The 52,389-nt window shown below is 47.0% G+C and overlaps 2 long non-coding RNA genes across 3 annotated transcripts; one reads left to right on the top strand and one right to left on the bottom strand.

The window, feature by feature from the left end:
• Positions 1-21,273: 21,273 nt before the first annotated feature.
• Positions 21,274-48,766, bottom strand: LOC308573946. The gene is made up of 2 exons (XR_014002268.1): positions 48,724-48,766; positions 21,274-21,954 (listed from the first exon to the last, which is right to left on the bottom strand). It is a non-coding gene; the product is annotated as an uncharacterized lncRNA (long non-coding RNA).
• On the top strand, positions 33,213-46,807 carry LOC308573915. Of its 2 annotated transcripts, XR_014002226.1 has the most exons (4): positions 33,213-36,203; positions 43,984-44,064; positions 45,429-45,875; positions 45,942-46,807. It is a non-coding gene; the product is annotated as an uncharacterized lncRNA (long non-coding RNA). The 2 variants fall into 2 exon arrangements; XR_014002227.1 differs by lacking the exons at positions 33,213-36,203; positions 43,984-44,064 and adding an exon at positions 37,997-38,057 and having other exon boundaries at positions 45,169-45,875.
• Positions 48,767-52,389: the final 3,623 nt, after the last annotated feature.

Here is a 52,389-nt window from a genome sequence, read left to right as displayed (position 1 = left end):
ATAGCCTTAGTAAGGAACGAAGATGGATTTGTGGGCTGGGAGTGGCGTCCTCCTCCTGGCACAGTCTGTGCAGAGGGTGTTGCATCTGCCAGTTCCCTCCAGTCTTCTGCCCTTTATGAGTGGATTCATCTCTGCTATAACCTTTGCCTAGTCAGCACTTTTGGAAAGGTTAAATTTATGGATAACCTAAATACATTTTCCATTTGCCACTATTTCAAAGGCCCTTCCTGCCTATGTCTCTTCTGGGTCCTATTGCAGCTTTTGAGAACTCGGAGCACTAATTCCTCTTTATCGTTTTGTTTTTTTAAGGATGCTTTTAGCTCTTCAAGATGCTCTGTGTTGGGTGATACAACTGTAAAATAACATGGGATGGAGCAAAACATATTTATGCTTGCTTGCTTAAAATGGCCTTGGTTTTATGAGGCTTAGCGTATGATCAGTAAGTCTTGTGAGTTTCAGCACTTGACTTGGAAGGCGAGTTGCAGGATAATCTCTTTATTTTTAATGAACTGAATCTGGAAGGATAGAGTCCTGGTTTTTAATTTTGTTAATATAAGCTGCCTTGGACATTTGTTACGAGTGGAAAGGTGTAATCAGAATTCACAATGAGAGTTCAAATAACAACTGTATTCCAAAACGTCCAAAACTGAGCTACAATTCCCAGAGTGCTTTAACAGTCAATGCCTCTTCCCAGGGAATTTTGGGAATTGCAGTGCTGTGAAGGGCATGGAGGTCTCCCAACGACACTTGGCACCGTTGCCCAAACTACAGTTCCCATAATTCTTTGGGGGAGTTCTAGTGCTAAAAATGTATGGTGGAAATGTGGCCAGAGGGACAGAAGGAGGAGGAGAGCTGAAATCAGCGCCTGGTCCAAATTTCAGGATCCCTACCATTCCTGGAAGTCATTGACACTCTCTGAGCATCATGGTCAGCCTCTTCCCCAATAGACACTAGGCTGTAAAATAACAGGTCATTAATATCCCAGTCAATTCTGTGTCGTGTTAAGGCTTCATTTCCGGAAAAGGTCTGACAGTGGCTCTATTTGATACAAGTTGTTATGTCAGGCAACAGTGGGGGAATAGATCTGTGACGCTCAGGCGATTCCAGGAAACGGTTGTGAGGGCAGGTCAACAGATGGCGTTTATGTGTAGGCTGAAGCCTTCACCAAACCAGGCATGGACCCCCGAAAGAAGGTGGGTGGCTAAGCACCGGACAAGCCACATTCCATGGCTAATGAGCCATGTTGGTGAGGATGGATTTAAAGAGCTCCAGGCCGCGTGGCAGGCAAAAGGAATATGGACATTCATCCCCCTCTTGTTCAGAATGTGCTTGTAGAGATGGACCTGGAGAGACTTCAGTAGAGCCAGTGTGCGGTAGCGGACCTGGGAGCAAACAAGGTTCAAATCCCCTTACTCACTGGGTGACCTTAGGCCAGTCACTGCCTCTGCGTAATCTACTTCACAGGGCTGCTGTTGTGGAGATCAAATGAGGAGGGGGAGAACGCCGTACACTACCTTGAGCTCCTTGAAGAAAAAGGTGCCATAAATAAATAGCAATAAAGTGCAGGCCCGGCACTAGATGATTTGCCTCATGAGGTAAAGTGAGCCACTTCCTGTCGCCTCCTGCCTGCCTTTGGAAGCACATTGCCCTTGCCTTGCTCTGTGGAATGGGTTCTTCCTCTGGCTTTTGGAGCAAGCTGGCCTTGCAGGCACATTTGAAGTGGCAAATTAATAAAGTTCCCTAGTACTGCAGTGTGAACCAAGCGCTCGCCAAAGCCACCTCGTCCACAATGAAGTCTTCCTCAGACGAAGGCCTAGGCCTCGAGGAGCATTTTATTGTGGCTGCTTCGCTGCAACAAGAAGTGGAGAAAGGGATGGGGAAGAGTCTTGTTAATGCCAGAACTGAGAGCACCCAGTGGAGCAGAATGCTGGAGGGTTTACACAGTGCATACAGTAGTTAAGCAATGGTTGCTCCCACCAGCAGGAGCAGGATGGGGCGAATTAAAAGAGGATTGGGCAAATTTGTGGAGAGGAAGGCTATCAATGGCTCCTAGCCACAGTGGCTGGGTTCTGCCTCCACTATCGGGATGTTCCTGAATACAACTTGCTGGGAATCACAGGTGAGCAAGGTGCTCCTCTCAGGTCCTGCTTGCGGGTTTCCCACGGGGGCATCTGGGTGGCTGCTGTGAGAACAGGATGTTGGACTGCAGGCCTTTTCTTTGGTTCTTGGGGTCCCAGGGAGGAGCTTCTGCGTTTGGCTAGTGCTGCTGGCAGTCAGCAAAATGGGTGGAAGGCAGGTGGTCTGAGACGAGAGCACACAAGGATTTGACACCCGCCCTTGTGGTACTGCTTGCCTAACAGATGGGCCGGCCCACATTTCGTTTTGGATGAAATGTCTGCTCCATCCACAGCCTGCATGGATATTTGCGGCCTCTCCCGATGGCATCTCTATGCAGAGTAGTCCTCTGTGCCTTTTAATGTCACCTGTCCCCGTCCCTCTCAAGTTAACCCCGTGGAGTGCACAATGGCAGCATCACCGCCCTGCCGCTCTTGCATCCTGGAGCAGATGGCAGGAGGCAGCTTGGTGCATGCCGTCAGCTGCTGCTCTCTTGAGTTGACGACATGGCAGCGTGCAAAATTTTGTTGGTCTCCCCCCCGCCCCATCACTTCATCTGTTCCACTGCTGCATCCCACCCGTTTTAATTACTGTAATTGAGTTATAATGAACGATTGCGCAGTGCCATTGTCTGCAGTGGCAGGGGGAATTTCTATGCATTCCACACTCCATCTAACAAACGCATCCAGTTCTATTTGCTGGCTTGAAGGTTGCTGACATGCCGTAATGGCAGAACTAAAGGAATCGCTGGCTGAGATTTCGGCATTGCCAGGGCTGGACTAAATGACTGTTAAATGAAGTGGTTCAGGTTAGAGGTAAAGGGTTAGGGGTTCAGGTTGCAAGCAATTTTTAGTTTCGTGAAACTTTGTTCTGGCCCATCCATCATGGGCTATTGCAAAGCAGGCATCTTTCTTCCCCATTGTTAGATTATCTGTTAGGCTGTGCTTGGATTATTTATATGGGGACAAGGCACCAACTGACTTTCAAATCGGTCCCTGGTAGGATGAGGAATTTAGGAAGTCAATATGTTTCTAAAAACACCAGATATCAAAGGGAAAGAAAGATCAAAGCAGAGAAGGTCGAAGCCAAAAATAGAGCACCTTGAGCAAGATGAAAGCGGGGGACAGGGCAGATCTCCTCCTCCAATGGTCTTCAGAAGATAAAGGGAACAGGCAAATGGCCAGGCCCTGACATTGCGGGAGGATGTGGTGGGGGTCAGGGTGGCAAAGGATGGAGAACCTAGCTAGCAGGACCAGTGGTCTGGGATTATGGAGACTGTAGTCCAGAAATACCTGGGGACCCAAGTTTGGGAAACCCTGTAACGGATTCAAACACATCAATTTTCATGGGGAAATGGGAGCAAACTGGGCATTGCTAGAAATGAAATTGTCTGTGCAGGATTTTATATACAGGCTTCTCGAAAACAGAACATTGTTCCATACAAATTCCTGCATGTAGAAAACTAGAGCCCTCCAGTCTCCCGGCTGTGTTCTGTGTGCAGGCCAGCATGTATGGATCATTAAATTGTGGAAGGGATTCCAAGGGTCATCTAGTCCAACCTTCCTGCAATGCAAGAATCGCAGCTAAAGATTCCCCAGCAGATGGCCACCCACCCAACCTGCTTAAAAACCTCCCATGACGGAAAGTCCATTACTTTCCTAGGTGGTTCGTTCCACTGTCCAACAGCTGTGTGCAAAGAGTCCAGTTGGTCACCTCCTCCTCTGCTGTTTGCGACAACCTGGCCCGGGTCCTGCAGAAAGTGGTTCTTATCGCCACTACAGCCCCATTTCTGCTCAGTCCCAGCGCACACGAGCTCATCAATTCAGCCACTTGGGACACATTGCTTGGGGACACTCCTTCCCAGGTTTCCATGCCGTGGTGACACCATAAATCATCTCACCCATCCAGGGGAAAACAATAAGCAACTGACACTTAACGTCACCAGCTTCCCCCCCAGGGAGCTTGGCTGTTTTCCAGAGCAGGAATGTGAGCATGTCACAAAGGCAGGCACACCTTGTATATGATGCAGCAGCCCACGAACCCTTCTGCTGAGGTGTGGAAAGGCCTTGCGGGAAGGGAGCAGGCACTGTTTGGAAATCTACAGACACACACCCCACTGACTCCCTTTTCTCTGAATCTGCTATGGTGATACTTTATGGAAAAACCCTAAATAGAGGTTGCGTTGTCTTCGGAGGAGAAAGAGTGGAGATTTTCCTGGTGTGTTGTAATGTGTGTGTGTGTGTTTACAAATGCTACATTTTCAGCCAGAGCAGAGCAGGTTGGACTATTTATTTAATTCATACAATTTGTACACTTGATTGTAAAGACGACAATACAGTGGTACCTCTGGTTACGTACTCAATTCGTTCCAGAGGTCCATTCTTAACCTGAAACTGTTCTTAACCTGAAGCACCACTTTAGCTAATGGGGCCTCCTGCTGCTGCCGCCGCACAATTTCTGTTCTCATCCTGAAGGAAAGTTCTTAACCTGAGGTACTATTTTTGGGTTAGCGGAGTCTGTAATCTGAAGCGTATGTAACCTGAGGTACCACTGTAATTCAGAGTGGTTTGCAAAAAGGATAAAGCGGTAATGTTATCAAGAAGAAGAATTCGCAGAGAAAATTCAAAAAGTTTGAAAAGTTAAAATGAGCATACTAATAATGGATTAAAACTCGCAACAATTTTCTAAATATCTGAGTAAAGGTAAAGGTACCCCTGCCTGTACGGGCCAGTCTTGACAGACTCTAGGGTTGTGCGCTCATCTCACTCTAGAGGCCGGGAGCCAGCGCTGTCCGCAGACACTTCCAGGTCACGTGGCCAGCGTGACGAAGCTGCTCTGGCGAACCGGCACCAGAGCAGCACACGGAACGCCGTTTACCTTCCCGCTATAAAGTGGTACCTATTTATCTACTTGCACTTAAGGGTGCTTTCGAACTGCTAGGTGGGCAGGAGCTGGGACCAAACGATGGGAGCTCACCCCGCCGCGGGGATTCGAACCGCCGACCATGCGATCGGCAAGTCCTAGGCACTGAGGTTTTACCCACAGCGCCACCTGCGTCCCTAAATATCTGAGTAGGCATGTCTAAACAAGAATGTTTTTTCAGCATGTGCCGAAAAAAATGAAAGCGCCTGCCTGGTGTCAATTGGCTGGGAGTTCCAAAGTGTAGATCCTACCACTCTAAAAAAGGCTGAGTTTTTACAAACGTGGAACAGATATTATGTGGCACCTGTAACAGGGCCAGTTCCTCCAAATCTGTCGAGTGAACATTATATATGTGTTAAGGCATCTCATAGGTAAACTGGTTCCAAGTTGTAACAACCCTCCAAATGTGGTGTCTCCCCACATTTGACAGCTTTCCCACATAGCTCCCAAACTCATGCTGCAGAGAAGAATTTATTTTTATTTTTAAAAATCTTGCTACATGGAAGACAGACAGAGCTATAAACTGTAAACTGGATCCTTTACTTAACAACCTCAACCATACTTCCCCCACAGTGGCGTAGCATGGGTTGTCAGCACCCGGGGCAAGGCAAGTAATTTGCGCCCCCTAACCCGTGGATTTGCGCCCCCTAACCCGTGGATTTGTGCCCCCTAACCCCCAGATGTTGCGCCCGGTGCGGCCGGCACCCCCTGCACCCCCCACACTACGCCACTGTTCCCCCACCACCAAAAAACCCCCCAACCTTACCGAAGCAAGAAGCAGCAGAAGCAAGGAGGAAAGAGGTGAAACAGAAACCATAAACTTACAACTCAGGAGGGCTGCTTAGCTCTCTGGGCCAAGATGCACAAACACTTTCTTGGCTTTTTTCCTTTCAGTGCAGCGGGTATGAATTAAAGGCAGTTGCTTCTTCCAAAAACTCAGACCCTTCTTTTCTGTCTCCAGCTGCAACCGAGCTGCAAAATCTCTGCCTTACAGTTATTTATTTCAGGTAGGTAGCCGTGTTGGTCTGACACAGTCAAAATATAAAAAATAAAATAAAAATTGTCCAGTAGCACCTTAGAGACCAACTAAGTTTCTTCCTGGTATAAGCTTTCGTGCACATGCACACGAAAACTTACACAGTGGTACCTCGGGTTACATACGCTTCAGGTTACGGACTCCGCTAACCCAGAAATAGTGCTTCAGGTTAAGAACTTTGCTTCAGGATGAGAACAGAAATCGTGCGGCGGCAGCAGGAGGCCCCGTTAGCTAAAGTGGTGCTTCAGGTTAAGAACAGTTTCAGGTTAAGAACGGACCTCCGGAACGAATTAAGTTCTTAACCTGAGGTACCACAGTACCAAGAAGAAACTTAATTGGTCTCTAAGGTGCTACTGGACAATATATATATATATATTATTTAGTTATTTATTTGTTTATATGCTACTCAGTGCCAAAACAGGCTTCTGGCAGATTACTAGTTTAGCAACTCCCCCTGTAAGGATGGGGCCTATGAAACATTGCTAGTGATTATTTATCTGCGATTCCTGCATTGCAGGGGGGTGGACTAGATGACCCTTAGGCTCCCTTCCAGCTCTATGATTCTTTGATTCCAATAGTCTGGAGTCGCCAACCGTCCCTTTAACAAGCCATTTTGAGCAGTGTAAAGCTAATTCCCCTGTTGGGGACAGGGATGGGCAAATCGGTCAGTTTCTATTTCCTTCCGATTCTTGTTCCATTCTCTATATTTCCACACCCATTTGCAATTTATTTATTGATTTAAGAAAGTCCTCACTGGACATTTGTCAGCATTTTAGTGATATTTTTTCTTAACAGACACATTTTTCTGCATGATCCAATGCAGCAATGTACCGCATTTTTCCGTGTATAAGATGATATTTTTTCCTTGGAAATAATAGGCAAAAATTGTGGGTCGTCTTATACACGGAAAGCGGGAGGGATTGGTGGCAGCAGCCAGCAGGAGATTGGCAGTGGCGGTTTGGTGTGTGATTGGTTTTCGTTGCGGTTCCCCAAAAATAGGGGTTGTCTTATACATGGGGGCGTGTTATACACAGAAAAATACGGTATGTGATTTTCACAAATGGATGCATCTTTATACGCATTTTACCTAACATATGCATTTGGGGACACCTTCCCTGGTTGGAGAACTCCATTGCAAAATTTGAACAAGTGCAAATTTTGAAAGGAGAATTGTTTCAGGAAATGTCCCTTCCTAAATGCAAACTTGGCAGTCATTTTTAATGGTTTCTATACAATTTATGGACCATGCAAAACAACATTGAATCAATTTAACCCAGAATAGCTTTCAAAATTCCCAAGTCATGTTACAACTTTTCAACACCCTTCATTTTTGGAATGTGAAAGTTGAGAAATTCAACGCGCCCAACTCCCAGAAGCATTTTTTGGTGAGGACTCCTGGCTCCTCTGTGCAGCTGCCCAGAAAGTTGGCCAAGTGTATGGCGTTTGTGTCTGCTATTGCCTCCTGGACTGAAGCTCTTAGCCGGGCCCCTCATTGCCAGGCCCGAAATGTTTAGGAATCAGCCAGTTTAATGAGAACAAAAGAAATTAATTGGCGGTTTAGGCCTAATGAGACGGCTGTGCAAATTGACGGTCCTCATCAGCAGAAACAAACAGGCTCCCTTCCATGGGCTGCTCCGCCGCATTGAGCGGAGGAAAGCTTTTGCCAGGATGATAAATAGCAGGTCAGGAGAGACCATCTGTGCTTCTCTTCTCCCCTCCACTCCCAAGGGAGGAGGGAGAAGGCTTAGCGCAGAGAGGGGAGGGAAATAGACGGCCATGAAAGCCGCCATTCTCTGGTTCATTCATGGCGGCTCTGCTTGACACCGCCACCTTGCCACGGAGATAAAGGAGGCAGCCAGCCACGCTCTGCACACTTGAGAAGCCCCAAAGAGTTCCGATTTCAGGGCCTGTTTAGTACCTATTGAGGTGCTCACAAAAGACCCAGGCCCCAGCGAGGCAGCGCTTGGGCGGACAGCTCATGGAGCAGACAGGAGCTGCCCAGGGCCTCTGGCGGCCTCCATTTGTTCTCTCTGTTTACTTAAGACGTTCTCCAATTCCCACTGCAGAGCACTTTTTTAAAAAGCTGGCTTGGCTGATGCTCCCGGCCTGTGCGGTGGGTGGGTGCGGGGAGCGGGAGGAGAAGCAGGATTGCAGAAAGGGACCCGTCTGATCTTTTAATAATCAAAGTAATTAGAATAATCCTTTCAGGGCTGAATAGGGGATTATTCCTCCATGTCATTGGAGTTTCATCCTCCGTTTGGTCTCCTAAAACGTGGAAAGGGGAGAACAGAGGACTTCAAAAGCAGCCGCAGCGCTCCTCCCTGCCTTTTAATACCCTCAAGAAATTTTCCACCGCATGACTTGAGTGAGGTGTGAGTGCGGATGCATGTTTTGGATTCCCAGGGGACATTTTTTGGGGTCTCCCCGCCTTTCCTTGGAGGTTGGCCGCTGGGGGTGCTGGCTGTACCAGCTGATAAAAAACTTTTAGAGAAGTCAAGGGCATCTCTGGGGTTAATTGGAAGCAGCCAGTGCCACCAGGGGGGTGATTATAAAATGATGGTGAATTAAAGAGGGCCTAAATCCTGCCTGTATGTTGCTGTTTCTTGTCAGCTCTCCAGGGACAAAGGCTTCTTCAAGAGGAGGAGGAGGACTAACCCGTCCTTCACAGGCAGAGGCCAATTCTCATGTAACTCATCAATGCTCACTGAGGCCTGAGGTCTCCTAGCGCTGACCTTCCTGTGCTAGCTGGGGCTGAGGGTTGTCGCAGCTCACATTTCCAAAAACCTCTGGAGGGCACCAGGTTGGCAAAGGCTGATTTAGGGTTATGATGCCTGTGGGAAGTGGAGCCAGAGCATGGACATCATGGCTAGCAGCCATCAACAGCCATCACAGTTGGCAGCCATCACTGCCTCCTGCAGAAGTGAGTTCCATACTGCTGAATGAAGAAGGACTTTGTTTCTCTCTCCCAACTTTCAGTTTCATTGGATGCCCACAACTTCTAGTGTTAGGAGAGATGCAGAAAAACATTCCTCTATCCGGGAGAAAATTTCTCAGTGCCATACATAATTTCATCATGTGACTCTTTTCTCTAAACAAATGCAGCAGCCTTTCCTAACAGGGGAGTCACTCCACCATCCCCATTCGGCCATTTTGGTTTTGAGCCAGATGGACCAATAGCCTGACTCTAAGGCCACTTCCTCATCTTTCAGCCTACCTCGCAAGGTTGCTGTAAGATGCTGTTCTAAGCTCCATGAAGAACACACAGGAAGACATTCAATCAATACACCCAAGTGTATCAGTTATCCCAGATGTCAACAGGGGGTAGACATGCTATCTTGTGAACAGAGAGAGAAAGAGGGAATAAAAGCAGTACAGTGGTACCTCGGGTTAAGAACTTAATTCGTTCTGGAGGTCTGTTCTTAACCTGAAACTGTTCTTAACCTGAAGCACCACTTTAGCTAATGGGGCCTCCTGCTGCTGCCGCGCCACTGGAGCACAATTTCTGTTCTCATCCTGAAGCAAAGTCCTTAACCCGAGGTACTATTTCTGGGTTAGCGGAGTCTGTAACCTGAAGCGTATATAACCTGAGGTACCACTGTACAGTATTTTAGTTCCTTGGTCTTAGCTGAGGTGAGTAGTTTTTGTGGTCTGTTGTGGGAGGAGAAAGCAGCCTTTGTATCTCTGCTGAGCAGCTCTCAATGCAAAAAATGATAAGTCAGGAGACGAACAAAGAGCGTAATATGTTATGCCAAACGACTAACAGGAACTCCATCCCTGCTAAATGCCGTCTGGTGGTTTGTTGACGGGGCCTCTGTTCCTCATTAACCAAAGCCTTGACCTTGACCCTGGTCGGCCTTTTCGCTGGGAGACGGAATCCCAGAACAACTCATTTGGCCAACACATTGGCCCAGCAATCCATAAATATTGATTTGTTGTTCTGCGGAGTAATTTAAATGTCAATTATAAGCTCCGGGCAGATCTGGATCAACAATGAAACTGCAGAGAAGTAGGAGCTTCCAAGAGCTGCTGGTGGTGGTGGGATTTGTTAGAGGGAAGGATGGGGCGTGGGGCAGAGTCCTTACATTTAAGGCCATTGCTTTCTGCTTTGGTAAAGGGAAGGGAGAGAGGTTGGATGAGCATGGCTGGCAACATGGAGCAACTCAGTCTGGGGAATCTGATGTGCATGCCTGGCGTTTGTTTATGTTTTGATGTGGCCCAAGGCAGCTTCGTAACAGGCTAAGCTGACAGAACGGAAATGATGGGTTTGGATTTTCCAAAGGTTTGGGGCACTTTGTCAAAGGATGGAGGCAATGAAAGGGAGGAGGAGGAGGAGGCCTGAGTTTTTTGGGTGTGTGTGTGTGGAGGCAACGAAGTACCTGTGTGAAGGAAGCATTGAGTAACCTCCAGGGGCAGCTAACTTTTGCCCCTCCACATGCTGTAGTACTCCAGCCCCCATCAGCCCCAAGCAGCATGTCCAATGGCCAGAGGTGATGGGAACTGCACCTGGGGTGGCCATCTTTGTTTCTGCAAAAATACAGGACAGGGCAGGATGGTTGGGGTGGGTGAGTGAAGTGGTTTCAAAGCAATCCATTACAATATACTGCAGCCTAATAGGATGGCCCCTCTGGAATTTGTCATGTGCATGAATGCACATGCATGTACACACACATACACATGGATTTGTAAATCTGTCTGTGCTTGGCTAAAGGTAAAGGGACCCCAGACCATTAGGTCCAGTCGTGGCCGACTCTGGGGTTGTGGCGCTCATCTCGCTTTATTGGCCGAGGGAGCCGGCTTACAGCTTCTGGGCCAGCATGACTAAGCTGCCTCTGGCGAACCAGAGCAGCGCATGGAAATGCCGTTTACCTTCCCGCCGGAGTGGTACCTATTTATCTACTTCACTCTGGTGTGCTTTCGAACTGCTAGGTTGGCAGGAGCAGGGACTGAGCAACGGGAGCTCACCCCTTCGCGGGGATTCGAACCATCGACCTTCTGATCAGCAAGTCCTAGGCTCTGTGGTTTAACCCACAGCGCCACCCACATCCCAGGTAAAGGGACTTGGCTGTGCTTGGCTACCCAGAGCTTAAATACAGGACCTTTCACACACCCTTTCAAATTCATGCATTTGAAGAGGATTCCTAACTTGACAATGAGAGAGAGAGAGAGAGAGAGAGAGAGAGAGAGAGAAGACCTGAAATACAGGACAAAACTGCATCAATACAGGGCCTAGCATTTTACATTGAAATATGGACCAATCCTATATTATACAGGACAGGTGGCAACCAACACCTGGAGGGCTGCTGCGGGTTCTCCGCTCCCGGTTTGCTCTAAAACAGCCTCCCCCAAGCTGGGGATTTTTGACTCCAACTCCCATCAGCCCCAGCCAGCATGGTTGGGCTGCCATCAGCATAACACAGCTGTTGTGGGCCAAAACATCTGGAAGGCACCACCCTGGGAAAGGCCGCTGGAAAAGATGCGCTGCCTGCACATCTTCCAATCTTCTCCATGCTCATCACGGAGGCTGGATATTAACATCCCAAGGGGGACGTATCTGTACAGCAACAGACAAAACAAGATTTCTCGCTGTATATTCCTGCTGTATAATGATCTTTTCACCAAGAGTGTGTGCTAGGAACAATATGAAATTTCTCTCTCTCTCTCTCTCTCTCTCTCTCTCTCTCTCTCTCTCTCTCACACACACACACACACACACACAAACAAACAAACAAACAAACACAAAAACTGGGTTTATCATTCCACCCAAGTTTTTGTTTTTGTTTTTTTAAAGAATGAGCTTTCCAGCCAAGGACTTGGCAAACCCCTCTGTTGTATTTATGGGGTAGCTCTAGTGACACAATTGTGCTCATTAATTGATTGCAGTCTGAGGACCTGTTATATGTGACTGAAATACCATATACTGCCTTCTGCAGATTTTTGATATATACACATATAGATTTATAGGAGGGTGAAGCAGCCTCACCCCCCCCCCCAAATCCCTTGAAATTAAACCTCATAAAATCTTTGGCTGCTTTGCAGGGGTATCCACCTGAGTTGTGGGGGGTGGGGGTGGGGGGGGAGGTTTGAAGCAAAACCAAATGACATTGAGGATTGGCTACACACACACACACTTTCACACACACACACACGTGTGACTGTTCTTATTAAAAGCCTCTTTGTAAATTTCACTGCAGAGCGTTTGGGAGGCAGCTTAAATTTAAGCAGGGGGCTTAAATTGTAGCAATCCTGATTTACAGCACAAAAGGAGCCGAGTTTTTTTCAAGCAGGATGGAGCCAGGAGGATGTTTGGCAAAAGGGCCTAAAATATAAGGCGAGCTAATGACAAAATGTAGAGATTAGGGTTTTTCCCCACATTACCGAAGTGTGGCGACACTGGGCGCACGGTTTGAGGGCTCTATGCTGGGAGTTAGTGGCAGAGAAAATGTTCTGGATCAGGACCAAAGGCCCCACAGAGACAGAATTGTGAAGGCCTCCCCTTGGTCCCAAGCTGCTGAAAATATGAATGGAATTGTTATTCAGGTTGGTTTTGCTGGGTTGGTGAATTGTACCCCGCCCTCCAGCAAAAAGTTCTGAAGCAATTTACAACCAGAATAAAACTGAGCAGTAAAAACACATAAACATATTAAAAACATATTCATGACTGTGCTGTCCAAATGCCTGTGAAAACAGAAAATGTCTGTGTTTTAAGCACTTTGCATCAGGGAAAGGCATCACCGGTCCTGAGAGATCTGCATTGGCTGCCAGTACATTTCCAAGCACAATTCAAAGTGCTGACCTTTAAAACCCTAAACACCCTCGGTCCTGAAGGAGCGGCTCCACCTCCATCGTTCAGCCCAGACACTGAGATCCAGCGCCGAGGGCCTTCTGGCGGTTCCTTCATTGCGAGAAGTGAGGTTACAGGGAACCAGACAGAGGGCCTTCTCGGTAGTGGAGCCTGCCCTGTGGAACGCCCTCCCGTCACATGTCAAGGCAATAAGCATCTATCCTATTTTTAAAAGACTTCTGAAGGCAGTCCTGTTTAGCGAAGTTTTTAATATTTAATGCTGTATTGTTTTTAACACTCAATTGGGAGCTGCCCAGAGTGGCTGGGGAAACCCAGCCAGATGGGTGGGGTATAAATTTATTATTATTATTATTATTATTATTATTATTATTATTATTATTATTATCACAGCACTCTATGCACACCTTTCCAGTGAGACAGTGTAGCCTAGCGGTTAGACTCTTGACTTTGAATCCCCCACTTGGCGAAGAAGCTCACTGGGCCAGTCTCCTGCCTCTTCTTTTGGCTTAACCTACCTCACAGGGTTAAATGAAGACGAGGAGAACCAATGTCTGCCACCTTGAGCTCCATGGAGCAAAAAGGGTGGGTGATATAAATGCAATAAATAAATAAGTAACACTTCTCATCAGGCAGCAAATCGTCTTGAGGCGGCTGCAAGCATGAATGTCCTGCCTACGAAGAAATGCAGTGTTAGGTTGGGCTTTTAAAAAATATTTTTATGATGGTGATGACCAAGTTATTTCAGAGTTCAGAGGGAGAACTAGATCCCTAGTTAATTGTCGCAGGAAGAGTGCAGCACACCTGAAAATGAGATCAGTTTGTGGGGGATTAGAAAAGTGGGAGAGCTGGGAGCTGCTAATGTCTTTTTGTTTTCTAATCCATCATTCAGTGGTCGAAAATGGAGGACACACAAGGGATTATTATTATTATTATTATTATTATTATTATTATTATTATTATTATTATTTTAAAAAGAAAGACACAAAGGAAGTGGAGGCTGAGCACCCCCCCCAGATTGTTAGAGGCAAGGTTCATGACACATAGCAGCTTTCTCCCCCCCCCCCACCAATTCTCTCTGTTCTCAGACACCCTGTGTGAGAAGCAGACAGTTGTCAAAGGCCCTAATCTGTTAAAAGCATGAAGGATGCTTGTGTTGATCTGGAGCCCAGATGTAATTAAAGGGCTCCCCCCGCCTGTGTTGAGCTTGCATAATGCTGAGTGTGAACAGGCAGCGCTCCACTTCTCCCTGCTGGTGAAAATTTTCCTGCTCCCCCAAGCTTGGTAGGAAAACGGAAAAGCGCACAAATAAAATGTGGGGGAAGGTTTTTAGGGTTGTGGGTTTTTTTACAACATATAATCCTGTAGCTGAAGCTTTTTCTCTTTGGCTGCTTATGCCCCATAAATTTAAAGCACATGATTTCCTCCCAAGAATCTTGGGAGCTGTAGTTTGTTATGGGTACCGGGAATTGTAGTTCTCTGGGGGAAACTGCCATTCCCAGGATGCTTTGGGAGAAGTCATGTGTTTCAAATGTATGGTGTGTACACAGCCTCAGTCTCTCTTTTTTCCTCCACCCCGCCTGGGCCCCACACCTCTAATCTCTGCTAGAAAATCTGATTTGGGATGTAATTTGTATGGCATGTCTCATGATTTCATTTAATCTGCACAATCCTCTTATACAGCAGAACAGCATAAGTTAACACAGGGAATGTGGCTCTTTAAGGGATATGAATCTTCCCCCCCCCATGCCCCCCAGCCAGTCCTTCTAGACCAAAAATTCATTAAATCTTTGGACAGCTCCTCATGGGCACTTGTCAAGAGAGCTTTCCACCTTCATCTCACGGTCAGGGACAGCAAAGAAATCTGATCCAGTTTGCATTAAAAGGCCAATTTGCCTAATTCGTGGTTTCTGAAATAATACACGAAATGCAGCCGCCCTTTCAAATATCCACTTCTCCAAATTTTGCGACGCAGTTCTCCAGACAAGGAATGTGCACCAACATTTATATGCTAGGGTGAAGTGCTCATCTAAATTAGTGGGAAATGTGCAAAATAATAATAATGCACCTTACTAGGGGGAATGTGTATATTGGGCAACATTGCCTTGAAAAATCCCCACTAAAATTCTGGTGAAACTTTCTTTAAAGACTATTTACAGAAATATTGTAAAATTAATGAAAGTTAGAATGATGTTGGATTGAAGTTAAGGGGTTTCTAGCTGTAATGGTATAAAAGAATATGAAAAAAAATGGATTCTTAACAGGTAAATTTAGGTTACAATATATCAAGATTAAAGATCAGGATAAAATAAGGAGGGAAAGGAATTGCTGAACTAATAAATTGAACTGGAATACAAAAAGGGGAGGTATGAGGAGGTCCGGGAAACAAGTAAATGAAAGATAAGTGATGAAAAGATTCAATTGTTTTTAACTATTTTTATTTTGTATTTTTTCTTTTCTCTTTTTCATTTTGTAACATTGTAAAAACCTTAATAAATATTTATTTTTTAAAAAACTAAACCTCTGGTGAAACTTTCTGAGGACTACTAAGAAATGTGGTGTGGAAACATCAGAGCGTAAAATGAGGAAAACGAGCCACTGAAATGAAATGAAATTGATAGATTTGCTCGTTCCTGCCTCGCCTCCCAGCATTTGAAGCGTTATTCAGTCAGGGTCCCACCTGAACAGATGAAACAGGATTTAATTTTGTAAAGAAAAACACCTGTTTTGAAAACATAAAGTTGATTCAAAAACAAAAGAAAGCTCTTCCCACAGCTCATAGTTGGAACTCCCTCCCGCAGGAGGAGAAGATGGATTAAATAAATTCCTGGAAGAGAGGACTATGATGGCTCCTAGCTATGATGGCTCTGCTCTGTCTCCACATCTGGAGGCAGCCATGCTTCTGAATACCAGTTGCTGGAAACCACAGGAGGGGAGAGGGCTCTTGTGGTCAAATCCTGCTTGTGGGTTTCTCATTGGGCCATCTGGTTGGCCAGTATGAGAACAGGATGCTGGACTAGATGGGCCATTGGCCTGACCCTGCAGGCTCTTCCTATGCCCTGGTGCTGACAGGGTGAGGAGACAGCTAGTCTCTTTGAGGAGCCACTCTCCGGACTGTTACACTGCCCAGTGCCACATGGACAGTGGATTCTCTCCTCCCTGCCCCCGCTGCTGCCGCCGCCTCCTCTTCCACCCCCGTTAATTCTTAATGGTCAATTTGGCTTCCCTGCTTTTATTTAAAAGGAAGTAAGGGGAAAGGAAGCAAAATACTTTCTAAATGATTGTTGTGATCAAATAACTCCCCCAAATGCTACAAAATATTAAAATCCCTACTTCAATATCCTTTATCCTTTAAGGTTCTTTATAATTCAATAAACAGGATTTCCAAATCCTCGTCGCCAGAGCGGAGAGTGGGCTGTTCTGCTGTTCTGGGCCTTCTCCTCTAATGCAGACTCTTATTAAGCTGTGCAAGCTTACAGCTCTTTAATCTTTTTGAACACATGTTGAGGAGAATAAAAGCAATTTTGTTTAGGAAGCTGAAGGCCGTGCTCAGCTGGAAATAAGCTTTTTCTGTAATCTCCCCTCCTCCCAAGCTTTATAGCCCAGTTGTTTTTTGGAACCAGCACTGCACAGGCCACACAGTAAACTGTGGAAGATCAAGGCATCCCTGAAGCCGTTTTCCCCTCTCTCCCTCCAACCAGTCTCCTCTTGACTAAGGGACAAATGAGAAGAGCAACCTAATTTTTTCCCCAGCACACCCCCCACCCCTTGCCCAAATCAGCACACTACTCGTACTTTCCATCTTCTTTCTTGGAAAATAATCTCAGATCTCGGCTTCTTTGGGATCAAAGCTAATCTGCATGTAATTCCCCTACCTCACCTTCTGCCCTTGGCAACCTATAAATGCAGATTAAAGGGTTATATAAATGTAATTTTCTAATTAATCATTTTTAGATCCTTCCAGCTACTGCATATTTTTTGAGAGAGGGGGGTGGGGGGGTTGTAACATGGCAAATGTACTTAAAGATAAGGCATTAACTCATAGTGGACAGAGATCCAACAGAAGAGCCTGGCTTGCATTTCAATATTCGTTTGACCTCGGCTAAACTCCAGAATGTGCTTGGTTCCCCCAGTCGTCTTGTCCTCGTCGCAGGCAGGCAGCTCAGGGAGGGCAAGTGTGGGTGCAAAGAGGAGAAGGGAATGGTTGCAGGCAGATGGAGAGCAAATCCTCACAGAGAACCATCCATCCTACAGTGTGGACTGAGATATACCAGCTGCAAGGTTGGTGGCAACGATTGGCTTGACTAAGGTCCACACTCCAGCAAGGACCTCTTCCTCCTCAGTGCCAGATTTATGTATAAGCTAAACAAGCTATAGTTTAGGGCCCCACTCTTTTGGAGCCCCCCCAAAAAAATTTAAAAAACAACAACACCTGGATATACATTTCCAAAATATAAGATAAAAAACAAATAAAATAAAACCTACATACAGCAACAGTGTTTTGTTTTGTTTTGTTCTGTGTTGTGTTGTGTTGTGTTGTGTTGTGTTGTGTTGTGTTGTGTTGTGTTGTGTAGGCTCCTATCATGTATTTAATGGGTCCCACCTGCTAGCCTGCTCCCTAAAATATCACTGGTTTGCTCATTTCTATATATAGGATGCCTACATTCTGCATGTGCAAATGGCTTCAGATACCTATTAGGTCCATAAATTACCACATAGCATATATTCAACACAAAAAACAGCAACAATTTGTTGTTGACAAAGGACAGCTGGACATATAAAAGGCCCCATTACCTTCAGTAGCTTAGGGCCTCATCAAACCTAAATCTGGCCCTGCTCCTCACCAGGGCATGGGCGTTTTGCACACAAAAATGGAGGTATGAGGCGAAATTTGCACCGAGGTATTGATGAATTTTCAGCAATATCCTGAAGACAGGAAAAATGTGAAGCAGAGAGAAACTGAAATTGATGGATTTGGTCACCCCAGTTGCCCATATGTGTTTTATGTTGTTACTTGTGAAATATTTTTTTTTTAAAATACCATCCAACATTTCTCTGATGGAAATAGGGACGTCCTATTCCATCATAGGCGGGACACGGGTGGCGCTGTGGGTAAAACCACAGTGCCTAGGACTTGCTGATTGTATGGTCGGCGGTTCGAATCCCCACGGCGGGGTGAGCTCCCGTCTTTCGGTCCCAGCTCCTGCCCACCTAGCAGTTTGAAAGCACCCTTAAAGTGCAAGTAGATAAATAGGTACTGCTTTATAGCGGGAAGGTAAACGGCGTTCCGTGTGCTGCGCTGGTGCAGGCTCGCCAGCGCAGCGATGTCACGCTGGCCACATGACCCGGAAGTGTCTGCGGACGGCGCCGGCTCCTGGCCTCTAGAGTGAGATGAGCGCACAACCCTAGAGTCTGTCAAGACTGGCCCGTGCGGGCGGGGATACCTTTACCTTTACCTTTATTCCATCATAATAATAATTAGGAAGAAGAAGAAGAAGAAGAAGAAGAAGAAGAAGAAGAAGAGGAGGAGCTTGGATTTGATATCCTGCTTTATCACTACCCGAAGGAGTCTCAAAGCGGCTAACATTCTCCTTTCTCTTCCTCCCCCACAACAAACACTCTGTGAGGTGAGTGAGGCTGAGAGACTTCAGAGAAGTGTGACTGGCCCAAGGTCACCCAGCAGCTGCATGTGGAGGAGCAGGGAAGCGAACCTGGTTCCCCAGATTACGAGTCTACCGCTCTTAACCACTACACCACACTGGCTCTCTGGCAATTAGGGCAGAAGTGATGTCCGGGTTGAATTTCCGGAAGGTGGTGGTTTGCTCTGGATCCTCGGCAAGTAAAACAACATTCAGGGTGTCCTGGTTCTTAGTTTTTGAAATACAGCAACCTAATAATAATAATGTTATTATTTATAACCTGCCTGGCTGGGTTGCCCAAGATACTCTGGGCAGCTTCCAACATATATGAAAACCTAACAAAACATTAAACATTTTAAAAAGTTCCCTATTCAGGGCTGCCTTCAGATGTCTTCTAAAGTTTGAATAGTACTTATCTTCTTGGCTTGAGGGGCACATAACTCCATACCCTCCAACATTGGAGGGACTTTCTACTATACCCTCCAATATTTCTCCAATGAAAATAGGCACGTCCTAAGGAAAAGTGGGGCATTCCAGGATCAAATCAGAAAGTGGGACGGCGTCTGTAAATCCAGGACTGTCCGTGGAAATTAGGAACACTTGGAGGGTGTGGGTGGTTATTAGAAATGTGATTAATAAATATAAGAGTTTCTCCCAGCCAAGAGATCCAGTGTTCTGCAGTCTCTTTCATTCCATTACAGGTACGTGTTTTTAGGGCCCACCTTGTTTTTATGGTCGTAAGTTGTTTTAATTTCTGTTAAATATTGTTTTGAATACCACCCTGGGACATTAGGGTGAAAGGTGGGAAATAAATAACTGGCATAAGATCTCCGCACCCTGCCTTTGAGAAGCCAGAACTTTCTTTCCCTTCCAGATTGTGTAGAAAATTTTGTGCCATCTCTTTAAAAGCAAATTAAATAAATAAATAACTGAAGACCTTACCAGCCACCTATTTTTCTTTCAGGTATCTTCAAATCGTGCTAATTAACTTCAAGGTAGATGTTCCTCACTCCAGCCTCCCTTTTCTGCCTTCAAATGCCAAAACAAATCTTGCCATAATTACCAGCAATCCTTTTCATTACTGGCTGCCTAATTATCCTATTAATAGCTCATCCTAAGAGACTGTATTGCTTGGCAGGCAAATATTTGTTTTTAAATTAGCAAACACAAAAGACAAACCGGCTCTGTTTGCCGAAGGATTTTTGAAATGCAAAATGGTTCATATTGATAGGAGGGTGAAGGATATAATCCTAGAAAAACCAAATACTTTAAGCTGCTGGAAGCAGGTTTTTCTCAACAAGGCGGTGGGGGAGGGGAAGGAAACAGACAACCTGGGTTTTATTCCGGGGGGGGGGGGGAGGAGGGTAGAAGACTAGGATGACAAAAAGTGTGTGTGTCAAATTTTTCAGGCAATAAACAGTTTCTGAACCGCCACATGATGAAGATAATTAATAGAAGCTTTCAAATGTTCTTCCTAACTTGTTAAATGTGCTACTGAAACCTGAAACTCTGTTGAATGATCGTGCAGGGCCTGATATGAAGATTGGGGGGTCTCAGGAACCATCTCTTAGGTCGGTCCACCTGTCTTGTTTTGTAATGCACTAGCTGTCTCCAGAGTCCAGCCACTCCCAGAGCTTCAGCCGGCAGGCAGCTCTTATGGAACTCCCTCTCACAGGAGGCAGAGATGAGACAAATTCACGGAGGACAACACTTGTGATGGCTACTAGCCATGACGGCCATGCTCTGCCTCTACAATGGGGGAAGCAATGCCTCTGAATGCCCATTGCTGGAAACCACAGGACGGGAGAGGGCTCTTGTTCTCAGGTCTTGTTTGCTGGCTTACCATTGAGGGGTCTGGTCAGGGCTGGATTTAGGTTTGATGAGGCCCTAAGCTACTGAAGGTAATGGGGCCCTTTATATATCCAGCTGTCCTTTGTCAACAAAAAATTGTCGCTGTTTTTTGTGTTGAATATATGCTATATGGTAGCATATTTATGGAACTAGGTAAAGGGACCCCTGACTGTTAGGTCCAATCGCAAACGACTCTGGGGTTGCAGCGCTCATCTTGCTTTACTGGCCAAGGGAGCCGGTATACAGCTTCCAGGTCATGTGGCCAGCATGACTAAGCCGCTTCTGGCAAACCAGAGCAGCACATCAAAACGCCGTTTACCTTCCCGCTGGAGTGGTACCTATTTATCTACTTGCACTTTGACGTGCTTTTGAACTGCTAGGTTGGCAGGAGCAGGGACCGAGCAACGGGAGCTCACCCCGTCACGGGGATTTGAACCACCAACCTTCTGATCGGCAAGCCCTGGGCTCTGTGGTTTAACTCACAGCGCCACCCGCGTCCCTTTTATTGGGGATACCATTTTACAAATGGGGAAAAAGCTCCTTCTCTGGTGGGCATCCTCTTCACTTCCAGTGGAGGAAGCACAGGGAAATGTGGGCAGGATACATACCGCTGGATCATCTTGCCCTCTGCAACCAGATTGTTACTAAATTCAGGCAAAATAAGTTTCTAGAGGTTAAGACAGTCAGACAAATTCATTTTCATTGTCATTTATTTGTATGCTCCCTTTGCAAGGTTAGACTACGCTCCCATTGGCAGTCTTCCAGATGCAAACCATAAAGGGTATAGAATCATAGAACTGTACCATTGAGCCATTTAGTCCAACCTGCTGCACTGCAGAAATCATTGGGAAATCATAGGTATGCGCATGGACAGGCTACCCAAGAAGACTACACCAGCAGTTCAGACCGAGTCAGTTCATATTTTATTTTTATTGCTAGTGTGGGTGGGTAGGTGGGTTCGAATATAATTTAAGGAGGACAGGGAGGAAGTCTGATTCTTTGAGAGGGCGCACAAAGGTGACAGTGAACTTGTCAGCTCAGGGAACAATGAAACAGACCTCAGATGAGTGCCCATCACTGTGTGGTCCACCCTGGAACATGCTGGGACCCAGAGTTTAGTACATTGTATTTCGGACCCTGATCTCTAGAGCCTGAGACAGGCATTCACTTCATCAAGGATGCTTTTGGTCCTATCCACATTTTCTTTCGCATCCTGCTCGTCAGTCTGGAGGTGTAGGATGGAGCCGTGAGTTTCCTAGGCTTTCAATATTTAAGTGAGAGGTGCTCCATTACAGGGTAGGCGATGTGCAAAGCCCAGGAGCAATTCACCAGGAGAGTCAATTATTTATTGTGCAAGTTTAAACTGGGTCTCTTGCAGCACCTGTATCAGCTGCATCTCAGCCCCAGGCCTGTGGCCAACAGCAGGAAAAGAGCTGAAGATTGGCATCAGAGCACCGGCCGAAGGTCCCAGGTTCAAAGAATGGAGGGAGGACTGAAAAGCCTGGAGAGCTATTGCTGTCAGTCGGTGTACGCAATACTGTTGTGGGTTTGGGCGTCAGTCAATGTCCCTTCCAGTTCTTGGGATCCTGTATCTGTGGGGTGAAATGTATGAGAGCAAGCTTGTCGAACCAGTCTCTGGTAATGTAGGCAATGGTTTTGGCTGCCAAATTAAGCACCACAATTAGCATAACCAAAGAAGCTGCTCTGCACCATAGAACAAATGAGTGGATGTTTCCTCCACCCTGCTCACCTAGCTGCTAGGTAGGAGAACAAGAGCCAGTGTGGTGTGTGAGACACTGCAGTTTCTGCTAACCTTTGTTCCAAGGAAACAGGAAATGGGTAAGTGCCAGGAACTCCTCTCACCACTCACAGATTGGGGTGGTGTGTAGGAATGCTGACATACCTACCAAGTGCTCCAGAAAAAACGGGACATGCCAGAGAAATGGAGCAGTTGGCTTGAGGCCATTGAGCCAGGCTACAGTGGTAGAAGAAGAAGAAGAAGAAGAGTTTGGATTTGATACCCCGCCTTTCACTCCCCTTCAGGAGTCTCAAAGTGGCTAACATTCTCCTTTCCCTTCCTCCCCCACAACAAACACTCTGTGAGGTGAGTGGGGCTGAGAGACTTCCAAGAAGTGTGACTGGCCCAAGGTCACCCAGCAGCTGCATGTGGAGGAGCAGAGACGCAAACCCGGTTCCCCAGATTACGAGACTACCGCTCTTAACCACTACACCACACTGGTACCTCAGGTTAAGTACTTAATTCATTCCAGAGGTCCGTTCTTAACCTGAAACTGTTCCTAACCTGAAGACCACTTTAGCTGATGGGGCCTCCTGCTGCTGCTGTGCCACCAGAGCACGATTTCTGTTCTTATCCTGAAGCAAAGTTCTTAACCTGAAGCACTATTTCTGGATTAGCGGAGTCTGTAAGCTGAAGCATATGTTACCCGAGGTACCACTGTACTTTACAGTGGAGCCAAGAATTCGAACCCAAGACTGTGTTTCAAGAGGAGTGCTTCAACCTCAACAGACTTCTGGCTCTCAGCTGAGTTTGTCCTCACAACAAACCAGCTTCCCTCCCCATTATGACGCTGCCAACACTTCCCAGTAGCCCCATCTCCAGTTCCACAGTGGCAATTCCACGAAGAGAGAGAGAGTGTGTATTACAAGGAGCAACAACATCTAGGATAACAGGTAACCTTTCAGCTGAGTTTCAAAAGGGCAGTAACTGAAACTCATCATGAAATTTTGATAGATAGAGCGTTCAGCATGCAGTTTGGAGAAAGGCTGGGCTTCCACACTGGCCCTCCTGACAGACACCAGCTGTCCCCAACCTGGTGCCCACCAGAGTCAGTGTGGCATAGCGGTTAGAGTGTCAGACTAGGACCTAGGAGAGATCAGGGTTCAAATCCCCACTTGGCCATTAAGCTCACTGGGTGTGACCTTGGGCCAGTAACTGCCTCTCTCAGCCTCACCTACTTTGCAGGGTTGTTGTTGCGATAATAAAATGGGTGGAACTATGTACACCTTGTGTTTCTTGGAGGAAAGTTTGGATATAAATGGAATAAATCAGGGTTTCCCAAATGTGGGTCTCCAGTTATTTTTGGACTACAATTCCCATCATCCTTGACCAATGGTCCTGCTAGCTAGGGATGATGGGAGTTGTAGTCCAAAACCAGCTGGAGACCCACGTTTGGGAAACCCTGGAAGAGATAAATAACTTTGGACTACAACTCCGACCGACCCCAGCCATGCCCAGGAAAATATACACTGTTGATGGCAGAAAATAGGGGCGTCTTAACAATATTAACAATCATTTTATTATTTATACTCTGGCCAGCTTCCAACATATATAAAAACAATGAAACATTACAATAATCTTCTTTATACAGGGCTGCCTTCAGATGCCTTCTAAAGGTTGTATAGTTACTTATCTCTTTGGCTCAGGGGTCACATAACTCCATACCCTCCAACATTTCCCCAATGAAAATAGTGACGTCTCCATACGCTCCAGCATTTCTCTGATGAAAATAGGGACGTTCTAAGGAAAAGCAGGACATTCTGGAATCAAATCAGAACTGGCTCTGGAATCAAATCAGAAACCAGTCCCAAATCTGCGACAGTCTCTGGAAAATAGGGACACTTGGTGGGTCTGACATTAAAAAACCCCCATGAAACATTTTTTAAAAACTTCCCTATATAGGACTGCCTTCAAATGACTTGGGAGGTCAGCTAACTCCATACCTTCCAACATTTCTCAGATGACAATAGGGACATCCTAAGGAAAAACAGGACATTCTGGGATCAAATCAGACACCGGGATGGCTTCTGTAAATCTGGGACTGTCCCTGGAAAATAGGGACACTTGAAAAATCTGCACCCCTCTCAGAAGCATGGGAAATGCGGACCAGGAGATTGTATTCTCTGTGGGGAGGGAGTTCTACAGAGATGTCTGGCACCTTCAAAACATACAGAAGACATGCCTCTTTTTCTCTGGGCCTTTGGCATTTTAAACCTTGGTTCAGGACTGTGATGGGACGATGAGCTGCTTGTGCGTAAAATCCAAGTCCCTCAGAGTTTGATCAAGCTTGCAAACCTCTGTCTGTAACGGAGCCTCTTAAACATGGCTCCGTCAGTCGCTAGCAGATTCCGACAGTGGTTGCTTTCGGAATCGTTTCCAACATAAAAGCTCCTTAACGGAAACACGTCTTCTGGACTCTCTGCGTGACAGTTTCCGGCGAGGAGTGGGTGTCCCTACAGGAGGTCCTGAAACCTCCCCACTGTTTTCGCTGGAGGTGTCTCTGAGCCATCCCTCCAGCTCCCTTTCCCTCAGCTCACCTCCTCTCCCCCTACTGGTTCCCTCTTCAGCTGCTGAGTCTCTCCCAACCTGTGTGAGCCCTTTCACCTCCCTTCCTTCCGATGGCAGTTCCCTGACATCCACCTCCCCTCCAGGGCCCCCTTCACCCCCTCCCGCCCCCTCCTCTATGGGCGGTGAGGAGGCAAAACCCCGGAAGGAACTTCCTTCATCTTCCGATGTCTCGAACACTTCTCTCCACCTGTTGCGGTTCCTGGTCTCGAAGTACTCCTCCTCCTCAGAGTCCATCTCCCCTTCCCCTTCCGAGTCCGGGAATCCTTCCACCTCCTCCTCCTCATCGGTGGTCCCAAAGTATTCCCTCCGGAACCTCTCCACAGGCTGAGGTTTCCTTGGGAACCTTTGATGGAACGTTTCTATCAATACCTCGTCATTGATATCTTCTGCCATTACCCAAGTGTTTTCTGACTCCGGTTCTCCTTCCCACGTTACCAAATACTCCACCTGATCCCCCTTCCACCTGGCGTTGAGGATTTCTGCCACATGGCTGCTGCATTCCCTTTCTTCTATGACCGGTCCCCGAGTGGACATCCCTTCTCGTCCCCCCTCATACGGTGACAGTAACGACCTGTGAAATACTGGGTGCAGTTTCATGTGGTTGGGTAACTGGAGCCTGAAAGCCACTGGGTTGACTTGTTGAATGACCTCAAAGGGACCCAATCTCCTGGGTCTTAATTTCTTACAACCTCCTTTGAACGGCAACCCTTGGGTTGACAGCCACACTCGATCTCCCACCCTTATGGTTTCGCCTTCCCTTCGGTTCTTGTCTGCCTGCCTCTTATATTCTTCCTTCGCCCTTTCTAAGTTGAGTTGGAGCTGACGATGGATTGCTTCCATTTCTTCTACAAAATGCTCGGCTGCCGGGACGCTCCATCTCCTGAATGCTTCATGAATGGCTAGTAGTTCGCGGTCATACACCGTGTAGTTCCTCTCAGATTTGTTCAGATTTCGTGAAAAAAAGGCACACGGTCTCCACTCCGACTTCTCCTTCCCAGGCTGCAGAAGCACCGCCCCCACAGTCTGATGCGTCCGTCTCCACTCGCATCGGTTTTTGTAAATCCACATGCAGGAGCTGTTCTTCCGAAGCGAACGCCCTTTTCAGTTCCTCAAAAGCTCGCTCCGCCTCCGCCGTCCAAACGAATTTCCTCTTACTGCTGAGACAGTCCGTGATGGGAGCCGTCAAGTGGGTAAAATTTCTGATGAACTTCCAATAGAAGTTTCCAAATCCAAGGAATCTTTGCACATCCTTCCTTGTTTTCGGTGTTTTCCATTCCAGTACCGCTTGGACCTTGCCAGGATCCATGGCCAATCCCTTGTCCGACAAGCGGTACCCCAGGAATTCCACCTCCTTGGCATGAAACTGACACTTCTCTAGCTTCACCCACAGCTGATTGGCTTGCAGTCTGCCCAACACTTCCCTGACATCTTTTACATGCTGCTCCTCATTCTCTGAATATACTAACACGTCATCTAAGAAGGCCACACAATTCATGTAAAGCAAAGGCCCCAGGACGTGGTTCATAAACGATTGAAAGCACGCGGAGCCTGCTTGTAGGCCGAAGGGCATAACTAAATATTCAAATGCCCCCAAAGGAGTGAACATGGTGGTTTTCCATTCATCCCCCTTCCTTATTCGTATCAGGTTGTACGCCCCCCTCAGGTCCAGTTTAGTAAAAATCTTTCCCTTCCTGACCCTTGTCAAGATGTCATCAATTCTGGGCATCGGGAAAGTCACTGGTTCTGACACTGCATTTAAGGCCCTGAAATCCACTACAAGTCTAGGTTTGTCCGTGTTTTTTTGCCCACAAAAAACACTGGGCTGCCCCCCACCGCCCTGGACTCTCAGATGAACCCTCTCTTCAGGTTCTTGTCAATGAACTCCCTTAGCTCCTGCATCTCTCTGTCTGACATGGCGTACAGCTTGCCTACAGGGAGCTGTGCCCCAGGGAGTAAATTGATTTGACAGTCAAAGGGTCTATGTGGGGGTAGTTTGTCTGCCTCCCTCTCGCTGAAGACGTTGCTCAGGTCAGCGTATTGTTGGGGAACCTTCCCCTTCTCCGTTACTTCCGTCCCTGCTAGAGTGGCTCTGGCCCCTCCTTGAGCCTCCCGCTCTTTGCAGTGTTCTAGACAATGTGCTGACCCAAAGGAGACCACTCTCTGATGCCAGCCCACTAGCGGATCATGTAACGCTAGCCAGCTCATCCCCAGAATAATGGGAGCTCCTCCCAAGGTAGCCACATTGAACGCTATTAGCTCAGTGTGTCTTGCTACCCTCATTAGCATTGGGACTGTCTGCTGGCTGACTTCTCCTCCCAGCAGCTCCCTTCCATCGATCGTGGTCACCTGCAAAGGGTTACTTAAAGGGATAGTCTGTATCTGGTGCTCAGCAGCAAACTCCTTACTCATGAAATTGCAGGAGCTGCCTGAGTCCAATAGCGCCTTTATCTTTAGTGGGTGTCCGTTAGGCAGCTCTAGTAACACCTCTATCACTAGGGCGGGTTTAGGAGGTTCCGGCGTGGGCACTTTCACTGCTCTTTGGCCTGGCTGCTGTGCCCCGACGGTGGCAGCCAGGCGTTGGCTTTTACTTGCTCCGGTACCTTTTCCTCCCTCTCCCCAACAGCTCCCGCCATTCCTTGCCATTCCTTTCTTTGGGGGCAGACTCTGGCAAAATGACCTGGCTGTTGGCAGAGATAACATTTCTTGGCGCCCTTTCCCTCCTTCTTCCGCTCTTCACTGGGCTTTGAAACTGTGTGTGCGCGCGCTGTTCCAATTTCCATCGGCTCTCCCGGCGGGAATGGTGGCTCTGGAATCTCTGGAATGCGAAGCTCCCTCCAACGTTCCCCCTTCCCTTCCCGCCTCTCCAAGGCTCTCGCCTCTTGGCGCGCTCCTATGGTCAGCGCTGATTTGGTCAGCTGGTCCATAGACTCCGCCCTGGGCGCCCGGGAAAGTTCATCCTTTACCGCCGAAGAAAGCCCTTCTTCAAAGAGCATTTGAATGGGTGCCGCCGATAGATCCCACCCCAATTTATGGATCAACATGGTAAACTCAGTCCAGTACTCACGAACAGATCGGCTCCCCTGTTTGCACGCCATCAACTGTCTGCGTACCACTCCCTGCTCAATATCGCTGGCAAACATAAGATCCATGGCACGAAAAAACTTCCTCGTGTCCTTCAGGATGTCATTATTCGTTGCCATCAGGGGCCTCACCCAGTCTTTCGCCCCCTTTTCGAGATGCCCAATCACAAAAGCCACCCGCGATTCCTCGTTGGGAAAGTCATCAAACTGCAGATTAAGGGCATATTGCATCTCTGTCCTAAAGGCATGATAGTCCTTGGGCTCCCCCCCAAACTTCTGCACCAATCCTGGCAACTTTCTGGCGAGCGGGGTGGTATTCCCCTTCTCTGCATCTTGAGCCCTCCTCTCCTCGAGCCTCGCCGTCTGCAGCGCTAGCTGGACCTCCAACGCCCGGTACCTTTCTTCCAAGCTTGGACCCGCTCCAGCTCCTGCTTCTCCGGTTCCGGCTGGGTTGCTCATGATGCCTTCTCCTGCACAAGCTGCTCACGGAGACTGTCGGAATGCTGTGATGGGACGATGAGCTGCTTGTGCGTAAAATCCAAGTCCCTCAGAGTTTGATCAAGCTTGCAAACCTCTGTCTGTAACGGAGCCTCTTAAACATGGCTCCGTCAGTTGCTAGCAGATTCCGACAGTGGTTGCTTTCGGAATCGTTTCCAACATAAAAGCTCCTTAACGGAAACACGTCTTCTGGACTCTCTGCGTGACAGTTTCCGGCGAGGAGTGGGTGTCCCTACAGGAGGTCCTGAAACCTCCCCACTGTTTTCGCTGGAGGTGTCTCTGAGCCATCCCTCCAGCTCCCTTTCCCTCAGCTCACCTCCTCTCCCCCTACTGGTTCCCTCTTCAGCTGCTGAGTCTCTCCCAACCTGTGTGAGCCCTTTCACCTCCCTTCCTTCCGATGGCAGTTCCCTGACAAGGACTTACCCGACTCCCTTGATTGCCTTTAACTGTTTTTCATATAATATTTTTACAGTGGCCGTAACTCAACCATGGCGAATGGCAGGTAAGAATTCAGCTTACACCAATGGTGGTCTTTATGGCGAAAGAACAAGGTTTTTCCAGGCTTGTGTGCCGTGAATATCAGCACATTTCCTGCAATGCTGAGAGGTTTGTGTTCACCTGCCAGATGGCCCACCTCTGGAAGGTCTGGGCTCTGGGTGCCAGTTGTTTTTGCATTTTGATGAGCTGAGCACATGCCGACCCCAAACATCTGGAGTTGCCATGTGGCGTCTCCAGCAGGCCGGTCCATCGCTACCACCGCCCTGCCCATCCTCACTCCAGGCCTGCAAATAACAGAGGATTAATTATTCATCGCCGAGATATTGGTGGCGCAAAGGGGTCGGCTGCGACTTTGATTAAAAACCCAGCGAGTAATGAATATTCAAGGACCGGCGTCTCCCCAGAGCGACAGAAGTGTCTGGTTTCCAACACTTCCTCCAAATTAAGAAAAGGCAAATGAGACAGGGCCTTAATAAATAATATTCCCAAACTGAGAAGAAGCAACAGCCTTCGTTTTGCGATATTAGCTTCATTAACACCTACCCTTTCTCCAGGTAGAGCGTCTGTCCCCACAAACACACCCAAGCACATTCACACTTGCCGTTCCCAATCAGGACGCGGGGAAATGTTTGCACTGGAATCTGAATCGAGGACAGGGTGCGTGGAAAAGGCGGAGGCAATTTCCATTCTGCATTGTGACTCGGCAGCCATTTAATTATTTTAATTAGCCTTAATTAGTGGCAAATTTACAATGATATGCTTGATACCTGGCATTAAATCTTTCATGCATAAATGTTTTGTTAAAATGAGGGTTGGGTGGGGGGAGAAGAGAGAGAGAGAGACAAGTGGCTCCTTGCCAGCAATTAGTGCTGAATGCTCTAACGAAGGATTACGGCTTGGCTATGATTCATTATGACAGGCTTTGCAAAAAAAAAAGGGGGGGGGAAACAAGTTGATAGATTTTTTTAAAAACAAGAAAGCATATCTGCATTTCTTTTTTTCTTTTTGCCTGCATTCTTGTGGATTTAGGACAGCTTAATTTCAAACAAGGAGGCGCTAACTGCTGTACTGTGTTTGGGATTAAGTTCTTGGTGGCACAAAATATTAGCATGGAAAGGTGATCAAGGAGGACACACCAGCCCTGGACTGTTCCTAACTCTCACCCAGTTTCTCTGCCTATAACTTTCAATGGGCTTACTCTCTGTAGGACGAATGTTGGCAAAAAACCCGACAACCCTCCTTTGGTCGGGCTTCAAACGCAGGTTAGCGGCATTCAATATCCATTCAAGTAAGTCTGTAGATCACCTGTTGTGAAAGGTCCAGAATTGGAATGTGGGCAGGAGGCAAATATTGTCCACTGTTATCTGGTGGGGGTGGGTGGGAGGAAATCCAACAAGATTTTTAATTTTTAATTTATTTTCCACCATTTCTTTACTACTTGACTGCAGACCCACCAAGTATCCCTATTTTCCAGGGACAGTCCCATCCTGGAATTACAGAAGCCAGTTTCTGATTTGATCCTGGAATTTGGTTTGATTCTTTAGGACATCCCTATTTTCATCGGAGAAATGTTGGAGGGTATGAAGTTATGCAACCCCGAGCTAAGGAGATAAGTATCTATACAACCTTAAGAAGACATCTGAAGGCAGTCCTGTTTAATGTTTCATTATGTTCTTATATATGTTGGAAGCCACCCAGAGTGGCTGGGGCAGGGTATAAAATAATAAAGTTGTTGTTGTTATGGAATATGATGTCCCTATTTTCATTGGAGAAATGTTGCAGGGTATGTGCCTAGACTTACATTCAGATGGAAGGCCAGATCCTGCAACCTTGTGCAACCTCTTGCTCATGTCTTGCAGTAGAAATGATGGGGCAACTTATTTAAAGGGACACTTAGCTCTCGGCATGGGGACAGAATGGGGATTCTTATTTTCTGCTGGTGCCTTCCAGAAACCAGCAATCAGTCTGTGGAGAAAGCTTACAGGAGCTCATTTCTCCCTGCCTGTGGTTGCCTAGCAGTTCAGTCGAAATATATTAAGAAGGAAGATCCTGTTTTGCACCACCCGGGCGCCCTCTGCTTCCTCATTAGCGGGTAAGAAATAGGAGATTGTGAACTGAAATACACCTGGCCAGCTGCTTGGGGGGGGGGTGCAGAAACACAAGCCTCATTTGCATTTTTAACCCCAGATGAAGAAGGCGGTTGGAAAATCCAAAACGTAAGCAACATCGAAGCACGGCAGGGAGAAAATACGTTGAGCAAAACCCGGTGCATTGGCCAGTGTGAGGAAACCACAGCTCTAAATGAGAAGCGAAATCAACCCCAGCAGTGTCAGAGGTGCAGCGGTCTAATGTTTCAATTAGAAACTCTCCAAAGTTCACCCAGAGATCCATGTTTACGTCTCTCTGGCCGCAGTCGATGAGGCAATGAGGTGCTCCGCTCTGCACGGTCCATCGATCTTCCGTCTCCCACGATGGTGGGGAAACAACCGGAGGTCAATAAGCAACACGAGGCAAAAGGCATAGCTGTTAGATCAGGCTTCCTGAAGCATTTCCTTTTCACATCCGTGGCCCAGTCGATGCCCCAAATCGAACAATTTTGTGGGAAGGAAGTGTGTACTTAGAAAAGGCAACTGCTGGAGCATGTGGAGGTGAAAGCTATGAACACAGGGCAGACCTCCTCTGCAGGGTTTGTGACATGATTTTGAAGTTCTTTCTTTCCTTAGTTATCTGTCCCTGTGCTGCAGGATCAGGCTCTTAGCTAGCTTCTGACTGGAGCCTTGCTTAAATCTGAATTCCCAGCTCTGGACTGCAAAGCCCTTCAAAACAGGAGACTGCTTCAGAGAAAGGGCTGCAAAGTAAGACACCTGTCTCCTTGCCCCTAGTTTATCATCTACGAGAAACAGAATGTTCATGTTATATTAGGGATCTGATCCAAAATAAGTTGAGGATTAAAAATAGCAGAAAGTTTGGATTTCCTTTTCCAGCTCAGACATCCCTGGGGTGTATCCAGCAGGAGTCATGATCAGAGCAGGCCCTGATGAACCGAAACGGATGGATTTCCATAGGCCTGCTGTGATGAAGTTGGATGCAAGTAAATAATCAAACAGATTATCTGGCACTGACAACCTTTCTGCACTCCAGCTTGCTCACCACCAGATCTCAAGGCTGCCTGTTTTCTGTCTTCTGATCGCCAAGGCTGGCTCAAGAGATTTTGTTGCCTGAGGCAAAGGATAAGACGGTGCCCTCTGCCAAGGCACATACGGGAGCCAAGTGAAGGAGCAGTTGAATCTTACTCCAATACTGGGTGAAATGAAAGTATCTTCCATGGCAGTTGAGAGTAGCAGGCTAGCATAAAGGGTACAGGGTAGGCCACATGGCACTCACAGCTTTGTCCCCTTCCCCATCTGCCACCTGAGGCAGCTGCCTCATGCTGCCTCATTATAGGACCGGCCCTGCTGAGAACTAAACATGTATTTGAACCACTGTATTTGAACACAAGGAGAGCCTGCTGGATCAGGCCAATGGCCCATCTAGTCCAGCACCCTGTTCTCACAGTGGCCAACAAGATTCCTATGGGAGACCAGGAAGCAGGAGCTGAGCACAAGAGCCTTCTCCCTTCCTGTGATTTCCAGCAACTGATATTCAGAAGCATTGCTGCCTCCAAGCAGAGCCATCATGGCTAGCAGCCATTGATAGCTTTCTCCTCCAGGAATTTGTCTGAATCTCTTTTAAAGCCATCTCTGCCTCAATTAACTCTGTGCTGCGTGAGGTAGTACTTTCTTTTAACTGTCCGCAATCTTCCAGCATGCTTAGGACTTCTGGAGTTATGAGAGAGGTAGAAAAACTGTTCTCTATTTTTCTATCTGCAGGCAGAACATCAAAATATAATATTCCTTGAGAACAGTGCTTCCCCCCCCCCGGGGGTACGCAGGGGTATGCATACCCCTAAACATTTTGTGAATCTAAGTTTGGCCTCATTGAGGGGCAGTATTTCAATCTAAGTAGGAAAATGAGAGTACAGTGGTACCTTGGGTTACAGATGCTTCAGGTTACAGACGCTTCAGGTTACAGACTCCGCTAACCCAGAAATAATACCTCGGGTTAAGAACTTTGCTTCAGGATGAGAACAGAAATCGTGCTCCGGCGGCGTGGTAGCAGCAGGAGGCCCCATTCGCTAAAGTGGTGTTTCAGGTTAAGAACAGTTTCAGGTTAAGAATGGACCTCCAGAATGAATTAAGTTCTTAACCCGAGGTACCACTGTACCCTTAAACTTATTTTTTTAAAAAGAAGAAAAGCACTGCTTGAGAATGAGTACACAGCTGTAGAGAGGGAATGGAGGATGGTCAGGCCAAAAGGTAGGGGGTCCCGTTATGGTGTCCCCCACCCCACTCTGTCTTCCCACCCGCCATCACTGCCCCACCATCACTCCAGTACTGCACACTTATGGGCATTTCTTCCTTGTATAACTCAAGCTACTGCTCCCAAAGCAGATTCTCAACCAAAATCTTTAGTTGTGATCGCTAGAAGCATTAGTGCATGCTGACTGAGTTACACACCAACTGCTATTATATTGTGAAAGGGCTTCTGGTAGGCAGAATAAATGGAAGCCAAGAACATGAAAGCTTTTACCTGAAGGCTCTTTTTGATGTTGTTGCTAAGCAGAGCAAGATGAAAGTGAAGCCTGCCCCCCCCTCTCTCTCTCTCTCTCTCACACACACACACACACACACGCACACACACTCACACAAACTCTTGCTGTTCTTATCAGATGGCTTTGCAGTACTCTGGTAGCATTTCAAACAACATCCTTTTGGGATTGGATTTTAAAACCATGTTGTGCATTAGGTAAATTTTGACGGAAGTCCAGCTGGATTCTCTCATTTAAGTTCTGTCTTTCCTATGGGCTCCGTTCAGTGACTGCCTCTGATAATAATCCCCTTATCTGTGAAATGGGAGCACAATGGGCCTATCTAACAGGGCCCACTTTTCACTAAAAAGGAGCTATGTGTTTTCCAGGTTGTCATATGCAAGCAGGATTTGCAAGAAAAGGTTGCAGTGGCACGTTTTGCATTGTTGGTTTTAGAGATGTATTTTATGGATGTATTGAATTACTGTACAGACCGGTGCCCTGAGAGGCAATTGCTTCACCTTGACTCATTGGTGGGCCAGCTCCAAGACAGAGGACTTTCCTGATGATGGAAGTCCTGTGGACCACAGCAACTCACCTCCCTCCCCATCCCGGCTGCCTCTGCTGATGCTGCACAGAATACCCAGGTGGGCACAGCTGGGTCAGTTCAACTCCTTCCAACTCACCCACCCAGGTCTTAGTAATAAATAATAACAGGAGCTGGCAACCTGCTAAACTGGCCAGCATAATCCATGTGGAGTTTGGAAAGGCAGTGATGCGAATTGGGTGGCTTTAATTAGGATTCCATTTAGATATAAGGAGATAAGCATTTGCCTGTATACTAAATGCTGATTAGTTCCTTAAAACGTATTTGTTGAGGTCGATGGAACAACAAATAGATACGGATCAGGCCATGGTTAACTCCCAACAAGCACATGTTTGACAAACAATTAGACTTTAATATAATGCAACCAACCTGCTCCGTTGAAATTAAGCGCTTAAGCTGGTCTGCAGGAATAAATGAGGAGTGTTTAGTAAATGTCTTGGGAGGATCAGGGGTCTTTCTTTCAGAAAACAACTTGTTTTATTATCAGATCCTTCCTTCCTTATTGAAAAAGCATGGCTTCAAGAACTCGTCTGTGATGCCTAAAGCCCTCGTCTCCTTCATACGTACAAACACAACAAATAATCTTATTTGTATACCGCTTTTACACAGCCCAAACCGTGCTCAAGGTGGCTTACATCTTAAAAAAATACATTTATAACATAACAAAAATAGCCATAAGCAATAAATAAAACATAAAAAATATGCAACCAGACCACACAATTTCCACACAAATCACAGGTTCTGAAATAAAGATACAAAAAACCAACAGCAGCAACCCCCTAATAAAACACCCCAACCCCAAACAACATCTTCAGTTATGCCAGTCACAGAATCATAGAATTGTAGGGTTTGGAGGGACCCCAAGAGTCATTTAGTCCAGCCCCCTGCAATGCAGGAATCAGAGCTGGTCACAGTCTTCCTACTTTGGTGGCGGAAAGAAGGGCTGCATCCAAGCAACATCCACCAGACTCCTGAACTGGTTTTCCTTCCCCCATCTCCTCTGTGAGGGATCTGATTTGTTGGCTGACTCTTCCTACCACTCCAGCAAAGGCAGGAAATGAGCTGTGGCTCGGATGTCAGAGTTGCTGTCAGGGGCAACCAGGAAGCTTCCAGTGACTGATGGTGTGTGCTGAGACCTCAGAGACCTCGGCTGTTTCGAGACGGGTGTTATTGTGGACCAGCTGCTCCTCATGCAGGCTCGTTTTTCCACAGCAAGCCCAACTATATTGTCAGCATACAAGTCCCAGCCTCCGCCCCCAAACCCCACGATCCAGTATTCCAAATGCAGCCAGGGAATCCCAGAATTGTGGAATTGGAAGGTACCACACAAGGATCATCTAGTGCAAGCCTCTGCAATGCAGGAATCTTTCCCCGCAACGTGGGACTAAAACCCACAACCCTGTGATTATGTGTCTCCTGCTTACCAATTGGATTTGTATACAGTGGTACCTCAGGTTAAGTACTTAATTCGTTCCGGAGGTCTGTTCTTAACCTGAAGCACCACTTTAGCTAATGGGGCCTCCTGCTGCTGCCGCGCCGCCAGAGCCTGATTTCTGTTCTCATCCTGAGGCAAAGTTCTTAACCTGAAGCACTATTTCTGGGTTAGCGGAGTCTGTAACCTGAAGCGTATGTAACCCGAGGTACCACTGTAAACAGGTTGCTGTTTCCCTTACCAGATCAGAACCCTCCTTTCCTTGGGTGGTCTGAGTTTCTCAGTGCCTGCCTTCTCCAAGGAGTATTTTGTGTATGCTGTTTAAGTCACGGGAACACTAGAAGTGCCCATGGATCAGGCCCATAGCCCATCTGGCCCAGCTTCCTGTCTTCACAGTGGCCACCCAGATGCCTCCATGGGAAACCCAGAGCCCTTTCCCCTCCTGTGGTTTCCAGCAACCGATATTCAGATGCGTTGCTGCCTCTGACAGTGGAGGCCGAGAGCATAGCCACCATGGCTAGTAGCCACCCATAGGCCTCTCCTCTACGAATTCATCTAAATCTCTGCCTGCGCTGGAGGAAAGCCCATCCCTGCGCTGGCTCTTGAAATGGGATGCAGGCCTCTGTGAACAAAGGCCTCTCTTCATCCCTTTTCGGCCTCCCTCCCTCAGTATGAAGGTCAGGGGAAAGGCTGACTTATAAAGGCATAAACAAACCGTGCAGAAATGCTTATGGTAATTCCACTTCTCTTCAGAAATATCAGCTTTCCCCCCCCCCTCTCTCCTTTTTTTTTGAAATCTGCTTTAAATGGTTTCCCTTCTAATGAAAACCCGCATGTAATCTGTTAGCAAGGGATGTCTGCCGGCCCATGAATTATTCAGCAGGCCCTCTGTTCCGTTATCTGGCGTCTCTTGAGATTCCCCCTCCATTGTCCGCCATGATGGGTCATTATGCACTCGGTGGATTTAATCTTTTAGGCTATCCAGCAGCACAGGGGGAGCAGGCGGAGGGGGTGGGGCGGGGGGGGGAATGTATGAATAACAATTTCCCTGTAATAACCTTCAACTAACCTTTCAACCAGAGTGAGTAATTCCAATCCTATTTTCACATCAATGGCAGAGTCAAAGCCAGGCAATTATCTCTTATCTGTTCCACCACTGTCTCTCCCCCCCCCCTTTAATTTTGAAGAAGGAGGAGAGGAGGGGGGGAGGATGTTAAAGTACTTGCTGGAGTCAAGAAGAAGAAAAGGGAGCAGAGCAAAGTGGCGGGGAGAAGGCTTGATTAACAACTTCGATAGGCAGGGATTTTAGGCAATTATTTGCCCTCTCCCCCCTCCCTCCCCTGCTGCAGCTTCATTCCTGGTCAGCTGTGTCCCACCTGTTTCCTGTCCTGCCCTTACAATTATCCCACTTAGTGGACCTTTTGACTTGGCCAGAAGATACTAGCAATGAGGGAGGTGGGAGAAAGACTGCCCTGATCCTGTTATAAGGTAGCTCTATCATATTTGCAAAAGGGACGCGGGTGGTGCTTTGGGTTAAACCACAGAGCCTAGGACCTGCCGATCAGAAGGTCGGCGGTTCGAATCCCCACAATGGGGTGAGCTGCCGTTGCTCGGTCCCTGCTCCTGCCAACCTAGCAGTTCGAAAGCACATCAAAGTGCAAGTAGATCAATAGGTACCGCTCCGGCGGGAAGGTAAACGGCGTTTCCGTGCGCTGCTCTGGTTTGCCAGAAGCGGTTTGTCATGCTGGCCACATGACCCGGAAGCTGTACGCCGGCTCCCTCAGCTAATAAAGCGAGATGAGTGCCGCAACCCCAGAGTTGGCCACGACTAGACCTAATGGTCAGGGGTCCCTTTACCTTTATCTATTTGCACTTCTTGCTTATTTCATAGAATTGTAGAGTTGGACCTTGAGGGTTAACTAGTCCACCCCCCACCCTGCAATGCAGGAATCTCAGCTAAAGCCTCCCTGACAGATGGCCATCCAACATCTGCTTAAAAACCTCCAAGGAAGGAAATTCCATCACCTTCTGAGGGAGTCAAACTGCTCTGACTCTCAGAAAGCTCATCACACACTTCAAGATGCACGAACAATTGGTGGGTCAGTTGTGTTTTGCCCCCCGCAAACCTAGTTGCCTGCTTAAATGCCCCTATTATTTGGAAGCTGAAGAAACCACGGTGAAGTGAAGGTCCCAAAAGATGTCTCCTCCTTGTAGACCCGTGCCTGGAGTTGATCAAATCAAGGGTTGAGTTTAGATTGCTTCGTAAGATTGTCGTTGGAGGGCCTTGCCTGTGGAGGTAAAATCACTGGCTTCCAGAGAAGATGGTCGACTTCTGTTACCCAAATATAGAATTCCCTCCCAATGGAGAACTTCCTGGCATTTTGCCATTAACTTTTAGAGCCAAAGTTTGCCTTGTTTATTTAGCCTTTGAGTGGGTTGATTTAATGTGATTGGGGTTTGTTTATTTTTTTGTTTAACCATGTTTGTTTGTTTATTGTATGTATATTTCACCATTTCCTCCAAGCAGCTGAAGGCGGCACACATGGTTCTCTGCCCTCCCCACTGATTCCCACAACAACCCTGTGAGGTAGGTTTGGCTGAGAGGCAGTAACTGGCCCTAGGTCCCCCTGCAAGCTTTAATAAAAATAAAATAAAATCCATAAAAATCCATAACTAACTCAGATTCTGCCCCCCTCCTAAGAAAAGGCTTGCCAGCCCTAACAAAAGACCTGCCCCCCCCCCAAATCCTGGCTATGCCCATGCATGGCTGAGTGGGGATTCAAACTCTGGTTTCCCAGGTCCTAGTCCAAAACTTGAACTTGAATGTTGCTACTTGAAGCAACACTTCAAGGCAACTACCTTTGAAATCAGCATGTCTCCTAATTTTGAGGTGCAGTTCTCCAACTAAAACAGGTGTTCAAAAGTGCATGCGTGCCTAAAATGCATCTGTTGGTAAAATTAACTTGCAAACGTGCATTATATTAAAGAAAAATGCTTGGGGAAAGTATGTATATTAGGGGAAATGCAGACTGAAACACTAACCTTTTAAAAGTTAAGATGCATAACAGTTAAGTAAGTTGGAGGAATAAATTATGTTTACCACTATTACTCATTTATGCATGTTCTATTTTTATGCTATGCCTTCTTAGTAGCTTATGTATGACTGCAACACAGTATGCATTGATGATGTGATATAATAGGAAAACAAACAAACAAACAAACAAACAAATAAAAAGAATGATCAAATTGGTTTAAAATGTGGCAAGCTAAGCTTAAGATTCTAATGATGTGAAACTGAGCGAAACCAGCTGAGATTCCTGCATAGAAGAGGGTTGGACTAGATGACCCTTGGAGTTCCTTCCCAGCTCTATAGTTCTTATGATTCTACTATTCTAGGGTTAAATTCAGGAAATCCAGTCGTGGTTCTCCTGTGTAACATGTAGCTTTGCCCTTGGATCAAACAGACGCTGTCCGCTTTGCCAGCTGGCAGTCTGTCACGGACCGGATAAATGTGAGCTATTGTCCAGGCACATTTTACAAGGCCATAAAGAAAAAGAAAAACAGAAGTGGAGCTCAGAAAGGAACCCAACACAAGACCCATTGAAATCCATGTGTGTGTGTCTGAGTCTCATTTGGCAGCGAAGGGAACGTCCGCTTCTTGAAACACTCCCTCCGAGGTAGCCTTCCAGAGAGTCAGATTTCAGATAAAGTGATCCCTTGAAGATTTTCTGCGCTTCTCAGACGTTTGGAGGAGGCCGTTCTGGGTTGGTTCACACGCAACGTTTAATGGCTTTCTTAACTCCAGAGAGCGGATGTCTACTTGTGTGGGAGCTGGGCAGTCTGGGAAGAGGAGGCAGGCCTCAGATCTCAGCCAGAGCAACTCCTGGAACCTCCAACACATGTACTATATTTTTTCTGCACCAGAGATTGAGAAACTTGCTGTGCTTTTGGTGCTCTGAGATCCTATCTCATGCAACGCACTCCTTGGGAGTTGGCCAACTCTCAGGTGTTGAGAAAGCAGCAGAGAGTAATGTGAAGAACTCGTGTGTGTGTGTGTGTGCCAACATTTTGCACATACCATGTACCCTCAAAGGGGAAGTATTAAAAGTACACCGAGTGAGTGACTCCAGCACAGCCAAGTAGCGCTCTGCATCTTTTGAAAACCACAGAAACACTGATTTAAAAAAAAGGGGGGAGCAAGATATGAATAGTGTTTGTTGGCAAGGGAGGAGGAAGTCAACTCAAACCACAGAGAGAGAAGTTTTGATACAGTTCTAGTTTCCAGTTCAGTGCAATGTATTCATTTAAAACCAGAGGTCATTGCAAGGTTCAAGTTTTTAAAGACCTCCCTCAGAGCGTAACAAAATACAGCTTTTCCAAGGAAAATACAGGTTTTCCATGAAGGATGGGGCAGGAATTGGATCTGTTAGGCCCTTTTGTTCTCCTTTCCAAAAGGAGATGAGTTTCTTAATTGTTAAATTAGTGGAAGGAAACAAAAAGCTTTGGGTTTTTCTTTTTAATGGATTCTCTGTTGCCTGTTCTTCTGCAGTGCCTGACACATCTGAACTCATAACCAAACCATAAATCTGGATTAAGATTCAACCTTTGCATTCATGTCCAACAATGCACTGTGACCAGTAACCTCCTCCTTCTCCCCACCATGGGGAACAATATTATGCATTTGTAGATCCGTCTCTGAATTCCAAGGCAGAGCAAAAGAAGAGTCTGGCCAAGGCATTGTCCAGACACTCTTCGCTTTCTACTTTTGTTACCAAGTGGAGTTACATGTCGTATTTCAAAGGTGGTCTTGACTGTTTCCTTCCAAGTCTCTTACTGGGAAAGTGGGAAAGAGCCAAGACATAGTTGGGCTTGCCCTGCAGCTCTGAGCTCCTCTTCACAGGAAGTGATGTCAGTGCCCTTCTAGTCTTGTGTCTCTATGCCCTGGATGCAGCCCTGTGATACGGCAGCAAAAAAAGCTAATGCAATTCTAAGCTGCATCAACAATAGTCTAGCGTCCCATTCAAGGGAAGTAATGGTACCACTCTTTTCTGCCTTGGTCAGACCCCACTTGGAGTCCTATGTCCAGTTATGGGCACTACAGCTGAAGAAGGGTGTTGACAAGCTGGAACGTGCACCAAGGAGGGACAACCAAGATAATCAAGGGTCTGAAAACCAAACCAGTGAGGAACAGTTGAGTGAGTTGGGTACAACTAGCCTGGAAGAGAAGACCGAGAGGTGAAATGATAGCTGACTTAAAATATCTGAAGGGTTGTCATATGGAAGATGGAGCAAGCTTGCTTTCTGCTGCTCCAGAGGGGAAGACCTGAACCAATGGATTCAAATGACAAAGGAGAGTCCAACTAAACCTTTGGAATAACTGTTTGATGATAAGAGCTGTTTGATAGTGGAATGGACTCCATTGGGAGGTTGTGGACCCTCCTTCAGCAGAGTTTTTTGCCCTCTGCCATGGATTCTTTAGCTAGGCCTCCTGCCTTGCAGGGAGTTGGACCTGATGAGCCTTGGTGTCCCTTTCAGCTCTACAATTCTAGGATTCTATGTTCTTCATGGGACGCGGGTGGCGTTGTGGTTTAAACTTGCCGATTGGAAGATTGGCGGTTCAAGGCCCCACGGCGGGGTGAGCTCCTGTTGTTCGGTCCCTGCTCCTGCCAACCTAGCAGTTTGTTTTTTTTTTTTTTAATAAAATTTTTTATTGCGTTTCTTTCCATAGGTGAACAAATTTGTTTGGACAACAATATACAAGAAACATTTTCCATATATATAAGAAAAAAAACATAGAAAAAAGAAAAGATCATTATAAAATTTTTTCGACAACTTTTTGGACCTCCTCGCATCCTCTCAGCATTGCGTTCATCATTCTAACCAATTCAGCAATTTATTATCTTATTTCCCGACTTATTATACCTTTGTATTTATTATGTTACCAGTTTCAAAAATTTGTAATTTAATTTTAACACTCTTAATAAACATAATATTTTGTTTCTAATTTGTCTCATTTTTTCCCATCAATACTTACTTTATCATTTACTTAAAATAAATTGCAGAAGCATAACGTTTCTTAATCGTGCACAGTCTTAGCACTCAAACAACTTATAATGTTTTTGCAAATAGTCCTTAAATTTTTTCCAGTCCTCCTCCATTGTTTCTTCGCTCAGATCTCGAATTCTGCCGGTCATTTCTGCCAACTCCATGTAGTCCATCAGCTGCGTCTGCCAGTCCTCCAGTGTGGGTAAATCTGGTGTCTTCCAGAACTTTGCGATAAGAATCCTAGCTGCTGTGGTTGCATACATAAACAAGGTTCTGTCCTTCTTTGGCACCTTCCGGTCCACCATGCCCAATAGAAAGGCCTCTGGTTTCTTAGAAAAGGTATATCTGAATACCTTTTTCAACTCATTATGTATCATTTCCCAAAAGGCCTTTACTTTCGGGCAGGTCCACCAGAGGTGAAAGAATGTCCCTTCTGCCTCCTTGCATTTCCAACACTTATTATCAGAAAGATGGTATATTTTAGCCAACTTGACTGGAGTCATGTACCACCGGTATACCATTTTCATAATGTTCTCTTTCAAGGCACTACATGCCGTGAATTTCATACCGGTGTTCCATAACCTTTCCCAGTCCTCAGACATAATGTTGTGTCCTACATCCTGTGCCCATTTTATCATAGCAGATTTAACTGTCTCATCCTGGGTGTTCCATTTAAGCAGCAAGTCATACATCCTCGAAAGTACCTTAGTCTTTAGTTCTAGTAACTCCGTCTCCAGTTTCGATTTCTCCAACTGGAAACCCACTTTTTTGTCCATTTTGAATACCTCTTGAATTTGAGCATAGTGTAACCAATCTCGCACCTTACCTTTTAATTTGTCCTGGCTTTGGAGCTTCCAATTGTCTCCAACTCTTTCAATCAGTTCCCAATATTTTGGCCAATAGGCCTCCATATTGGGCTTTTTTTTAGAAATCTTGGCTTCCACAGGTGATAACCACCTCGGGGTCTTGTTTTCTAGTAAATCCTTATACTTCATCCAGACGGCAAAAATTGATTTTCTGACAATATGGTTTTTGAACAATTTATGAACCTTCGCCTTGTCATACCACAAGTATGCATGCCAACCATACACATTATCAAACCCCTCCAGATCTAGGACATCGGTGTTTTCCAACAGGAACCAATCCTTCAACCAGCAGAAGGCTGCAGCTTCATAATACAACCTTAAGTCCGGCAGGGCAAACCCCCCTCTTTCTTTTGAGTCGGTTAGTATTTTAAATTTTATTCGGGGCTTTTTGCCCTGCCAGACAAACTTAGAGATATCCTTCTGCCAACCTAGCAGTTTGAAAGCACGCAGTGCAAGTAGATAAATAGGTACCACTCCGGCAGGAAGGTAAACGGCATTTCCGTGCGCTGCTCTGGTTCGCCAGAAGCGGCTTAGTCATGCTGGCCACATAACCCAGAAAAACTGTCTGCAGAAGCGGACAAACGCTGGCTCCCTTGGCCTGTAAAGCGAGATGAATACCACAACCCCAGAATCATTCGTGATTGGACTTTACTGTCAGGGGTCTTTATGTTCCCTTTATGTTCTTCATCATGAACTAAATCATCTGTGAAATTCTCCCACGGAAATCCAACAGGTTCAGCTTCAGTTGTTGAACAACACAGAGCACTCTTAGAAGTGCGGTATGGATTTCACCTCCTTTTCAATGAGAGCCCCACGTGGGAGAATTGCCTGGGAGTTTTCACCCCCTGTTACTTTGCATCCAAGTGATTGCCCCAGTCAGTTTTAAGCTATCTGAGCACATAGAGTCCCTCCCGGCAGGGATTTCTGCTCAGAGAACAAATTGTATAAATGCATTTAACAACTGAACAGGGCAGACGGTGAGGAATTCTCCACAAAAGCTCTGGGACTCAGAGTCTTGTTTGTATTAAGGAACATGCTATGCAAATCCGGCAGCTATCTGGAGCCATAAATAGCTGCAGAGATGAATTTAATATCTCTGTGTGGTGGCGGCGGCAGCCGCGACAATGATCAAATGAAGTCCAGACGAAACCGTTCAGCGCTGTTTACACTGGGAGTTATTGAGCACACCTCTGAGACACAAAGCGGTTGTGTGTGTCTCTCCTCCTTGCCCCGCCCTTTGTGGAAAATCAGCCGGGCTGTTGGCAAGATGGAATCCAACTTGGACTTTTGCGGAGCAACAAAGAGAGAGAGAGAGAGAAAGGAGGTGAATCAGGAGCTTAATTAGCAAAAGCTGTTTACTGAATATCCAATAAATTAAAATGCATGGAACATGTATTTTAATGAAGGCTCCTTAGGAGAATCCAGTTTTTCCTGGCTAATCTCAGTGTCACTTCCAGCCGGCTAACCACTTCCCCATAAGAGCAACACCCCAAAAGTTGGTCTTGTTTGAAAGGAAAAGAGTCACACTGCATTACAAGGGGTTGGACTAGATGACCCTATGGGTCCCTTACAAAAGATCCTGTCATTCTATGCTTTTTTTAGCACCTGCAGCCCCCAAAACACATTGGCTTGAACTTCCCCAAATGCAACAGGACAGCCTTCCCCCGCCCTGCCGCCCTACAGGTATGCTGTCATTTATTTATTTATTTATTTATTGCATTTATATCCTGCCTTTTTCCCCCTCCAAGTAACTCGAGGTGGTGTACGTGGTTCTCCCTCTCCTCATTTAATCTGCACAACAACCCTGTGAGGTAGGCTAGGCCGAGAGACAGTGACTGGCCCAGTGAGTTTTGTGACTGAGTGGGGATCTGAACCCTGGTCCTCCAATTCCAGGTCGAGCAACTCTAACCACTACACTACACTACACTACACAGAAGCACTGATTTTTGTAGCACATCTGCTCCCATGCTGGCTGGGGGTGATGGGAATTGCAGTCCAGAACAGCCAAAGGATGCTAGGAGATGGGGGAGTCTAAACTAAGAGGGGGGAACGCCAGCTGCACAGAGACCATTTTCTCATGCAGGGATGCACAAAGCACAAAGATTAGAAAGGTGTTTCAATGACAGCCCTTGCCCTTCCAAGATCATAGAGCCTTGCCTAGCTGAGGCAGAGTGGGGCAAGACCAAGGAATGCAGTGATGGCACCCTCTGCAGGAGCATGTGGTCCCAGTGCCTGCAGCATCCCTGTCCTCGTGAGAGTTGTCTGCCACAGAGGAGTCCTGCACTGTGCAACCTCACAAGGCTGTGATGCTAATCTGAGGAATGCAATCCCTACGAGAAGGGCCCCCAATGGTCATCTTGTCAAACCCTCTGCCAGGGCCAATTCTAGAACCAAATTTATTGAAGGACTTGTGTTCCTAGGTTCTTGCATGTCCCCTTTAAGATTTATTGACCAGTCTGAAACAGGAAGTAGAGGGGACAATTCATCTTGTATCAGCTTAATCGACTCTGTTTTGCTCTCCCGAAGGAAAAACTGTGTGATTTTACTTTGTTTTCTCCGAAGTTCAGGAGAGCTACTTGTAAATTTTTTCGTAATTCTCAGGGCTTTACATGCCTTCCTTGTGTACACCGCATTGGTCAACCACTTGGACAGAAAATGGAGCAAAGCCTTCAGCCTGCACAGAGTCCCACACCCAATGGAGAGGGGCTGTTAATTCTTGCTTTTCTTTTCCTTCTCACCTTATCAGTAAAACACTGACTCACCCCCCCCCCCTTTCTCTCATCCCAGCGCTTCCTATTAAAATCAAGCCTTTTGTGAGAAACATGAGGACTAGAAACTTGATTTAAAACGAAGGGAAGTCTTTTGGCCCCATGGCAGAACGTTGGAGGCAGCAATGTGTCTGAATACCAGTTGCAAGAGGAGAGAAGGCTTTTGGGCTCAGGACGTGCTTGTGGTTGATGGGCCACTGGCCTGATTCATCAGGATCTTCTGATGTTCTTCCCTGTGCAAGAATCTTATTACTGACTCCTCCTGGGGTGTTTGTGCAGGAGGCCCAGTCCTGGAGACCATCGACGCTTTCTAGGAGAGGCCAGCTGCGAAGAAGTCCTGACAAAGCACTTCCTACAGCCCAACACACCTTCAATGCACCGTAAGTGATTAAAAGGGGGGGGGGGGCAATTCACTGTCATGCTGCTTGCCCTGAAGTGCAGCGCCCCTCCCACCCTCGCACGGCTGTCCCGGCGCAGAAATCTGCAATCGAGCCAGGATTTGGAATGAGCTGCCAGTACATTGCAGCAGAGCAGATGGCGGGCGCTCAGAAGTGTTTGAAAAGCCTCATTTGATTATACATGAACGCCGCGTCTCTCGCAGGCCCGAGCTGATATTTCCATTAAGCACGCTCCGCAAAGCATTACAGCCCCGTAGCTGCCGTCTCCTTCCGCACGGATGCCTTACTGCACTCGTCGGCCTCTTCTCCTTGCCTGCCTTTTATCATGGCTTCATAGAATCATAGAGTTGGAAGAGACCACAAGGGCCATCGAGTCCAACCCCCTGCCAGGCAGGCTTCCACCACGGCACTTAATGGCCTGCCGGCCATTGGGTGGGTGTTTCTAATGATCAGGACCGATACTTTTGTTGGGAGATTCAGGGCAGATAAAGTAAAGGACCTTCTTCACACAGCGTGTGGTTAAACTGTGGAACTCCCTACCTGTGGGCAGTCCCTCCATAGGTGGGGTAAGCTGCCTCTTTTTCCACAGCCTCTCCAACAAGTCTGAGAAGATTATGAAGATTTCTAGATAGGCCAGGGACCAGGTCCAGCAGGCTTGTTTTATGTCCTTATGTGATGTCATATGAAAAAGTTGCACTGATGGCAATTTGCCCAGCTGCTTTCCCTGCCAACACACCACCACAACAATTCCTATCTGGGGTTATCTAGCCCCTTGGGGTGGATTCAGATGAGCCGCAAGGTCTGAACTGGTGAAAAGTGGTTATGTGAATCCACTGACATCCGACGACAGCATGGTGGGATCTCAGCCAGCTCCATTCTTTGGAGGACCACAATGCTTCACTCCAGAACCCTGCATCAAGGATGGAGCCAGAGCGAATGGCTGGGTCACAGAGGATGACATCTATATTGTCATTTCCATGGACTCAGGCCACTTATGAGCGTTATAACTTGATATGTGTTCTGCGAGCCCGGTAGACTTGTTAAAAGAGAAAACCTGCAGACTTTGCTGAGAACAATTCAAGATGACTGCATTTGCCAGAACGAGACCCAGACTGAATAAGTGGGAATGCAATAATGTCTAAGGCTGGAGCTATCCTCTGGGTCACCGTTAAAAGGTTCTGGCAGACTTGCAAGGAGGCCGAGGGCACAGGGCACAAAACACTGTATTACAACAAAGGAAAATATAATAAGAGGGTAATAAACCAGACCAAGAGTTCCAGAAGTGTGATTTAATTTCTCTCTCTCTAATTTTCTTGCTGCCACCAAGATAAACAACTTAAATTAGATGAGGGGCTCATGGAGATGGACGGTGTGCCCTTCCCTGGCAGGAAGAGGCTTTCTAATGTCACAGGGTGAAATCTAATCGCAACAGCTCCGCGGGGGATTGTTCCTTATGTGTTGCCAGGCTGCAGTGGAAGCTCAGCTTGCAGGGTTTTTTAAAAATCCAGTTCTCTCTTCCTTTGGCAAATCTGCTGGAAGTGCTTGGTCACTTTGCCTGGAACATTGATGAGAGCTTGGTTGCAACACCTCTGAAGGCATTGTTCCAAAAAAAAAAAAAAAGGCAAAGTATTTGCATAAAATTGGCATTTAGGAATTTATAAAGATGCAAAGCAAATTTAGATATAATTGTTCTAAGTTAAACAGAGAAACAATACAACTCTTTATGGGGTGGGGAAGGCTGGAACTGGGATGAGGCAGCGGTGTGCCCACTGAGTGTGCTGACCAGGTGCGTCTACTCCTGATGGGTAACTTAAGAAAATAAGAGGAGCCCACTGGATCAATGGCCCATCAAGTCCAGCATCCTGTTCTCACAGTGGCCAACCAACTGCCTCAATGGGAAGCCCATAAGCAGGATTCAAGCATGACAGCCCACTTCTTTCCCGTGGCTTCCAGAAGAAACTGGTATTTGTAAGCATTGCTGCCTCCAGCCTTAGAGGGAAACATTAGTCATCTTGGCTAAAGGTAAAGGTAAAGGTAAAGGGACCCGTGACCATTAGGTCCAGTCGTGACCGATTCTGGGGTTGCGGTGCTCATCTCGCTTTATTGGCTGAGGAGCCGGTGTTTGTCCGCAGACAGCTTCCAGGTCATGTGGCCAGCACACTAAGCCGCTTCTGGAAAACCAGAGCAGCACACGGAAACACCGTTTACCTTCACGATAGAGGGGTACCTATTTATCTACTTGCACTTTGACGTGCTTTTGAATGGCTGGGTTGGCAGGAGCAGGGACCGAGCAATGGGAGCTCACCCCGTCGTGGGGATTCGAACCGCCGACCTTCTGATCAGCAAGTCCTAGGCTCTGTGGTTTAACTCATAGCGCCACCCACATCCCTTGTCATCTTGGCTAGTAGCCATCAAATTCTACATGAATTTGTCTCTTCTAAGCCTTCTAGGTTGGTGGCCATCACCGCCTCCTGTGGGAGGGAGTTCCACAGTTTAACCATGCGCTGCGTGAAGTACTTCAACCCACCCGCCCCTTAAACTGGGCTTGGGCTGGGCAAGCCCTTCTGATGGATGACTCCACTGAACAAAGAACTGTCCTCTGTAAAGTGCAATATGTGGCCACCCTCTCTTCCTCTGTGGGAGAAATCTGACCTTTTCACACTGTCACAGATGCACACTTTGCAATTGCAGCCTTGTTTGGTGCATGGTGACCATGCCACACGAACAGCTCATTGCAGACCTGGAAGCAGCAATGCACTCAGACCCAAAGCATCCATGAGGTGCCTGGCAGGGCTGCCAACAGGATTTCCTGGCCCGCCACATCACCTGTAATCTATCTGCAAGAACAACTGTGCCACCTGCTTCTGTGGGCCGTGGTTCAATGATAGCATATCCTTTGATGCAGGGTATCTCTGGTTCATAAGAACGTAATGTGGGAATGTTCTGGGGTGCAGGACAGGATATATTGTGGGATTATATCCTTATCCAACTTGTGCTAACAAGTTCCCAAAATATCAGCAGAGTTTATAGACATTCCCCTTTAAGTTCGCAACAGTAACGCTTGCACAGGTTCGCTAGAACCTCTATAATAATTACTCTGGTAATTTCCCCTTTGTTCCCTCTTAAAATACAAGACACAACACAGTCTTTATAAAAGTATAAAAGAGTTTACTCACGTTCTGTTCACAATATGATCCCAGAAGGCAGACAGGCTTAAAAAGGTTACATACATTCAGAATCTATCTTGTAGCAAGATAGTCCTTAGATGTTTCCTCATCGAAGGAAAAATGGCAGAGAGAGAGTGTGGCTGCCTGCCCTGTGCTTTTGTCATCACCTGCACAGGTGAGGCCACACCCACCTCTGGTCACATGCGGAGGAAGTCCGTCCCCAGGAAGTTTACCTGCTTGCTGGACAGACATCCCTCCCCATGTTCTAACATGTACACTCTAGGAATGTTGTCATTGACTGCTCCTGTGTTTACATCCCACACGTAAGACAAGCCCGTCTAGTCCAGCATCCTCTTCTCACAGTGGCCAACCAGGTGCCTATTATGGGAAACCCGCAAACAGGACCCGAGCCCAAGAGCCCTCTCCCCTCCTGTGGTTTCCAGCAACTGGCATTCAGAAGCATCACTGTCTCCAACTGTGGAGACAGAGCAGAGCCATCATGGCTAGTGGCCATTGATACCTCTCTCCCCTCCTTGGTATCTCCAGGTAGGAAAGACCCTCACCTGAAATCCTTTAGAGCCACAGCCAGCCAGTGTCACCAGTGCTGAGCTAGATGGACCAATAGTCTCTGTGCAAGGCAGTTTCCTATGTTCCTATAGGCTCCCAGAGGACAGGGAGGGGCGGGCTGGCTCCTGCTTAAAGGAGCACCTGGGTAGATAATGGCCACCTGCTGGCTCTGGTGATGAAGAGCTTTGCGGATGATCTCCTCTGCACGTGGCTGGGCTTCCGAGTCTCTCTCTCCGCTTCGGCTTTTCAATTAAAATCGTATCTGATCCTTTCCAGGGTCCTCGCTATTATTTTATGTATTGATTTCCTTCATTTCAGTTTATTACCTGCTGCTCCCACCAGCGCCCAGGGCCAATTAGAACCGTTACAAGCAGCATGAAAAATACCCGTGAATAAAACAACCGGGAGACTAAAAGTATCCGCGAGGTCCCATTTAACTATCTGTTGTTAAAATGATTGCGGGGAGAGAACCGGGGGGGCTTCTGAGGTGTAGCCCTGGGGAGCGCTTGTTCTTCCTGATTAATAACACAAAGCACAGTTTGCAAATCTTGGGCTGCAGCTTTGCTGACCAGTGTGGAGCAAAGCCACCCTCCTTCACACTCCATGGCAATAGATTAGCTGTTGATCGGACAGACATCTTGGGAACAGATGACGTTGCCGCTGCAACAATCCTTGTTTGGATTCCTGATCTTCCCGCAGTGATCACCCAGAGGAAAACTCCCATGGATTCCTCTGACATTCCCTCCCTTTCACCTCTTTTGCTATTTGCCATCGGACTGGACAAAGAGAGGCCTAATTAGCTGCAACCTACTGGTGATAATTTATCATCCGGAATTACTCTCTGTTGCAAAGGCTGCCTATGTGGGATGGGGGGGGTGTTTTTCCACAGTGTGGTGTGTGTGTGTGTGTTTTAACATTCCAAAAGGATTCTCGTCATCTGCCAGCAGCACGAACAATCTGTAAAGTAATGAGGTGCCACTGATGATCTTAGAGGCAGATCGAGACAAAGCTGTAATTGCTCTTCCTTGCTGTTATAGCTCATTACATCAGGCCCGCCGTGGGCCTAACCAACCAACCTCTGCCTGGCTCAGCGAGACAATGCCGAGAACAGACTTCCTCAACCTGGCGCCCTCCAGGTGTTTTGGAACACGGTTGCTTCCACAGAGCAGTTCAGGGACATTTTCGTTTAGAGAAAATGTGCATAAGAGGCAATATGTTTGACATGCCTAAAACCATTCATGGCATGGAGAAAGTTGATAGAGAAAAGCTTTTTCCCCTTTCACATAACACTAAAACTTATGGACATCCAATGAAGCTAAATAACATACCCTCCAACATTTCTCCGATGAAAATAGGGAGGTCCCATTCCATAATGATAATTTTACTATTTATACCCCGCCCATCTGACTGGGTTACCCCAGTCACTCCGGGTGGCTTCCAACATAATAATAAAACATTAAACATTTTTAAAAACTTCCCTATACAACGCTGCCTTCAGACGGCTTGAGGGTTGGATAACTCCATACCCTCCGACATTTCTCCAATGAAAATAGGGGCATCCTAAAGAAAAGGGACATCAAATCAGAAACTGGGATGGCTTCTCTAAATCAGGAATGTCCCTGGAAAATAGGGACACTTGGAGGGTCTGAAATAATAGAATCATAGAATTTTAGAGTTGGCAGGGACCATGGGTGTCATTTGCCTAACATGGAGCTCGAACCCACAACTTTGAGATTAAGAGTCTCATGGTCTACCAACTGAGCTATCCCAGGTATGAATGTTGGGAGATCCAGAATAGATCAAAGAAGGGGCTTCTTCACACAGTGTCTAGTTAAACTGTGGAACTCTCTCCCACAGGAGGCAGTGACAGCCATCAACTTGTGTAGCTTTAAGAGAGGATTGGACAGAGTCATGGAGCAAGTGCTCTGCCTACACACGTTGCCTACACAGGAGGAGGACGTGCTCTTGTCCTTGAATCCTGCTTGCAGGTTTCCCACAGGCATCTGGTTGGCCACTGTGAGCACAGGATGCTGGAATAGATGGGTCATTGGCCTAATCCAGCAATCTCTTCTTATATTGTGGACTAAGCAAATGCAACACCATGGAAGGAGCATTTCCAGCTAACCCGCTCCTGCCTTTGGGAGCCTTATGAGAAGCTGCTGCAAGAGGAAGGCTGAGAGGAGCACTGGGGGTGGGCAGACTGCCTGAATGGGGATGCCAACAGGGCAGTGGTTCTTTGGAGAAGCTGAGGACTAGGAGCCTGGACAAACCAACGTCATCCTTGGCTAGTTTGTGGCAGACTACCGTGGGCAGACTGTGTCCCAGAGGGGAATTTTGGTTTACAGAACATTGTTTTCCCCAGAGATGAAAATTTGCCCTCATCTATGCTATACATGCCAAGGGACGTGGGTGACGCCGTGGGTTAAACCACAGAGCCTAGGACTTGCTGATCAGAAGGTTGGCAGTTTGAATCCTCATGACGGGGTGAGCTCCCGTTGCTTGGTCCCTGCTCCTGCCAACCTAGCAATTTGAAAGCACGTCAAAGCGCAAGTAGATAAATAGGTACCAATCCAGCGGGAAGGTAAACGGCATTTCCGTGTGCTGCTCTGGTTCACCAGAAGTGTCTTAGTCATGCTGGCCACATGACCCGGAAGCTGTATGCCGGCTCCCTCGGCCAATAAAGCGAGATGAGCGCCGCAACCCCAGAGTCGGTCACGACTGGACCTAATGGTCAGGGGCTCCCTTTACATTTATGCTATACATCTGTTGAGCTGGGCAATGTATATTTGTATATTTGTTGTATATTTTTAAAAGTTATATTGAAAACTAATTTCTAAAAAGGCTACAGATTTCAAACCAGTTTGAAGTTGGCTTGGCTGTCATGTGGTTTCCCCTCCCAAAAGCACGTTGGGGACTGTAGTATTCAGGAGGTGGGTGGCGTAGAATAATAGAATCCTACTATTGCACAGCTGGGAGTACCTAAAGTGTCATCTAGTCCAACCCTCTGCAGCGCCAGAACCCCAGCTAAAGACTCTGTAGGCATGCTCTCATGAGCTGTGCCATGGAGGGGATGAGCAGAGCACTGGTGTGTCTGTCTGCAACAACAGC

This window comes from Podarcis bocagei, assembly GCF_964188305.1.
Source record: "Podarcis bocagei genome assembly, chromosome: 14".
Lineage (NCBI taxonomy): Eukaryota > Metazoa > Chordata > Lepidosauria > Squamata > Lacertidae > Podarcis > Podarcis bocagei.
Note: the sequence above shows the minus strand (reverse complement) of the source record. Positions and strands in the feature narration are given on the sequence as shown.